The sequence below is a fragment of the Varroa destructor genome, unplaced genomic scaffold (genome assembly GCF_002443255.2).
Source record: "Varroa destructor unplaced genomic scaffold, Vdes_3.0 BEIS01000002.1, whole genome shotgun sequence".
NCBI lineage: Eukaryota > Metazoa > Arthropoda > Arachnida > Mesostigmata > Varroidae > Varroa > Varroa destructor.
In genome coordinates this window covers 18,463,040-18,523,987 of record NW_019211455.1, presented here as the reverse complement: position 1 = coordinate 18,523,987, position 60,948 = coordinate 18,463,040, and the positions used below count along the sequence as shown (strand labels likewise).

Below are 60,948 nucleotides of genomic sequence, written 5' to 3'. Positions count from 1 at the left end.
CTGAAATTCCCCCCCCCCCCCCCAGCCCACATTGACAAGACTTAATTACATTACCACCTTCAGCGATTTTTTGTGGACGGAGGCTCGAGCTGCCGGACTCGAAGACAACGATTCTGTCGTCTCTTTTTTTAGATGTTTTTTTTTTTACTGTTCCATCACCTCAAGGACACCTCATAGCAAGACACAACTTGCCGTGGTGAGGTACATCAGCTCATGCATCCAACCTATTGAGATAATATCATTTTGAAGGTACCCATTGTGAAGCTGTACGTCATAGGAATAGCGCTAGACAAGACAGAGGCATTAGCTGCATCGAGTTCGTGTGTTTTGGCATGCAGTTTACTGGCACCAGCTAGAACATTACTGTAGAGTATGAAGTGAGCGGATGCTGACAAATTGTGGCCTATTGCGGGTAAGGTATACGGCGAAATGAGGTCGATTTGAATTTTTGACATTTTCTACGTTTGAGGTAATTTTGGCGGATTGTTTGAGCTTGAAACTATCGCACATCGTAGAAAAAGTAGACTCTCCATCTTGAAACACTACAGTTCTTCTTTAGTGTTCAACTGTTTGTATTCAGTTTCACCACGCTAAACGAGCTGTTTCGTTGGACATTAGTCGGCTCTATTAATATGACTTTTTTTTTTCTTTCATCCTAGCTTTTTACAATGTCCTCTACGAATAGTTTAACACCGTCGAGCTTTGTTGGCCGAGGTACGTCATATTTTTCTTTACAACATATTAAAAAAGCATGTTTTCTATCCAATACGACGCGGATACATTGTCTTGTTCATTGTATTTTTTAATTGGATACGCAAACGTATAAATCGACTGTTATCAAGGATGTCGAAAGACTACCAAACGCTCCAGATATTATATTACTCTGACGAACGGTCACCTATTGAGCTTCGTCAAGCATTTACATGATTAAGAACTCAAATAAGATTATGGCAGCTTTTTGTTTGCTTTTGTAAGAATGACCAGTAAAACTGTCCTGTAGAAACTTGTCGCCTTCGATCAAATTTGGCGGTCAACCATGTACATATTTTTGAAATAAATACCAAGACTAATCACATCTTAACATATATATACAGCAGTGGAGCAAGGAATAATTTAGAAAGAAAGCTAGCAGGTCGAAAATCATAAAATGTCACGTCGATGTTCGGCCTATTAGGCAAATCGTCTTCGAATCAACTTCGCAGACAATGTGTCTCAATCAGTTAACTGATCGCGACTTCAGCCCTCAGTTTGAACGGGACTTTTTTAAGTGCTTGTGCTAAACCAGTAGAACAGAGCGCAAAAACCGGCAAATTATTCGGGCCTCATCAGTGCTAAGATAGTTTACCTATAGTTATAAAACAAGGTCATAGCTACTTTGGCCTTATTTATTTGTCTAGTTCTCAGTGAAATTTTATGTGCAAAAGCATATTTTTTAATTAATTTTTCACGGGGTATCACGACAGGGAAAGCCTAGCCGGGATATGCTTGACCTCTGTAGTTTTGGGATCGAATGGAAATTGATTTGACGATACAAAGGTTCGTGATAATAACATTATTTTGTCTGGTTATTTAGTATGCAGTGAGGTATCAGACTTTTACGAAATATTATTGAGTCTTGAACTTTTCCACACCGAGTTGGACCTTTTCTATGACTAGAAAATCCAGAACTTAGCCTAAAGGTCTCGTAACTATATTTATATAGCTTATATTCGGATATTGTAGTGTTCCGAGTGATAACTAACCTCTATTATTTCGAAGCAGGACTGCGTTCAGTATCCTTTTCCTGTCGTCTCTAAAAAGCCTTATAGTGCTGCGTATTTAGGTGCAGGTGAGATAATCCCTCTATCATCGCATTATTTGGCTATAGTAATTACTGATCTTTTCGACTATATATCATTTACTTATTTTGGCTATTCTTTGCATCGCAGACGATTACGGCAAAATAAGAAAAACATCTAGGTATCTCTCACGTAGAAGTGTGATAGCTACTTGAGAGTTATTCCACTCTCTCTTATAATAGGTATAACCAGTTGGGATACGATGCAGATATCTGGGGCTCGTTGCAGCAACGAAAAACATTGTTTACGTTTAAAACGCAACGATGTTTGTTAGAATGAAGAATTGAGAAAAAGCGTCTTAGCGTACCGCATCAGACACAGTTGTCTAACTGAATCAAAAAAACAAAGCCCAGAAACTCGACTAGATTATAGTATGAAGATAGACGCATCGAATATATTGGCAACCATCGGTTTAGTTCGTCGTGAAGAATAAAGGGGTCAGATGTGACTATCTTCTTTTGTTACTATTAGGCAACATCGGGTTCGCTGTATATGCCTGTTGATGCATCAAGCTCTCCAACAAGAGGTGCTGTGTTCAAGAGGCGTCATTTTATTACGGCTTGCACCTAATTAATAAATAAATACATACGGGCCCAACATAGACGTACTTTGCATGTAATTCATGCCGGACTCGTTGAAATGTTCAGTAACTGACGCTGTCACCGTAGCTGCTTTGAGCTAACCTCCCTCAAAAACCGTACCTCATCTCAGCAAGACGTTGTCCAGGAGGTACGAATGTCGTGGGCATCGATTTGTCGAAGCGGACTTTGCCAGATGAAAAACTCGCGTCTAGAGACTTTGGCTTTTTTTCTTGTTTTTGTCAATTGTTGGGTGTTTTTCGTGTGCATAAGTGTTTAGCCTACCAACACGAGAGCCAGTTGGTCTACCTTTTTTGTTTATAAGAAAGTGAATCGCGAAGTATATGTCGTTGGCGAATATAAACATACTCTAAGAAAAGGCGCTAACAAGGCACAATCTATCATCGTAGACTGATCCAGTGTATGCGGTGTAATCAAAGATTGTTTCTAGGCGAGGCACCTTTAGAACGATGAAACCGCCAGGAAAGGAAGGTTGCCTCCAGCCTGCGGTATGTTGCTAAGTTGAACTAGTCTGCAAAACAAGTACTTCGAAGACGGTTCGAGTGCTTGTTTCCAGTTCCAAGGCGGACTGTACGCGGATCATTGCTGACTTTGGTCAAAACCATATCTACTCAACTATACATCAGCGGTCCTGTATAGCTTCTTTTTTTCCGTGAACTTTGCGGCGGTAGTTACAGCGATTTGAACAGCCGGCCGTTAGTCGGTAATGCTGACCGTTCTGGGACCTTGAAAAAAAAACGTCCTGTTAGTAAAAAGAGCTAAGGGTGGGTTTGCTTAAAGATGCAAATGCGCGTGCAAATGTGACTAAACGCCTGTAAGCAAGACGCCGACACAAAATAAACAATGCGTTCGATCTTTTTGTTAAGTTTGCTTCTTGAAGAAGACGTTCTGGGATGATAAACCGAGAGCCTTGAAAGCACTGTATTTACGTTTCGGTACATACTAAGTGTAGGAGTTATACATTTACAGAGCCATCAACGGACGCGGCAAGGAAGAACGGGACTTCAACCTATACTACTATGCGCTAAGCTAACAACCAGTATACTATTAACGGCTGTCCTGGTGTACGGAATTTATTACTCGCCCCAAAGTTGGACAACGACTAGATCTTGCGTCGTTGTGGAAACTTTTCAAGCACCTAAGTACTCGATAACATGGATCATCTTCGTGGTCGAGCGCCATAGAGGTATAACCAACTCTATAGTTCTGTCAATATTTTGGCTAGTCATGCTTATGCTGGGGACGTCAACATCAATTCTAATGACTCGTATACTAACTAAAAGATCCGCGGTACCCTTGAACCAGGTCACGCCCAAACCCATTCTGCCAGCGCAGGCCTCGATGCGAAGATTACTGAAGACGTCAGCAAACCTTCGGTGGGTCAACGGCAGTTGCTGTGTATGGCCTGAAATGTTCTCCAGAAGAAGGATACTCTTTACGGACTAGACAACGGCCGCCGTTGACATCGATATAGACGCTCTAATTCAGGCTATGAGTCAAACATATTTTGCCGATTGCTCCAGAATCATGACGATTACGAATCCGGACCGCTTCGTGGTCATGGACTGAGGTGAGGCAGTTGAGTGAGGGTCAGCTCGCTTCTTTAGGACACCGAATCGCAATTCGTTGACATGTCCACTGAGTCAGCCTGAATTTAAGCCTTGCGTATACGACCAACATCTACGGGTTCAGACCTGTTAATGAAGATAAGAAAAGGCGGGAAAGAAAAAAAGCTACTAATAAATAAAAAAAAAAAAAAAAAAGGTGGTGTGTACATCAAGGAGTGCCTGGTTTAGTAACAAGCACAAGGACCTCTAAGGAGACTATAAGATTTTCAGTGTGATCTTCGCATAAACAGTACCGAGTAACAAGTTCGTATGATCTACTAGAATGAGCATACTTTACGCACCTCAGAAAGTACTAGGCATATGATAAAATTTGGTACTACCTGTCTAGAGCTTATTATTATTTATACTAACGAGCGTCCTTCATTCAGTTCCAAGTTCAGGCTGATTATACGCTAAACTACGTAGTAATAAGCTGGGCAGCACGATGCGTACAGCTGCAGGAAGTAACAGTGATGGAAACGAATTCAAAGTGAATCCTTATGCAGTGTCATATTTTAAAAAAATCAGAATATCCCGGCATTATTACTTTATTATGAATATCGTCACAAAACAAATAATCAGTGATAATTAACGTTGCGTTGAAAAAGCTATCTTGTGTTCATTTTTTTTCGTGTACGGAGCAGACGCACGAGACGGGGAGGTGAGGTACCAATGTGAACTTTAAAATACAATGCCAAGTATTTTTCCATAGAGAATTGTAACATTCTATAACTATTTTTATAAAAAATTAATTTGTGTTACTCTTCTTGGTGGTAGTCGTTATTAAATATATCCTAAATAGTAGCTCACTGAAATCAACACACAAGGTGACCATAAAATTTATCTCAGAAAAAAAGAAAATTCAAAAGCAAGGTAAGCAATGACCCAATTTTGCTGCTTATCAGCTAACGACGTTCGTTCGTCCTTTGGAGATTTTGATACTACTAACTTCGATTTTCATGGTAAGAAATTGCTCACAAAAAAGACTTTCTCATATGATTTTAATTTAAAAGTATTCCATACGTTTTCTAGACCACTTGTCGTAGTATCTGGACAAAAAGGGCCTTCCGATCAGAGCATCGACGGACACGCGTCTGTCCAACAGACAACATACTCCCCCTGTTTAGTTACCTACCAAATGCTAGCCAAGACTGAATTCAAAATTGTTACTCTGGTGAATCCAGTCCACCTGAATTTATCCATCCATTGTAGCTTTGTGTTAGCAAACCACTCTGCGATGTTATCTTATTATAGCGATTTGATCATCTTCCTCCTCCCGAACTTCGTTACTTAAGTTCGATTGTTTAGTTACCTTGATAATATCACTATATCCTAATCATTCTGAAACAATGTGTATCGATTATCCGTGCTCTCAATATCCCAAAATAAGCCTTCACTGGGTTACGCTTGACTTGATGCCCCATTAAGATTATTACGCTTTCCAAAGGTAAATCAGAGCTTTTACGTTCAAACGTCCATGTAAGCATTAGGGAACTTGGGAAACCAGATGAGTAAGCATTTGAAAATGTCCGTATGCTGTTCCATGAAAAGTCTCAGTTGAACCACGTTTGAAGGCGATTTGAAATTCTGACACGTTATTGTTTGGGGCGCAAAAAATTACCTCAGAGGAAAATAATCACTGATAATACAGCTATGAATGAATAAAATGTCAGCACATATTGATATAAAGTTACTAAAGCATCTATTGAACTTCACGGGTTAAAATCACTTTAATATATTTCACGACCCCAATTTTTCTAGCTAGGAATCGTACTGCACTGTAGCAGTCTTCTTTGTCTACAAGTACGTTGCTATTATCATTACGACGATAACTAATACGTTTTATTTCACTGAGCTTGAACCAGCAATCACTCGTTCTTTTACTGCCGGAAACTTTATAAATGGCACACTGCATCATGGACGCACTTGGTAGAAGAATAAGCGTACGCTTATCTATGGATGCCAAAATTGACACCCCGCGGCCCGAGTAACTTATATTGCTCGCTGTGGTTCGTGCGAGGAGGGTCGTAGGAGCTAGTGATTGTTGCTATCGTCTTGTCCGTCTGCCATTGCCCATGCGTCCTCCGATATACTTGCCGCCATAGAGAACTATTTCAAACGAGTTCAGACAAAGGCGGGCCAATCGATCCGAAATAGCTTCATTGATTCAGTGTCTCTGCACAAAGAAACCCTACGATAGAGATACTAGGCAAATTAGAATATGCTTACGCCGCTGCAGCATAAGTGTTATCGGAGGCAGTTCCCTTTTTTCGTTGTGGTTAGATTTCGATGCATGGATGTGATACAGAGTTGCGACAAAAACGTCAGATTGGCTGTCTACAGATGCTAGGGAGTAACTGCCATTACACTGTGTTATATAGCAGTGTCCTTCGGTTACTGACCCTGTTATGAAATGAACAAAGTTTATTAGATGAGTCCGTGGAGCTGGCTGACCCAATCTAGCGTAACTGTGATACCGGCAATGTGACCAGGAACTTGTTCTGAGTGACAAGACGACGCTTCACTGCAACGAAGTACGCTTTTACGGATACATTTCTAAATGTCCATTTTTACGTCTATTTATATTTAGTTTAATGAAATGAAACTTAGAATTTGGCACAATGCATTTGGTATTCGGTAGAAATAGTTTTTGGGAAGGGGCGTTTTGGGGCGATCAACTGCCTGTTTTCACCGACCGTTTTGAAAATACAGCGCTTACATATGTGCCTGCTCTGTTTGTACTGTTTGGGGGCATAATACATTTATATAGCTACCGATTCTGCCTAGAGCATGAACTTCCGAAAACAATACTACACTACGCCAAGCCTACTGGCACCGCGATTCTTCACGCGTATAGAATTTATTACACGTTTATAAACCACAAAACAACTAGATCTGACCTCGGCGCTGGACTGCTTCGCGTCCTCAGTTACGTGACGACGTGCGTCATGCCAGTGGGCGATCGTAGTCGAGGCACTGCCAACTACGTATTTCTATCTCTGTTTTGGCTTGTCACGCTTATTTTTGAGATGCCAGTTTACTACCGACAAATGCTCACTGCTTTTGGCCCTGTCAGACCACACTTGGATCCGCAAGAATACTTCGTATCGTTTCCCCTGGTATTTGCTCAGTTCATACTTAAAGCGTTTTCTGAGGAACTCAAGGGTAACGGAGAAAAACACGTGACTCAAAATCCCATCTACACAGCCTCACCTTTCTCGGTAACTATGTGTAGCTTTTTCACACGTCTGATTACCGATGGATACCGCAAGCCGTTAGCAATTAAGGATCTGCCCCAAACTCTCTATGATATACAGTCTGAATACTGCTATCGAAAGTATGCAGCCGGTACGAAAATTGGCATCGTGAGGTCAGTTCTCAAGACTCACTGGACCACAATCGGAGCTGGCTGTATCATTAAAATTTTTTTTCATAGCAACAATGTTTCTGGTACCCAATGAATAGCCCAAATGAACTAGCGTTCTTTGAAAGGTTGCTTTTATTGCATTTTAATTTGCGTCGCATAGATCGTCTCATCGACGTTTGTGCGCTGGGCAGATTATCTTTTTGTTAATTTAGGCCTTAAAGCCATTCTGATAGCCGCAATCACACGCAAGTCTGTAAAAGTCAACGGAGCTCAGCTGAGCAAGTATACAATGGGAGAACTGGTCAATATGCTGTCGGTGGATGTGGACAAAATCAATGCGTTCTCAATCTACATAGGTACCATGATCGGCTGTCCATTCTCCATAATTTTACCCGCAGCTATGCTTTGTAGCACTCTTGGCTCATCGTGCGTTGCCGGTATCTCCGCGGTCATTATTATGATGTCTCTAAGCGGAGCAATAGCGTCATTTTGACGAAACATTCAGGTCAAACAAATGAGCCTTAAAGATACCCGGCTGAAATACATCTGCGAAATCCTATCGAGTATAAAGATCATAAAACCGTACGGCTGGGAGACCTCCTTCACTGACCTCGTGCAAAAACGAGCTTCTTAAACGCTTTGCCTATCTAACAGCCAGTTTGAGATTTTTCTAGTTGGTGACGCCGTTCCTCGTGTCGTTATTCGCCTTTATTGCTTATCTCTACGTGAATGATCTGACGATAATCGAAGCCAACGTTGCCTTCGTGTCACTATCACTGCTCGATAGTATGCGGTTCCCTTTTGCCCTAGTTCCAGATATAGTATTAAATGCCGTACAAGTTCTTGTGTTCGTGAAGAGAATCGAGGTGCCTTAAAGCGGATGAAGTCGTTAAGGGTCTCGTCGGCCATAAGCCCGTGCCGAAAACTCCCTCAACTGGCAAGCTACCACGTTGACTTGGAACGATATAGCAAAAAATGCTACACTAAAAAAGATCGATCTGGGCGTTAAAACCGGCGAGCTAGTGGCTATTGTGGGAAGGGTGGACTCTGGCGAGTCGTCCCTATTGCAGTCCATGCTCCGTAAACTCAAGCTGCTCGAAGGCCCTGTTGACCTACTGGGGTTTGTGGCATACGTACCTCAGCAGGCGTGGATTCAAAATGCAACCATCAAACAGAACATACTCATCATGAAGCAATACAATAAGGCTGCACATAGGAACATCGTTAACAAGTGCTGTTTATCAACTGATCTCAGCATCTTACCTAATGGCGAACAGACCCAAATCGGAGAGAAAGGTGTTAACCTTAGCGGTGGGCAAAAACAACGTATTTCATTGGCTCGAGCCGTTTACCAAAATTGTGATATTTATCTACTTGATGATCCTTTCAGCGCTATGGATGCACATGTCGATTCAGAAACGTTATCGGTAATACTGGAATGCTAAAGAACAAAACGTTTGTGTTGGCCACCAACACACGCTTTCAATTCTTCCAAACGTCGATCACATCATTGTATTGAATGAAAATAGCGAGATCGTAGAATAGGGAACCTACCAGGAGGATGTCAAGAATTCCGCGGGGAAATTTAGCGAATTCTTCAATAAGCTCCGAGCACGAATTTCCGGACAATACCACAACATTTCAGCGTTCGATGACTCTTACGTCCGACAATAACGTTCAGTTTTTTGATAATTATGATACGCAGAAATTGATGAAGGGGAAAAGTATGCAATCAGGCTCTATCAGTTATTCCGTCTATGGACGATACCTTTCTAAGGTTGGACTTACAATTTCAATTATAACCATTATTGGCTTCGTTGGTTCTCGAACCTTGGACATTTTATCTGGCGTTTGGCTGACTGAGTGGTCAGAAGATGAAGCTGATGACACACCGGAACACTATACGAATCGTATGAATAGGCTTCTTATTTATGCTGCGTCAGGGTTGTTTCGTGGAGTATTCTCATTCATTGGCATAGCAGCACTCGCAAATAGAACCATTACGGCCGCGCGGAAGCTCCATAACGTCATGCTGCAAGCCGTGATTAAGGCTCCCATGAGTTTCTTCGATGCGACTCCTTAGTGCAGACTTCTCAGTTGCTTCGGGAAGGAGATAGACCAGTTGGACATTCAGCTGCCGGTGGTAGCTAATTTATTCTTAGAGGTTCTCGTACTTATCTCTATAAATGTTCCTAATTTTCTCATTATGTCTCTTCCCTAGCTGGCATTGTATTTCATATTTCAAAGAATCTACATGCGAAGCATTCGACAGATAAAACGTATCGAATCAGTAACGCGGCCGCCAGTACGTAATCATTTTTCAGAAATGAGCAGTGCCCGAGCTTATGGAGCTGAGCTGTTATTTGTCGGGCTGTCCGATGCTAAAGTGGATACGACACAAAACTGCAGCTATCTTCTTTCCCTTGGAAAAATGTGGCTTGGAACACGTTTGGACATAATTTCTACTATAATTTGTCTAATTGGAAACCTTTCAGTTGTCAATCGAAAAGGCAGTATCGATTCTGGAGTAGCGGGCTTCATCGTACCGTACTCAATGGGCGAGTCGTTTGCATTCAACCTTATCGTTCACAACGCGTCCGGAGTAGAGGCCACTACTATAGCCTCAGAACGAATAGAGGAATATTCTGACATAAAGCCGGTGGCCGAATGGATTATGGAGCCTAGACAAGACCCGGATTGGCCTAAAAACGACTCTGTGAAGTTCAACGAGTACTCGACGCGGTACCGTAAGGGCTTCGAGTTCGTACTTCAGGGGATTAATCTTGAGATCAACAGCGGCGAAAAAATAGATGTGATAGGTCGAATCGGTGCAGCGCAGACGTCCCTGACACTTTCACTATTCAGGTTTATTGAGGCGGTTGCTGGCCGCATTTTGGTCGATGACATGGACGTCTCTAGAATAGGACTTCATGATCTGCGACGGCGACTAACCGTTATACATCAAGACCCCGTCACATTCTCTGGCAGTCTCCGGGTCAACATCGACCCTAATGAGTTGTATACTGACGAACAAATTTGGCGTGCCTTTGAACGGGCTCACGTTAAATCTCAGTTTAACGATATAAGACTCGATGTAGAAATTGCCAAAGGTGGCAGTAATCGTTCAGTAGGTCAACGGCAGTTGCTGTGTCTGGTCCGAGCTATCCTCCGAAAGGACAAAGATTCTGGTTATGGACGAGGCAACAGACGTCGAAACAGGCGCGCTAATTCAAGCCATAATTCGAAAAGATTTTGTCGATTGTACTATGATCACAATTGCACCCCGTGATCGTCATGACACTAGGCTCGAATCGTTGAGAAAGGACCACCGTTTTCGCTTCTTGAAAACACTAAATCGCTATTCCATGACATGGCTAAAATGCAGGACTTGTAGGCAATGACTAATAATCATATAGGATCTTTTGAGGATAGCTTCTGATAGAGTAGCATATGTGTAACTAACGCGTTGAACCAGTCGATTAGCTCAGCTCGAGAATTTTAACCCTTTTAACAGCTTCAACGGAGCAGGCCAGCTCCGTCTGTGAGCGCGGTCCTGATTTTAGTTGCTTATAATCATTATAAATATATAATTCGGCTATAGCTTATGCGTGGCTATTCGTCGACCTAAATACTGACATAATTTTCAACGTACGGCTACAAATGGCAACCATCATAACAACAGAAAATAATCTTCTCTAGATATAATAACTGCTATAAAATACAGGACGTATTGCTAATCTTTATTACTTTAAGTAGCGCGCTGGAATAATAACATGCACAACTACAATAAAAAAATGTCACTCATTCCCTCTGGTCAGATTTATTCAACGAATTTCAGTCACTTAATGAAAGAACAAGGAAACGTTTCATTCTGCGGGTGTAAGCCAGGCAACATTTACTAACAAAGAAAGCGTTCGCTCATGTACTATGCAGGTTAAAAAAAATTATGTAAAAAAAAAGGTATATATAGTATAGAATTTGGAAAGCCATACATTCTTATGCAATATCTACGGTATGCGTTTAAAAATTTACCTTCGCAATATTGTTAAGGTTTCCTTAGTAAGTGGCAAGACTGCACAAATATTTTTATGAACATTTCCTTTAATAGCTGATATTCTAATGTAGTTATGGTTATGATAAGAGTGCTTCGATCATTTCAGAAATGGTCTGTTTTGACAGAAATATAGAAACTATGTGGCGAAACAATCCTCGAGCTACTTAAATGGTAAAACTAGATTTAGCATAGGGCCTATGTTGCAGAGTTCTCGGCACTAACATTGACTCCCTCTATCCAAAGTGGTCGAATTATACAAATACACTGATTTGTAACAAAAAATAAAAGGATCCTCATTTTTTTTTTCGTATGTCTTTTATAGTACCGTTTTTGAGCGACAAATTACTTACCATTAAACATATATATCTTCAAGTGTATTCGTTTTAGCGTTCACCGTTATGTTATTTTTGTGAGTTTTCCTCATTTTTAATAGAGAGAAACTACTAATGTATACAAAAATGTCTTACGTAATATAATTTTTAAATATTATTCAGAGTCTTATCTATTATTCTTTATAGAAAATATATGATATGGTTGAATACTTTTCAAGTAATCGATATGCCTAAAACTGGTAAGTCGTTGGAATTTTTTTTAATTTTTCAAATTTAGTAGAAATCTCTCCGCAGTTATGTTAGCTTTGAATAATTGCCAATAAAATAAAAACTGGTCAACAGCCCATTGGACGCGCAAAAATTTATCGTAAACAGTGACAACTTCAACCTATATGAAAGCACATCAGGAACATTTCATTATTTGAAAATCCTAAAAATATATATGGGAACATTTTTTTTTAAAAATTAGATTTTGGCCCAAAAAGGTGATTCGTTTTTCTCTAAAGACAGGAAGATTTTGGAAGACATAGACGGGCCTTCGGCATTTTGCCGAGTAAGCATACCTTAAAAATTTTTTCTTCAGGCCTCACTGTCGTCAGGATAGGTTTAACGGTTAAATATGCAATCATTCTGTATTTTGCGATCTCTCTACGAAACTATAATCATTGTACTATATATAATATTTTATAAGAAAATTATGGCTCTAATCTTAGGTATATTAGGGAATGACTACTATATTTTAAAGGTTTACGACTAACCACCTCTGAAAAACAGTTTTTACTTCAACTTCATTTATTCTATGTCATGTAGGACGATGACCACAAGCACTTGAACCTTATACTCTAATGCAATATTTGTTAGGGGGTTTTTACTTCTTGTTTTTTGTGATCCTATGGCGGTGGCCTTCAATAGATCATCCGTTTATGCTTCAGGCTCACTTCCTATTTTAAGCCCTGCCCCTGATATGTAACACACGAAAGGTACGATTAAATAAAGAAACATATTTTTTAACCACACAAAATGTTATGTCGGATTGATTCCGTTTCGAGAACGATCCCAACATCCTTCTAATAACGAAGGAGCGCAACGAATCAATATTTATGTCTCAAGAAGAACTTGGAGGCTTGTAAAAGTCAACTAGAAGCAAACGCCTCGACATTTCTTCGCAACAATATTTTTGTTCTAAGTAATTGGATTCAATGTATTTTTTCCTTAGTAAATTGATATTTACGCTATCATAGTGATCTGGGCTAATATCCAATAGCCTGCAAGCGGTAATAAGAACTAAATAACTAATGGATCCCGCAGAATAGCATTCCTGTTCTAACCCCTAAACCAGATAAGGTACCTTCGAATTTAACTGATTGACATTTAGAATATCCAGGGATCTAGCTATTCAGTAGCTTTTACGAATAATCTGATCGAAGCCCTTCTTAAATAAGCTGATCTATTCAGTTTCAGATATACATAGAACCACAGCGATGTAAATGTATCTACAATCCAGAACTACTGTCTGGCATCATAACAAATGTTTTGGCTCACCTCTCTCACTTTTTTCTCCGGTTAAAGCTATCGGCTTATGGATCCCTTACTGAAAAATACAATTATACCGTGTGTACTGAGCTGCGGCTGTCAGTAATTACCATTATCTGAATCAACTCTCAAGAATTTTTACACGGCTTCACACTCCAATCCTCGATGTGCCCCAACGATAAACCACCCCACGTGAGTCGAACGACGAAAAGATCCAAAGCCCTATAATTAATTTAACGTAACCGACACGAGCTACAAGTATCAGCTATTTCTGATGCCGATCGTATTGTGTTAACGCTGAGTCTGAGTACCAACGAACGGCTTAGAACAATGCGGTTGTAGCATTTTGAATTTCACTTCTACACAGGTGAAAGGTGTCTGCTAGCGACGGGAACTTAACATAACAGACATGGGAGTCAATGTGCGCAATTCTTAAGGAACAGTCGTTGAATATTTATGTGCAAAGGGGTGTTCAAAATGCTCCCTCGGTGGCAAATTTACCTTGAATATAACCCCGGTGTGGTCGAGATTACCCATATGACGACTGGCGTTGCTATATTGTCATGTTGAGTGTACGGCCACATGCATACGGTTATTGCGGTGCTTCGTTCACTGATCGTAGCATGCTTTGATCGCTGGCCATTCGCTGTTTACCTTTGTAAACCACATGAGACCCAAAGGCGCCATTCGTAGACCGGCTAACGCAACGTAACAACGACCACAACTGAACTAGCTGGTATAACGGTCACTACCTCAAAAAAACGCATTTGTCTGTATAACCGGTCAGGTGTTTGTGTATGCGTCGGTAAAAGTCTGCTTTATGCTATAGTTCTTCGAGTAGAAATCATCATTCGGAGAAATGCCTCCGATCTCCTGTGATTACCCTTTTTTGAAGGAGCCTTTCTGGAGCAGCAAGTCGCTAGTATGCAAAAAATGCTTCGAGAATGCCGTGCTCACAAATTTTTCAATTCTATTTATGCTGTTTAGAAGAAACACATATTCTTACTTTTGTAACACATGTCCGGGAAATGGGCTCTCAACCAAGCTACTCCACTGTGCCAAGTTTATCTGATGTGATGGTTGGATGCACGAGTTGGGTCACGAACCAGTCTAAGCTCGTTGCTAATGTGCTTCGCAACCCAGACGCTGCCAGCTCCATGTCTTCATGTGCACTTCCACTATTCTCGAGATGCCAATCTATGTTCTTACTGTATTCAAGACCATAGAGACCAATCTTCAAAGATCTTAACCGTTAGAATACATCATTTGATCTATCAATCACCCGCTTACATTTGTCACTTACTGCGTCCTGCGAGAATATTCTTGAAACTCAAAATGATCCAGTTAGTCGACATCCTTTCTGTACGGCTCCATGACCTTTATAAGTTTTTTATAGTTTCTTTACAGACATGATCGTCATGGGATTCCGGTAAATGTTAATCCTTATATATCTGCGTCAGCCTTTGGATGACATGGTATTGAAAGCGGACGGCCACCACAATAATGCACCAGGCGACAGGTAAAAAAAACTAGTATGATGCGACCATTTCTCAGGACGTATTTGGTCTTAATGATCATCGGCTGAATCTTGCAGATCTTCTTTTCTGTGTTGAAGACAAGAACGTTTCTTGTTCTCAACGCGCTGATTCTTACATGAATGGACATGACGAGCTGGCACGGAAAGTATACATCTACTTGGCTCGAACGTTCCTAGTGTCCATCTTATTTGCGATGATGCTTCACTGGTTTTACTAAATACTCGTTTATTTGAGCGTCGAAATTAAAGCAATCATTGAGGTGACAGAAAATCAACGGAAGTCGTCAAATACAGAGTACGCAGACCGGCTAATATGCTGTCGGTAGATGCGGACAGAATTAAAGCATTGCCTGTCTTCATCGGTATCATGGTCGGTTGGCTATTCTATACTGTTGTATGTACAGCCATGCTCTGGAGGTTCTTCAGTCCATTGTGTCTTGTCGGTATTTCCACAACCGCTGATACGATTCCTTTAGGCGAAACCGTGGCATCGAGGTATCGCAGTATTTAAGTTGGGCAAGTGGATTCTGAAAAGTACTGGACTGAAATATGGACGTGAGATTCTCTCGAATATAACGGTTAGTAGACCCCCTTCACTAATATCTTCGTTACAAGGAGAACGAACCTCTTAAACGTTTCGCCCAACTGACAGCTGCTTTGAGGTTCTTTTGGCCGGTGACGCCATTCCTGGTGTCGTTGTTCGCCCTTATCGCTTATCTCTGATATATATATTATCTTATATTATGATTAGCGACGGTCGAGGCTATCATAGTTTTCATGTCATCATCACTGCTCAACACCATGTGGCGCTCGTTTTACGCCATTCCTTATATTTGTGGATGCCGTGCAGACTTAACGTAGAAGAATTCACCGCGAATTTCGACGGCCATAAATCCGGCGCCACATTGTTTCGGAACGAGCTATAGAAAAGTCTTGCACGGAAAAAGGTCGATCTGTTTGCCGAAACCGGTGAGCTAGTAACTATCGTGGAAAGGACGCGCCTCGGTAAGTCGTTTCTTTTATAATCCGTGCTTGACCTCGAGCTAATGGAAGGCTGTGTCGACTTGCTGGGGCCTACGGTATACGTACCCCAGCAAGCTTAGATTCGAAGTGCAACTATCACGGAAAACATCCTCTTTACGAAGCAATACAACAAGGTTACATATAGAAAGGTCGTCGACATTTTACCTGGTGTCCGGCTGAGCGACTCGTGAGAGGAAGAAGCGGCAGTACACCGGAATACTACGCGTACCCTTCCCTATGCACACTGTGCTAGGTTCGACCAACTCACTTGTTCGTTGTGGCTAATATACTTTTAAAAATGTCCTTCCAACTTATTGGAGTCACACTGCTTATCTAATTTTTCTAGCAGCTTTGTTGCCCGCCTGGATGTTGTGCTTCATTTCTCGGAGAAATACTAGACCATTAAAATGTATTAAATCTCTGACACGGTGATGGTCAAGGGTCTTCGCAGTGTCCGAACGGAGCCAAAAAATAGTTCACTGAATTGGAGAAGGATGCTTGTCATAGACGAAGTGACAGAGACAGAAGTTCCAATTTAGGCGACAATCTGGAAAAAAATTTACTTGATAGTATCATAATCAAAATTGCACAGCACCTTAATAAGATCCTGGATTTGGACAGTGTGATTGACACGGGCCAGGATCAAATAGTTGAGCAAAGCTTATTTTCTTTGTGTCTTGAAAACGCTAAGTCAATATTCTACGACACGGTCAGGGAAGCAGGACTGGTGCAGGGTGACTAATTGAGCCATACTTCATAATTAGCTTATAAAGCGGGCTTCTATATATGGGATCTCTGTTCAGGCACAAATGTCTATGCGTACATCCCCTAAGCGGAAAAAATCGATGCGAAAAAATTATTTATTTACTTTAACTAGTTAGCATCTACGAGCATCAAATGTCTGCTTTTTATACTGTACCACTGCTATTGAATAGTTATGCTAAACACAATTAACTTTTTACGTCACAACTGTGATGATGGGATTTCGTGATATTATTTTACACTAAGACTTTTCCTTAGTAGATAAACAAAAACTTTGTTTCCACAGGATAGGTACTATCTATTTAAAATATCCATATCTTTTTTTAATTTTGAAACGCAACATTGTTTTTCAACAATCAATGAGTAATTAGAGTAAATCTAATTTGCGGTGTGATTAAGTTGCACCTCTAAATCAATTTCAATTAATGTCCTAAAGATATAGTGCAGATTTGTATCGTAAAGTTAAATAAGAAATAAACAACAAATTTAGAAATCGATACAAATAATTTTGTGTTGTATGCATGATGGCAGAGTTTGCCCCCCCCACGAATATTTTTCAAACTGTTCGCAATAGATGGGAAGGCTTTTTGTTGGCAAACGCAAACTTGCGTAATTTTCTTTATAAAGTTGCGTCTCCTGAGATACCTTGCCTAAATTTATAAAAATAGCTATAGGATCTCTGTAGCTCAACAATACGCTGAGTAATAAGACAACCTCTTCCGACGATTCATACGCCATAGAGTATCACCTAGGACTGCTCGAATGTGACTGTTAAATGTGCTAATGGGCGTCATCCGCCAAAGAGGAGGCGCTTCCTTGCTGTCGTCAACGTGACCCCATTGATGACCGGCCGTGTTCAGCGCGGAGAAGTACTCTATACTTACTTATCCTATACAAACTGCGCTTAAATCTCTAATCTCTAGCGAAAAGCGCACATGACATAGTGCGATTGCTTAAAATAAAAGTACAGGTAACGAAGTAAGGATGATTATACAATGTTGTAACGCTCAGTGGGATTGGTATGTAATTGCCAGGGAGCTGATCTACCGCATTGCGTAACTGTAGCAGTGACTGTGCCATCGAGCGCTCTCAGCTAAGACTAGCCTTCTCTGCGGTAGAAAGACCATTCCGATTAGATAAAAGTTCGTAACTTGAGCTCAATGCAAAAAGAGGAATGAAACGAGTAACTTTAGCATGCAATAATTAGTGGCATTGCGTTTCCCGGTATTGCCTTGACGCACGCTGCCTACCGAGCACCTAAGTTGCCTCATATTTGTCACACGATACTACTATTCAGCCTAGGTAGAACCTTTGGTCAACTTGCGAATGTTGCGGAAGGTTGTTGCGGTCTTAATGCAATGTCAAAAGGGCCAAATTCACGCCGTTTAGCGCTAATATTTTATTCAGCTCACTGCGAACAAAGCGTATCATTCAGCTGTGCCGGGGCATCCGTGACGGGCTGTAGCAGAATTTAGACTGCAAGCTAAATGTGCTTGTTAGTGGTGGAAAGTGTATACTTTGACAGAGGGAAAGTACCACCAATGACTCACTACCGATCATTGCGATTATGAATGTGCTGCCCGTAAGCGGACAGTGACTGGGTATGCGTCGTTGTATGCTGGCTAGTGCCAGAAACAAACGTGAGTTTAACAAAACGAGGCTAAACAAAAAATTCGCCAGCAGCTGCGATGTTCGTGCGCCCAAACATAACCCACGCTCCCATTTCGTCCTCGTGAATGGTCGGGTCGGGGCGCTTAGGTGATCATAGCTTTGCTGCTCTGTCATATGAGAGACGCTACAACCGTGCGTATGAAGTAAGAGCTAGTTTCGACCTTTCGCTCACGGCGTGTCGTCGGCTATTCACTACCCTCCACTGCTATACGGTAGTGTAATGAGCCACCGTGTAAGGCTACCTTTTAAAATGCTACCGTTGATCTTACAAGACTTACGTTCGATCGTTTCTGTTTCCTTTGCATCGATACAGCAACGTGTTCAGTGCACTATGGCAGCTAACTGTTGCCCAGTTTTAGCTGTGGGTTATATGGTTTTTGGGTTTTGTTAGGTCAATAGTGGGCCTATACACCGTAGCTCTAAAAGTAGCTCGGCTGCTTCTTACGTAACAGTGGTGACAGTCTGTTATCTACTTTTAGGTAAAGGAAACAGACAAAGAGTTACCACGTAGAACTAAGCTTACTATTACTAATAAGAGCAATTGCCGCTGCGTGGATATGTGCATGTGTTCCTTTGTGTACAGTTCATCGAGTTGAAATCAGTGACTGCCAAAATGCGCCAGATCTTCTGTACAGGTCCCTTTTGGGAAAAGAAGTTTTGGGGAGACGAACCGCCAGTGTTGACCGAGTGCTTCGAGAATACCGTACTCGCGTTTCTGCCCGCCCTGTTCATTCTGCTCGGAGGCATTATTTACCTCTACTGCAAAAAAACACGGCCAAGAAAAAGACTTCCAGTTACTATACTACACTGTGCAAAGCTTATTGCCAGTGTATTGCTCGCTATCGTGCATGTGTACGGAATTTATTATACGTTCACGAGTCGGACAACCAGCCAGTCTGACCTAATCGCCGAATTTCTCCGGGTCCTAAACTATGTGATGGCCTGTATCATTTTAGTAACCGATCGCAACCAAGGCATAGCCAGCTCAGTATTCCTATCAGTATTTTGGCTAGTCACCCTTATCTTGGAGATGCCAATTTATTATCGACATCTACTTAACGCATTTGGGCCTTCGGGGATCAATTTACGAAGATTTGACTCACAGGAATACATCATTTGGTGCACCTCTTACCCCCTTGTATTTGTAGAGTTCACACTTACAGCATTCACCGAAGAGACCCTGCAAGTCCCCAAGAAACACCCTAATCGTAATTCAATTTACACAGCCTCACCACTCTCAAAGGTTCTGTTTGGCTTTTTCACAAATTTCATTATCACCGGCTACCGCAGAGAGTTAGCCATTAAGGATCTGCCGCAGCCTTTGGACACCATGCAGTCTGACTACTGTTACCGAAAGTGGGTAAACGTTGTTGACACGTATCAGGCAGCGGGGAAGAAAATCTCTATAGTACGATCAGTTCTCAAGACCTATTGGATTGTAATTGTAGCTGGCTGGATCCTCGAACTCATTTTCGTGGTGACCAGAGCGACCACGTTTATCGCTCTTAACGAGCTGATTCTCTATATGAATGAATCAAACGAACCAGTATGGAAGGGATACGTCTATTCGGTTTTAATTTTTATCGTGTATGTCATCTCATCAATGATGATTCGCTGGGGAGACTATATCTTTGTCAATCTGGGTCTAAAGATTAAAGCGCTACTAATTGCCGCAATCATACGAAAATCTCTCAGAATCAACGGAACTCAGCTTGGAAAATATACTGTTGGCGAGCTGGTCAATATGTTATCAGTGGACGCGGACAAAATCAACGCATTTTCATTCTATGTAGGCATCATGGTTGGTTGTCCGGTTTATATAGTTATATGCACAGCTATGCTATGGAGCTTCCTTGGTCCATCGTGTCTCGCCGGGATTTCCGTAATCATCATTATGATGCCTCTAAGCGGAGCCGTAGCGTCATGGTGCCGCAATGTTCAAGTTAAACAAATGAACCTCAAAGACTCCCGGCTAAAATATATCAGCGAGATTCTATCGAATATAAAGATTATCAAATTTTACGGCTGGGAACCGCCATTCATTGACCGCGTACAGGATGTGCGCTATAGAGAAAATGGTCTCCTCAAACGCTTTGCCTATCTAACAGCCACTTTAAGATTCTTCTGGTCGGTGACGCCGTTCCTGGTGTCGCTGTTCGCCTTTATCGCTTACCTCTACGTAAATGATTTAACTATGATCGAAGCTAACGTAGCCTTCGTGTCATTATCACTATTCAACAGCATGCGCTTTTCGCTTGCTGTCATTCCGGATGTAATATCAAATGCAGTGCAAACCCTCGTGTCCGTGAGGCGAATCGAAGAATTTTTGAGCGCTGAAGAATTCGTTGAAGATCTCGTTGGTTGTAAACCCGGTGCAGGAAATTCGATCAATTGGCAAAACGCTACGTTAGCTTGGGCTGAAGACGATAGACCTCCTACTCTTAGGAAGATCGATTTGGCTGTCAAAACCGGCGAGCTAGTAGCTATCGTAGGAAGGGTGGGCTCTGGCAAGTCCTCCCTATTACAGTCCATGGTCGGTGACCTCAAGCTGCTTCAAGGTCGAGTTGACCTACTGGGGTCCGTGGCATACGTACCACAGCAGGCGTGGATTCAAAATGCAACTATTAAGCAAAACATCCTCTTTACGAAGCAATACAATAAGCTTACATATAGAAAGGTCATTGATAAGTGCTGCTTATCGACTGACCTCAAGATTCTCCCTGGTGGCGAGCACACCGAAATCGGAGAGAAGGGCGTTAACCTCAGCGGGGGGCAAAAACAACGCATTTCATTGGCTCGAGCTGTCTATCAGGATCGTGATATCTACCTCCTTGATGATCCTCTCAGCGCGGTGGATGCACATGTCGGTTCAGCAATCTTTAAGAACGTTATCGGTAACACTGGTTTGTTAAAGAACAAGACACGTGTATTGGTTACCAACACGCTTTCAATCCTTCCAAACGTCGATCGCATCATTGTGCTAAAGGATGGCGAAATTACAGAACAGGGAACCTATCAGGATCTCAAGAATTCCGTGGGGGAATTTAGTGAATTTTTCAATGAACATACCAAGGAGATGAGAACAGATTCCGAACCTGAACCTTCGAACGTTTCCATTTCCTTTAACCGATCGATGAGCGGTTTACCCGACGACAGTATTCAGCCTTGCATTGATCAGAGTGTGCAAAAATTGGTTGCCGAGGAAGCCATGCAATCCGGCTCGGTTAGTTGGGCAGTTTATGGGCAATACCTGTCTAAAGTTGGGGTTACACTCTGCGTCATAATTGCTATTGGCTTCGCAGGAGCACGGACCTTCGACATTTTATCTGGTATTTGGCTAAGCGACTGGTCAGAAGAAAAAGCCGGCGAAACAACGGAACACTATGCTAGTCGCAAGAAACGAATCCTCGTCTATGCTGTACTAGGGTTACTTTATGGGACGTTCTCTTACATCGGCACAGCAGCTCTGGCAAACGGAACTATCACAGCCGCTCGGAAGCTTCATAACATCATGCTGCAAGCTGTAATTAAGGCTCCCATGAGCTTCTTTGATACAACTCCTCTGGGAAGATTGCTGAATCGCTTTGGAAAGGACATTGACCAGTTAGACATCCAATTACCGGTTGTGGCCAATCTATTTCTAGAAATGTTCTTTCAACTGATCGGCGTCATGGTGCTCATCTCGCTGAATGTCCCCCTTGTTCTAGCTTTCTGGTTTCCCCTCTTGGTGTTGTACTTCATCTTTCAGAGGATCTACATGAGGAGTATTCGTCAATTGAAACGCATTGAGTCTGTGACACGGTCTCCAGTGTACAATCACTTCTCGGAAATGATCAGTGGTCTTAGCAGTGTCCGGGCATATGGAGCTGAACAGTCTTTTATCGGGTTGTCAGACAGTAAGGTTGATACGACGCTAAACTGCAGCTATCTGCTTTTTCTAGGTAAAATGTGGCTTGGTACACGTTTAGATATAATTTCAAATTTTATTGTCCTGGCTGGAAATCTGCTTCTTGTCAGTAAAAAAGGCTCTATCGTTCCTGGAGTGGCCTGCTACATTGTGTCATATTCAATGGGTACTTCGTTCGCCTTCAACTTCATCGTTCATTACGCATCAGAAGTCGAGGCTTCCATTGTAGCTTCGGAAAGAATCGAGGAATACGCTGATGTCAACCCCGAAGCTGAGTGGACTGTGGAGTCTAGGCCAGACTCGGATTGGCCTAAAGACGGTTGCGTAAAGTTCGACGAATACTCAACTCGGTACCGCGAAGGTCTTGACCTCGTACTTCGGGATGTTAACCTTGAGATCAACAGAGGTGAAAAGATAGGTGTCGTAGGTCGAACCGGAGCAGGAAAATCGTCTCTGACGCTCTCACTATTCAGACTTATTGAGGCGGCTCACGGTCGCATTCTAATTGATGATGTAGACATATCTAAAATTGGACTTCATGATCTCCGACGACGACTCACCATCATACCACAAGATCCGGTCATCTTTTCAGGCACCCTTCGCGTCAACATCGACCCCAACGGCTCATATACTGATGAAGACATCTGGAGTGCCCTTGAAAGGGCTCACGTCAAATCTCAGTTTGTCGGTACAGGTCTCGAAACCGAAATTGCTGAAGGTGGCAGCAATCTTTCAGTGGGCCAGCGGCAGTTACTGTGCCTAGCCCGAGCGATTCTCCAGAAAAAGAAGATTCTCATTATGGACGAAGCGACGGCCGCAGTCGACGTGGAAACAGATGCGCTAATTCAAACTACAATCCGGAGGGATTTCGCTGATTGCACCATAATCACGATCGCGCACCGTCTAAACACGATCATGGACTCCGACCGTGTAATCATTATGGACCAGGGCCAGATAGTTGAACAAGGTTCACCTGCCGTTCTTCTTCAGAACAGCCAGTCACATTTCTACAATATGGCCCGTGAGGCGGGGCTTGTGGCTAATGACTAAATCTTCCTAGAAATCAGCGTAGGTTGGCTTGTGAAATGGACGGCTGTGTGTTGAGCGTAGATTTTTTTGCTACTCACCGAACAAATGTATCTTCCGCGCACACGAATTCACAAAAATATCATAGATACAATGATGAGCATGTCAACATGACCTTGTTGTTGCACTTCCATAGTTGCAACGTAACTTCTTCAACAACGAAGAAATTAGCTGCACATTGTACACAGTTGACGTAACTGAAAACAACATATTTTCTACCGTGTCGCAATAACAAACAGATATGATAACAGAACGTAATAGTGTAAGCGCTCTATTTTCGTGATGATAATACTAATTGCCTACACTAAGGACTGCTATTTACGGATCAAGATTAAGCACTAGCTAATGTTATTAATGGATAAAACAAAAAAAAAATATTTTCCCAAGCCAGGTGCTACCTTGAGTAACGTGATATGTTTAACTATACAGAGAAGCTTCCAGACTTCTAAGCAGTACAAAAAAATACGGCCAATAGCCCAAAACAAATGGCAAGCACTATAAGTTAGGCGCGGTCTATTTCAAACGATGGTAAAGTAACGATGATCCGTAACGCTTGTAAATGTCACTATACATAGTGTACGCTATATCAGGGAGGTTTCTTTGTACCAGCTCTCATTCATATATTAGAGTGATGGTACCTTACTGTATAGTAGATAATGAACGTTATACCTATAGACGTCATGAAAATGTAAGATTTTCTATTAAGAAGAATCTAGCAAGTAATAAACGGATAGAGTTGTATATATGGTGTCTGTTAAACACAGCCTTATGAATGCAACCTCAATAAATCTTAAAGTAATTTATGTACAACGTTCTTGGGGCGTGTTGTCCTTCTACTCACAATAGTTCCTCATTACGAACTAACATAAACTAAAAAATTTAATGAATTTTTTTCCAGCCACGGGGTGAGCCACAATGATGAAGGGTCACACTGTGTTAATACTGGTCAAACGTTCCATTATCTATTTGGTCCGAAAATGGAATCGAGGTGAGAGTTTTTTTTGGAAGCAAATACCGAATTTCGTAATTAATTGAAAAATTCCAAATTTACTACTGAGGAGGTCTATTGTTTACATTGAGCTTACATTTCAAGCAACTAATAGATCTCTGTACTTAGAATTCTCAGAAGCTCTCAACGGCTGTAGAGATAGCGTGGGGAAAGCCTGGCTGATTAAACAGAAAAGTCAAAGTGAGATCAATATCTTAGTTAGGACACTAGCTGATATGTTACCGCGGCCATGTTTACGACACTGTGCCTTAAATCTGTCCTCACTAAAGGCTGAACAGCTAGATAGCAAAGTGAACAACACAGCGTAAGTTTCCTTGTGTTTTCCATGCAATGCAAACGTCTCTATTCCTCTTCTATTTATCGTATAATATCTTATGTTCTAAAATTATGGCCGGAAACAAATGTCTAAACAGATTGAACCACCTATGCATCTCCTTATGTACTAGTTCCAGTGCACCATCATCCACTGGGTCTTATCAAACACACTGGGCGTGAATTTTAGATGCTTTTTTGTATTTTAGATAGAAGATGTCAGCATAAAAATGGAAATTCGTATCTTTTCGAAATAAGTCGAATATATACTTTTTCCAACACGTACTCGAGTATGGGTGTTCTTGCCTAGATAAAGGGCCTACACGAGGGCCTATTTGAGAGGATGAAATTTTGAGCGCTTCACTATCAAACACGAGAGTAGCATTGCACCTATAAAAACAGAGAATTGGACCCGACAAGGATGCCGATGCCCAGAACTAAAGATTACACTCCTGATAGTTGGAAGCGATCAATACTAATAACTCGTTGAGTTTGTTTCAATTGTTTAAAAACGAAAAAAAAAATCGTGTAGCAGTCGCCGATCTTTTTTCTTGTCGCCGCTCTCTAATCCCCATAGACGACTATAGAGACGAAACGCTGCGTAACCTTTATCGCTGTTTGAATGAAAAGTTAAAGTTTCTTCTTTTCTACTTCAAGGTTCGACGCGCTGTAGAAACTAATAAATAACGTAGCTTTCTTCTTTGTCAGAGAAACCATTTTTTTGGTACATCGATATTTTTTAAATACCGATAGATCCTTTTTAGCAAAGAATTTTTGATCTATGCAGTGCCACTCAGATTACAAACCGCTGTCTGTCTCGTAACGCTTTTGGATCAACTTACCTGTATGGTTCTATTTTAAAGTTGCGCTGCGTTTTAACTTTCCAAGATACTATCAGGATACATCGAGTGGCTGGAGATATTTTGGCTTTGTTATTGTTGGTTGTTCAGACCATACGGGTCAGAATGAACGGAAAGCGAGCGAGCCTAATTGACTTCCGCTGAAATTCGAAGCTGCTTGATTCAGATAAAGATAGGGAACATACGAAATAGCTCCTTTTCCAACAAAAAATTTAATGCACTCAAGTCAACCACAGAAATGGTGGCTCTCCGCACACTATACTGGAACAAAGTTCATCTGGAACTTGAACAGAGTGACGAATTAATTGAATGAATGTGGCAACAAATGCGCTAAAATGATTCGACCCCTCTGATTTTATAACTTACCTTTGTCGATGTTGACAACGAATCTATAAAGATTATATAATAGAATGTTCGACTACAAGCCAGAACGAATTCAGGATATGACGATTCTACGAAAAAAAGCTCACTTAATCCTTCACTGGGAAAGGCCTCGTTTTTGGGTTACTAAATAAATAGACTAGCTATTGGAAAGCATTTTTCAAGCGACTGAAAACGTTGAGATCTATTTACGAGGTCAAGATTGTACTAAGTTCATTGTCGGCGCCATCTTTTCCGTCAAGCAATTTCAAGTACCAATACGGCGAAAGTACGCAGCTGTGGATCGCACGTTCCTGCCCCTGAAGAGTGAGAGTAACAGTCATAATCGTCATTATGCAAATGAAGTGTAATTTCAACTACATATATTCATAAAATACATGTGCTTGGCGGTGTGTTACGTATAGGTCCTTAACAAAATACAGGTCATTGACACCGGCTCGGTTATAAGTAAAACCTATTTCCAATCTACCCTCCAACGGAGCACTGGCGGAATCATAGTAAATAAGCAAGCTGAAACTTCTGCGTCGTAGGTGCCTACCAGTCTTCATGTTTTCTGATTAATGAACTGTCTAACTGGGATCCGGTGTTGACAAGGTAACAATACAAGTTTCACTTCATTCAATGATGTTTTAGCAATTCAATTCCGACAAGCTCTGCCGGATACCGCTGCACGACAACGACTAAGGCTACAGGCATGTCTTCTCTTAAAAACACTTTTTACTATACTGTTTCTATACACCGCAGTATCTCTCTATCAATAGTTCATTTTCATCGTCTCGTATTTTCGCGTTCGACAAAGCACCTAGTTCATCCAATCCATCCAGCAAAATCTTTTCATTCATAAGCGGTCGCTAACACTACCCTCTTAATCCCCTACCAGGGTACGCTTCGTTATAGCCCCTGATGCTCGGATCCTTCGTTGCTTTGACATTCGGTCGTATTTGCATAAACACAACGCACTCGCATGAGTTAGCTACCTAGCTATAGCAACTGCAGGGACCGAAGAACTTGCAACGCTTACTTACCACAACATCGCGATCGACTGTTACAGTTTTCTCACCAGAGTCGAATTTCTCGCCCCTTCTGTTCGTTGCCCCCTTTATCCTTCACCACAATCCCGTCCAAGTTTTCTCTGCCGGGGGGTGGAGGACAAGTCGCATGTTCCAAGGACTCGGCCCGAAAGTCGTCGCACGTCTCCTTTATCCAGGTATTGTCGTGGCGTCTTGTCGCTGCAGGACTGTGAGAACTGCCGCTGTTACGGCTGTCAATGCCGCTCCCGGCGCCGACAGAAGACAAGTCTCTTTTGACAGAGCTCCTGTAGGCAACAGCTAACAGCTTGCTGGTAGATTCGCTTCGTAGACGGATAGCGGGCGGGTGTAGCCAGTTGATCCGGGAGGATTACCCAAGACCTCTTTGTCTGTTCCGCCACCGGAAAAAGAGAAAGTTTAGAAAATGAAATGATTTTGAGTGAACGAACAGACAACAGGCAACTAACCCATCAACCAGCGAAGCAGGCGCCGAGCAAGCAAGAAACTGGGCGACCAAGCCTGCCATCCACCAGCCTGTACGTAAAACGAGCAATTGCTTCAGCAGCGGGGAGTCTTGCGACGAGCAAACGGTATCGGCGACAGCGTCAACAAAATCTGAATACTAAATATATATATATACGGTGTAAGTATAAGCAAACGAGTGATATCGGTGGGGCAAACACGACGAATGCCTCTCTGCCTCCGTGAAAGAGACCACCGCGGATCGCAGCACGACGACCACGAAAGCACCCGCGGCCATAACTGTGCTGTGTATTGGATCTGATTAAAATGAAAAGGACAAAAAAGACAGAGTAAAAATGCTGCAATGGAGCCAGATGGAAAGACGATTAGGGCGCCACCTGCTACATTTACGCTTACCAGGGTACACGTTAGGAAACAACTACGCATACGGAGAAATTAGTGGCAATAGAAAAACAAGCAATAAACAAGTTCACTTTACGCGCCGAGTTTTAGTTGTGCAAAAGAAATCAAAGACAGGAAGCGCAGCTGCAGTTAAATGCGCAGAGTCTCGAGGTGAAATATAATAATAATATAATAAGGTTGAGCTTTAAAGAAGATCAAAGGCTAGATGTTGAATCAAGCGAGACGAAAATGCAGTGGTATATTTACGAAAAGAGCTAAAAGTCTTTTTAACTGGTCATACATTTCCTTCCGGTGACGAAAAACCGGGTGACTCATGGCAGGCATTTCAGGTCAGGACCCAAATAGCCATCACCTTAGAAATACCTTTAGATTAATTTTGTCAGAAGGAAACAGGGCGAAATGATGCCCGATCCTATTTATATATTATAAGGTATAGTTGTATACGCTAATGATTTGCCCGAGTCTACTACGGTGATTGCATCAACCGAAGGGGTGAACTGTTGCTTCTACTATGACCATGCGGGTTTAATGGTGCCCATTTATAGAAAGGATCAGAAAAACGCTGGGAAACTTGCCAGAGAAGCGTCTTCCTGCACAATACTGAATTTTTGCTGCCTACCAATGTCGTGAAGATTGTCGTTATACAACAATGTCCTGATAGGACGCTTGGGAAAATTATAGAAGAGCAATTCCGAAAAATTGCCGATATAGAGAGTGTAACAATTTTACCGATGCTAACAAAAAGCAAGTATTTTCAATAGGAAGCTACGCAAACGTACGGTTAGAGGTGAGGCGTAAAATACCTATTACGATTTAGAAAATGCGACGGGTGCTTAGCGCTGTTTCATCGAGTAGGTCCCCCTCGCAAATTACAAGGAAAATCTAACTGAATTTTCGATACGAAATAGTATAGGTCATCTTATAGCTAGGGTGTACCGATCGGTCTCGAAGGTTCAGGCTTAAGGACATTCACTCTCCAATTAAATTAGCTAGTTCCAAAAATATATGGAGTCGATTGAAATTGATAAAGACTTGGAAAATGTTTCTAAAATACACAGTGCCTTTTAGTTTCTATTTTAATTAACATTTCCGACAAAAGCCGATACTAATTTAATTTACGGATCAGGCTAATTAACATTTATTACTAGATAGGTCTCGTTATAGGGCTGGTAAGGCTTAATTGTACAGTTTTTTTCAAAGAACAAACTTACCGCTAAAATTATTGTTCACTATGGCTCAGTAGCTTGAAGACCCAAAGAACGTGCGTAACTTATTTGCATCTTTACATTTTGATAGGATTGTGAGGCGAGTTGACCTTTGATGATTAGCACCGATAATTGGTAGAGGTCCAGATAATTGAAACTTATCTTAATTGTTATCACACTGCTTTGATAACTTCATCGATCTTTTTTTTTGAAAACTCACTAAAAAGGTGTTCGATAAGGTTGTTTTAATGGTTAGCGATTGCAATTCGTTTGGGGAATACAAGCCTATTTCAATATCTTCAAAAGAACTAATGTAGTACAGCTGTTCTAACCGCAACGGTAGTTTTAATAGGACATGGTTCAAGGATCATCTTAGCCTGAACTTTTTGAGGACAAGAGGAAATTCGTTAAAGAATTACTTGAAATATACGTAGCATAATTATTCTGTTGAATTTATTTTCATATTATTTCAATCTAAAAGGTAATAGGACATTTATATACTTAATATAGTAGTCTCTATCGCATTTATATAGGCTAAAGGTACACGACTTCAATGATGGCCTGACACATTTGTAGAGAGTTTACATAGTATGATGATTTTGCAACATGGGCTTGTGCAAAACCTTCGTACACTGCGGTACCTTTATTCAGCCAGAATAAATCAGGGCAGGGCAGATCTTTCCTATTTTCTAGGTGAATGTTATCGTAATGCCAGGCTTGAATGTGTAAATGCGTCCACCTTCAAGCATTCTGAGCTTGTCGCATTCAGTTGAATATCATTGTTCTACGATTAGATTTTAACCAAAGTTTTTCACCCTCCTTCATCCTTTTCGTTATATGCCCATCATAACCCCTTCTTTTCTAAAAATTCTTTTGCTAAAAAATCGAACGACATACATCCATATACGCTGTCGGAAGAAATATATACAGGGAAGCAAAGCTATAATGAAGCAATTTGTCCAATTTTGCCATTATTGCCGTTGGATCGCGACGCTGTTGCTCGTGGGTTTACTGTTCCTGATCAGGCAATAGTGTCCGTCGGTTGGAAGTAGATCAGGGGGGAAAGGAGAGCAGGCTTACAGAGTATTTTCCCTTGTACGCTAGTAGATTCATGGCGCTGGAAAAATCGGTATTTAGTGGATCCAATCGTCTTTGTCACTATCATTCATCGACTGTCATTAACATTGATCTGGCGTCGCGCCAAAGTACCACGTCTCATCCGCTCCAATTTTTCAATCAAAGACGTTCTATCATAAGTTCATCTCGGGCCTTATTTCTCTATGTAATTGGGGTACAAAGTACAGAGATTCGCTGCTTTCATTGAAGGAACACGACCGAAGAGTAGTAACTTGGTCTGTATTACTACAGAAATTATTCGTTTGTGAACAGATAATACAAGGGGCAACGAAGACTAAGTACTTGTGTGTGTATACAGCCTTCAGCAAATAGATAATGTTGTTGTGATGTTATTATGATGACTACGCTGCGGGTTCAACGAAGCTACGCATGGATTTCGTAACTAAACGGTACGCATGTCTGGAACATATAAAAGGGTAAGATTTCTGTCCTATGACATTTGGTTGGATCCGATGGCAGAAACCATCAACACGCAGCAAAAATGTCGATTAGACTATGTTAGTAGGCCATTTTCAATGACATTGTTTATCCACGCTGATATGTACGCATAAAAATGATAATATAACATTAACGTAGATTGTAGTTAAATTGTCAGCTTCAACTTACGTTGATGTTTCGACTTTTCACAGATAGCTCACAGATCCGACTTTTGGCATCGATTTCAATCATTTTCATAATCTGCGGCGGATCCTTTAGTATCCTGGCAGTTTTCTTGTCCCATATCATCCAACTAGTGGGTCAGCTTTTTCCTGTCTTTATCAATTTTTCGACTTTTCTGAGCCACTCAGCCTCACTCTGAGAACATGAACGGCTTCATCTTCGCCTGAAATCACGCCACTAATGTGGCTGCCGTTCCTCGTCTTTCCTGCAGCGCAGACATCATCCCTACGGCATTACTGCGATTCAGCAAAATCGATAAACATAATGGTGCCCTCTAGTCGACGCTCATTGTTGGCTAACAACTCTCTTTCTCTAATGACGGCTAGAGGCAACAGGAGCAAGCAACAGATGGGGTCTTCACTGGGCTTCGCATTGCGCTCGATGAGATCAAGACAACGGCCAGGAAAGCCGGCATACGAAATGACTCAGAGAGCTCATGAAGATTTCTGTCTGCTATTGCTGATCGTGTTTCGAAAAGCATTAGTGCTTTTGCTGCCTGGTTGTTGCTTGGCGAGGAATAATGGTTTTCGTCGGTGACAGCGGCAAGGATGATGATGGCTGGCTGATTTTGCTAACAATGGCGTCGGCAAAGACCTCAGAAGCTGAACAAGCAACCGGAGTGCCCACAGCTATTTCTAATGGGTTGCGTTTCACGTTTTTGGTGCTTTAATGGTAGGCAAAGCTTTTTGCCATCATTTTGAGCGCGTGCCGGTCGACCTGCAACCGTGTCACCTGGGCAGCTTAGCGCGTCAGATAGTGCGCTGTCAATAGGGTAAGTTGGAAATGTATATATAGTACGTACATCTTGCTGAATGGCGGGCGGGATCAGAAATATGCGAAGGCCAGCGATTGTAGTGATTTCGACATGAAAAATAGTTTCTGAAGACTACTAATTTGTGTGTGAATTAAATATATACCAGCTTCAAACAAAGATTGTATGTTTGCAATTTCCGTATTTGTTATTAGTGTTATCAGATTGTGTTCCTGTTGTGCCAGATATTGCTATAGTAGGTGCTATAATTTGTAACTTAGCTGTCAACTATAGTAAATATAACGGAAGACCACTCAATACATGGATTTGACCTCTGGGTGGATATAACGTTTGGAAACAACCAAAATAATTTAGCCCCAAACGGCAAAGTAGCAATGTTTTAGAGACTGGACTTGTTTTTCTACATCCTTTAATGTAGTAGATTTTTCAAGGCTATTGATTAAATGAATAATACCAATAAATTTCAAAAATAATAAAAAGTAATAATTCTAAAATAACAATAAAAAAACAATGGAAAATATTCAGAACGGTGACCAACGAGGCTGCTCTTAGGTCAGCAGTCGAAATGTGCATTGATTAAACGGCCGATCGACTTTGTTTGCACGATTTCGTCTGGCACAAACAGGTCATCTCATTTTCAATGTAGCAGATTTTATGAAGCGAACAATTACTCAATCTAATGGCCTTCTCATTGTTTATTTCTCCCACGATCAGATAAGGACGTTATCCAATAAAGCGTGTTTGGCCAGCTCGAAACGGAGCTGTATTTAATACAACAACATGGTCAATAACGTGAAGCACCTAGAGGTCCGTAGCGTCGCTCATGATTGACTGAAGGCGTACAATTTGCATTATGGTCACAGACGGAAAGATTGAGGAACACGGATTAGGTTATCAGAGATATCGCTCCGATTGTATGCATTTAATTGAAGTCATTTAGCAATTAGGATAAATCTTGCTTAGCTACCGTATAGAGTACCGCTGGTGATGTCTGTCTACTCAATGGAAAAGTTCTTCTTTGGACAGTGACGAACGTTGCTGACACGGAGGTCAAACACTAAGTCAAGGTCGGGGATCGATCTAGTCTCATGAATACGAGCTTAAATAAACGTAATTTGTCAGTAATAATAATGTTTATTACCTTCGTGATGGCATGACGTATGGGTCAAGCATTAGCTCTTTTATGCCTGTCATACGTATTGTTTGTCAGAAAACTTCAAATTGGTCTCAGTTAACGTAAACATATAGAATAGGCAGCGTAAAAACCGTGTCTTATTTTGGTTCATTAGTTAGACTTACAGGATGGCAGAAAGTAGGAAGAACAGATAGAACATAGAACGAACTTGCATAATTTATCGCTTATGAAAATGCTGGCCCCCATTGAAACCGAAAACAAAGCGTATAATCTGCGATCTATCGCAAGCGGTATTGAATCTAGACAATTGAATATTTCATAAAATGGGGCTTAAATCCCCACGGTCGGATAGTGTTAACGCAGTTTGACGGCATAGCAGTGAGTATTATGAAAAGCTCATCATATCATAGCCATGGCTAGGGACATGGCTAAGCGTCGGTCGTGCGCGAATATTTTAAGAACCTTATGTAAGGAATCATTTATTTAGGTAGGATTCCATCATATAGTCGAGAATGGTTTGTTTATTATGCGAAGGAGTTCCCTCATTGGTTTTTTTTTATTGCTCATTGCTCTTTCGATTTGATCTGTTTATCCGAGTAGATGTCGCCAGAAGGCAGATAATGGGCAAATATCTTATTTTAAAAGCAAATTATTTCTTCCAGCTGTGAAATTACGTATTGCTGATGAAGTTAGCGTAAGCAAAACTGTCAGCGGTCCTCTCCAGATATAATTTTCCGTGTAATTTTCTTTGTGAAAAGTTAATATTTAACTATATATCGTCAAGCACATCAAAGACATACGAGCAAATGGCAATTCTTCAATGAAATCATCGCAGTCACGTTTTAAGCTTAGGACGGCCGAGATGCGAATGCCGATACAGAGCTACTGGAAGTTAGTTGTCCTGCGTAGTGCCTAACAAGTCAAGTACCATATGTAGAACCTGAAACTTGAAAAGTGAGAGTTACAAAAGAGCAACTATTCCACAAGGTGTATAGCCCTAAGACTTTTATGACTCTTCTGGAATCGATCTCGTGGTAAGCTAGTGCTAAAATCGGTTCCAATTCTATAGAAACGTTAACTAAAAAACAACGAATTCTCCTCGAAGTCTGTTAAAGTTGTTCTTTCCTTTTATTATCTTTTTACTAGTATTCTTTTTACTAGTATTGAGCACTATCTTAATCGGAGCATTTTCGCTCCCTGCAATTTTAGTAGTTTGTTTTTTTCTTTTTTTTTTTTTTTGTATTATCTGTCGTTACGACACAGGTCGTAGCAATAGATAATGCCAATGGTAGTGTCATTCAGCTTTATTCCATTACCTGCCTGTGCGGAATCACGACGTTTCCACACAAAGCTATTATACGAAACACTGAATTGTACCCAACAGCATCGATGAGCATGTGACCTTTTATCGTTATATTATAGCTTTTTTCGTGCATAGAAAAACATGGGTTTACCTCATACGAATATCTAGAGCACACCCATATAAACTAAGGTAAATGGGCTAATTTTGTCCTAACGATTACATAATGCGTACGAAATCTGCTTAAACAATATAGATTATATTGTATATATATAATATATAATAACTAGAATGATAGTAATAAAATGTCACAGGGTTCCTTTAAAGCGTTTCATTTGCCATTGCCGTACATTTGGTCAGTATATTTCACTTAGTTCTGTCATATGTATAATACTGCCGAAGAAGCGAGCGGTCTTCACGCTACTTCTTACACAATAGGATGTTATACTATCCGCTTGATCATGATTGCGGACTCAACTATTCTTAGTTTAAATGCTAAAGACCTGGCGTGAAGCATTCGTCTCGAGTTGTAGTAAACGCGGCTGCCATCTCTGCCAAAGTCGAACGAAGCTCAGTGAAATAAAAGAAGTGTAGATTCCCCAAAACGATTACCCACTGCAGCCTTGCGGACATAAAATTTAAACGAAGTATCATCGATGCTGCCTTGAAGGTTGGCGATCCCTTCGCTGCGATATTATGAAGATGGATAATTAGCTTAGTAAACGTTTTTACCTTTTCCTTCGTGAGGTCAAGACCAATGAGCAAGGTTCGTAGTCACAGTGCGGTGATGCTAACTAATATGGAGCGTTCTCGTGAGCAAATATTCGAAGCAAAATATCCCAGGTAAAAAAAGGTGGGTATTTAGATTGATCGGCTCGTTTAAGTGTGCGTTAGATTCTGGATCATTCTAAAATTGTTGCATAAAGTCGGCAAGGTTACCGTAGGTTTTTCTCCAAAGCTGCAACGAGGCATCCACATGCTCCCTAAAAGGCTTTCTCAGGCCAGAAATTCACATATATAATAGTTTTTTTTTTAATTATTGACGTGACGCCACCCTCTTTACAGTTTTAGCCCGCAAAACTTGGCGCAATGCGAGTTTCAGCCTTCAGGCCCAAACTAACATTAATTTTTACGGAATCCGCTTATTATTTTGGTACTTTAATCAAGGAGAAATATTAAAGGTTAAATAGATCATGCAATGGTCATCACCGTGTAGTATAGATGAATTATAATATTTCATTATGATTTTAAATAATCAACCTTCCACAGCCAGTGCTCTCAGACACTGCATACCCATACGTTGCTAATCGGTGACATTACGGTGGTTCCTGAAATAGCCTATCGCTCTCCTAGAACCTATCACATCACCGGCAGCAAAACAAATAATCCATGCGAAAAAACTTATAATCACAATAAGATTTCAATAGAGGTCGCTGAAGGGAAGGGGTAAAGATAGGGTTACAGTGTTCGAAAAAAAATAACTTAAAACCTGAGTCCAGAAAAGCGGGCAAAAGTAGGCTTACGATTGAAGAAGAGCTGGATGATCAGCAATGCGCCTTAATAATTCATTAAATCATATCTATGATAATAGGCGCAGGAAGAATTATTGATTTTCAGCAGGCCTTCCTTAATCAAGCTGATTGAATTGTGCAGATTTGTTGTACCAGTTGCATCCGCAGAAAGTTTTGGCTCTCTAATATGACGCGCTTCATTACGAGAGGAAATCACAACTGCGTTGATCTTGTCGATAATTTCTTTCGAACAATGGTTGATACTTTCGCCATTAAGTAATTTCAACTAACTAACTAACTTAAAGTAGAATTTAACCTAAAAACGCACAGGACTTTCAGGGATCACGTGGCAATATGTAGATATTCTTGTGGAGTTATTCGCACTTAATTTCGGCATGTGGAACGTTAGCTTTTGTTTGTTCAGCGTACGAAGTAGCTCGGAAGTTGCTTTACGCAGAACAGGCCATCATAAGACGTGGGAACTTGTAGTTGGCCTCGCTATTACCTAAATAAACCATGACTGAATTGCGAATAGAACGCTCAACGTCATTATATTATGTTGAGTGGGAAAAAGAAGACTAATTATCCTATTTAGTTTTTCTTTCGTGCTAAGTTACGCCACTGTGCTCGTTTTTATAATGTATCCTATAATAATTATCGAATGTATTTTGCCCCTTTTTGTAGCCGAGCATATCTTATGCTATTCAAGTTAATCATGGCGATGCTCCACGAAGCTCGATCGAAAAAGTCTAGCAATACTTTTTCGCACATATGTCTACTTAGCTACGAACAAAAAAACAAATGCTATTCTACTTCTTTGGCTGTAACTTTGTAACTTTGGCTTTGTTGCCAACCCTATGACACCTATAATGATCGCTATTTCTTCTCGAACGCTTAGAAATTATTGTGCCGAGTTCGTTGTAACACAGTTATTCTATTGACATCGTACTGATAATATACTATGTAATTAATTTTCCTTAATACGAATAAAACATATTTTCAATTACCTATTACTCTAAAAGATACATTAAAGATGAATTGATCGTTTCGTTGGTTATAAAGCCATTGCATTACCAGATACTGTTCTGTCAGTTTACGTTGGCGCAATACGCCCCATAGATTTTCAGCGGTTCGTGCTAGAGTTCCAAAGGTTCGGACGCAGCAATGGACCAACTGAAGTTGCTGATCTTCATCACAAAACGCCAGTCTCATGATTCATTAGACGTTAAAAAGGAATCATTGAGGTATGTAGTGCTCCTTCAGTGTGGGGGGGAATATGGCGATACACGAGTTCTCACAAACTCCGGCCGGGTAATTCAAATGGTGAAGGGCCGCCATCAGGAGCAATGGCAGCAGCAGCAGCGGTACAGTTGAACGAAAAAGAACACACAGGATGATTTTCTTTAGAAGAGCAAAATCTTTTGCTCCAACGACTATAGCAGGTTCTATTTTCTTTAAGGTCACGGCCTAACTAGATCTACTTGTGCATACAGAATACGGCTAGTAGAATCAAAAGGGCATCTTGTTATGGTACGTAGGCGGGGACAAGTAAGTTTTGGCCAATCCAAAGCGATTTCTTTTTCTGGTTATTTATGATCCGCATGTCAGACGTGTATATACAGGATACTCACGAAGAGTTCGTTGTATGTACTAGTTGTAGATGTCTTAGGTTATGGCGAACAACCAGATGTCCACGTCTTTACGTGAGCTTGAAAGCAATCTACGTTTGTTTTCATTTAGTTGAAAAACGGTCGTTAGATATTCAGGCCGGGGTGGCAAGCCGTACTTCTATATGTGTGTAAACTACTTGCTCGAAGACATTCACAAGTAACCTGGTGGTAACGTGGTGGCCAGCAACTCTGGCGGACAGCGTCAAATAGCGCAAATAGCCAAGCGCAAAGCTGTCTTGAGAATGAATTTCTTACTCTTAAAAATTCATTTTTCTGATATAAGCACTATGGCGGTCGAACGACCCTTTATTTGCACGAAGACTAAATTTCAATGTCGAAAGCTTGCTTCATTTATCTAAATTTATCGTTTCCTTCGTCGCAGAAACTTTCCTTTGATAGCTTTAGAAGTAAGAACTGAAAATTCTGTTCGGTAGATTAACGAGAAAGCAAGCTTCAGCCTAACGTACGTGGATACCTATTCAATACAACCACGCCTACGGCTGCCCGGGTTAGTTTATCCGAATGTCAACCAAAGTATCCGCTACGGATCGTGTCATGTCGCTTTGGCGATGACGAATGTTCCCGCAAAATCATTTCAATACAGGCCAAGCCTAGGCTCTGCAATTTTTGACACATGCAGGTTATCAAAATGCAGGTTGTCAAAATTGAGTGCTTTTACGCCAAATCATTTATTTGGCGCATTTTCATATAGGATTAAACGAACCCAGCTTTTTAGCCCTGAAATGCAATAAATAAAACGCCTGTATTCATAGTATGAAATAAATAGAAGATAAATTTCATCAAATTAGGAAAATCTAGGGTACGCTTACGAAGCTTTACGCATAGCACATAACTCGTCATTAACGCTAGAATTCAGCGCAGATCGGCCTGAAATCTAGGAACGTTTCGCCGAAACGTTGGTCAGACTGTACATTTCACAGACGCGGATAATTTTTTTTAATATACAGCAAAATATTTAACATTATAAAAATTATTTATACATTAGTTTTATAGAAGTTGTACGTACGTTGTGAGGCGTTCTTTGAACTGTTTCGTTTCTGATATATAGTATGTTCTGGTGTTCAAAAAAAAAAGCCTAAGCAGAAGTGTGATTTCTCTACTATGAGATCCTATCGCTAGAAGAGAGAAAACGATATAATCTTCAATTTAAGCTGATACCTTCTAGGCAATACGTAAGATACAATATTAGGTCTTGTATATGATGTGCCGGTTGGCGTTTTCCTATTCGACATCAGCGTGCCAAAATACCCGTTCGCGTTTCGGACAATTCGTCTGTGGCTATATAAGATATGGCCAACACATTCATTAGGAGGCCAATAAAAAACGGCCAAAAGAAATCGATATGTTTCTTAAACTTTACATGCCCGGTGATCACCGCTTACCATATTCAGTCCGCTCCAAACTTCAATCCTCCTCCATCGCGCTCTATCTACATGAACTTACCGCATCTTCTATGCACATCAGATAGGGACTCAGACATACCTCACGATACACCCTGCCGTCTCCACGCTGTTCGTATTCTAAAATGTTGTTACACCTATCAGATCGTCCACATTGCATTGACATTAGTTCTAGAACGGTACCAGCCTTCAACTGATTGTAACAAACAAAAAAATACTCATGAATAACATAGTAGTTATGTTAGAGCTCCAGCGTGTTCAGGTCTACGTTTATTGCTATCTATTAGATTTATTCTATTTGACACTAAAACGTTGTTTCTCTGCTTCCCTTCAAAGCCCATAGTCAATATCGAACAACAGTAAAAAATAGCTTTGCGGTAAGATTAGATGACAAACGCACAGGCGTAACCCACTTCGGATGCGTTAAATCCTGCTATATGACGCGGGCGAATGTACGAACGCACACGTAGCCACCGACTATTTGAAATATTACGTTTTTTTTTTTTTTTTTCTTCTTTTTTTTTATGTTTTTTTTTCTTCTATTTGGAGTAGCCACTTGTTATAGAGAATACGGTGCAAAATGCAACTATGTGCGCGAATCGACATCTTATGAAGCGATATCAGGGCGGTCTAACAAGGCAAAGATAAACAGCTGTACCATATGCGATCAGCCAATGTCAGCAGTGGACAATGAACGCCGACGCCGCCACTGGATTACTGAACTGCAGAGTATTACAGCCAGTGATACCATAGAATAATAGATTACTTGTTCATTTTTCGTCGACCGATTCGATTTGTAGCGTCCTAATATCGACCGCTTAACGCGTTTGTTTAATTGTGTAGGCCAATGTGATCTACCTGGGATTTACGTTTCTCTCAAGCGTTCACGCTCCATCCGTTGCTGGAAACAGCTGGGAACGTGACGATCTTCGAAATGTGTAACAAGTCACAATTGTGCCGCAGAGACTGATTTGGCCTAGACAAATCACATCTAATATTAATTTAAACTTGGTTTAACTCATTCACTAATATATAAAAAGTAAGTCAGTTGCATATGCCTATCGTTGCTGATGCTTGTAACTCGATATTCTCAAGGGGTCGAGCTTCCGAACCCTTAAGGAACTTTTTTTACGTAATTTGTAAAATGTATTGTTATTATTACTTGGCAAACAAACATACGAATGATCGATGATGGACAAGCGGAATAGTTCTCGGAACGGTTGTACGAATTTATACGAATACTGATTAACCAGCCGCATCAGAAATCAAACGGACCGTTCTCCCCCAACGAAAAGTTATATAATATGGTATAGTTATTCGTTGTATGAACTTATCTACGTTATCTATATTGGTAGCATAATAATTAAACCTGCTTTTAAAAAAAAATGTAATCGAAATCAATTGAACTTGAGCCGATTATAAGAATTACTCGATAAATATTATCAGCTAGTGTTTGTCGCGTTCTTCATAAGATCCACATAGAAATAACACCGCCATGTTAGTTCTTTAATAATCGTGATGGAATTAACTACTTTTGGTAAGTTATATTGATATTAAAGGCACGTATATGAATGGGTAAGTGCTGTTTGTCATAGTGAATTAACAAGTTGGGAATATAGAGTTTGTAAGTTAACCATAGGCCCTTGAGCGTGTTACATTGTTTGACAAGAGGAAACTAGTCCTTATGGAAGTTTATAAATTCGACGGCTTCAATTTTGAATAGTTATTATGATTAATATTATTAAACGAGATTCTGGTGCGGGTGAATGTCTAACGCGCTTTCAGGGTTTCGCTCAGGAGCCGTTTTATGATATCGTTATCGCAATGGCGGTACCTATTCATAAAATAGAACTTGCATGACTAGTGGTACACTATATCCTCTAAGCGAAAACAGTAATAAAAGGAAGAAATAAAAATATCGTTTATATTCTTGTGAAGGCTTTTTGTCGAAATACTCTGATAATAGGATCAGTATTGTACGAAACACAAATCGGCCCGAAACAATAATTAGTACCTATTATAATTAGTAAGAAGACGCACGTTTCGAATTATGTTATAAGGCCGAAATATTCTACACCTCCGACAACGAAACACCGCAATGACCCTGTCAAGTAATGAGAAAAATAGACTTTTAAGTGTAATTCTTTCCATCGACTACGTCTGGCAATCTGGCCAGCTAACGCTAATGTCCGTACCGCAGCCAGCTATAGCTCAGAACATTAAACTGTACCTGAATCATTCATTCCTGTGCTCGAATCTCCAGCGCGTATGTTCTAATAAGGCCATTCAATAACAGTATGAGTAGATTAATTTAGCAGCGTGAATATGCAAAAATGTCCGAAAGCGAAAGCTCTAGTCTTCTTAAAGGTTGTTAAAGGCGACCGACTGACAGGACCTTTTCTTGGATTGCAGGGTGATCTTGCAAGTCACACACTTACAATGTCCTTCAATAGTGCGATCGGTTGGCATTTACAAGGAACCCTCTTGTTTTGGCAACTTTTAAAATTCTATCTTAATCTGTCTTTTACTAACTAGCGCGTACTCGGGAGACGCACACGGCCGTTTATAGCAGGATTTAAATTGGCGAATAGGTCAAGAACAGATTAGCCCAATGTACCTGAGGAGGCAAAAATTGCCATTCGGTGCCGTTGTTTTGCTTTGACATTAACAGAACGATGCTTTACTCTATTTTTCCAGGTCGATGCTGATGACGCGAAAGCCGGCGGTGCAGTAATAATAAGAACGCTTCTAGACGCTACATCCTTGTCCTGATTAGGTCATTCGCCTGTAATCTTGCAGAATACCAAAAAGAAGTTCTTTACGCTAGTTTTGCCTACAGTGTAACAAAAATCGTACGAGATGGTAGACAGCGATGAAAACTTCTGCGGCGGCGACGAGCTGTGGGATGCCAGCCTCACATGGTGGACTCATTATCCACGTTTCACAAGATGCTTTGAATGGACGGTTCTGACGTACGTTCCGTCGGCGTTTCTATGGCTCGTTGCGTCTCTGACCACTGCTCGGACGAATCGACATAAGTCAATCCCGGCACCACTGACATTGTTCAATGTAACCAAAACCCTGGTCGTGTTAGTGATGGCATTGTGCTATTTATGGTCAGCAGCCTGGAACGGACTTCAGGGCCCAGAGAGTGTTCCGTTAGCAGCCATTTTATCGGACCTGATCAACTGCGGATCGTGTGTACTTATTATGTTCATTCAGTATTTGAATAGAAAAGCCGCTATAGCTTCATCGCCGTTGGTCTTCAGTTACTGGTTTTTACTCACGTTTGTTTATCTACCGCGCTATTATCGGGTGCTTGTGGAAACCTTTAATGTATCCGTTACCGGTCAAGTGTCGACGGTCAACTTTGTTGTGACAACAATTACGTACCCTCTTATCGTGACCTCGTTCCTGCTCAACTGCTTCTCGGATTCGAAGTCGCCTGTAAGAGAAAAGCGTAACGTGCGCCCATCACCTGTCTTGACTGCACCTCCATTCTCTCTCCTCGTGTTCGAATGGATCTCGCCATTTATCATTAAGGGATATAAGAACTACATAAGAACTGGTGACCTTTACGACCTGCTGCCGCATCTGAGGTCAGGTCTTAGCTACAAGAAGTGGATCAATCGCTGGGACAGCGAGCTAAAACGAGCCAATTACAGTCCTGAGGATGGTTCGTATGACAAGACCCGGTCACCTCGCCTTTTTGCAACCTTGATTATGAGCTTTTGGCCAACGATCTCGATGGCTTTCCTGACTGTATTTTTGCGTTCACTTATCCGAAGCACACCCGCATTGGTGCTTCACCTAATCACCGCTTACATGACGGATCCGTCACAACCACTCTGGAAAGGAGTGCTTTACGCGTTCGCGATCTTCGCCACCAACACAGCCGGATCGTTCTGCTTCAGACACGCTGATTATGCGTTGGCCACAATGGGTATCAAAATTAAAGGAATTCTCATGGCCGCCATCTATAGCAAAGCTCTCCGTATTTCATCAGGGTCTCAAAACAGGTACACAGTAGGCGAATTAGTAAATTTAGTGTCAGTTGATGTTGATAAAGTGCTCAAGCTATGCACTAGCTCCACGTCAATAATATCATGCCCCGTTACCATTGCGATCAACATATACTTTCTTTGGCAGTACCTTGGTCTTTGGCCTTGCATGGCGGGTGTCGCTGTCATTATTGTGATGATGCCGATATCAGGATTATTGGCTTCGAAGAATAGGGCGCTCCAAGAGCGGCAAATGAAGCTAAAGGATCAACGTCTGAAGGGCATAAACGAGATTTTAAATAGTATCAAAATCCTGAAGTTGTTTGCATGGGAACCACGGTTTACAAGTCGTGTTGCAGACATTCGAAAAAAAGAGATGTCTCTTTTAAGGTTATACGCATATTCTACTGCTGGCACCGCTTTTTTCTGGACATGCACGCCTTTCTTTGTAGGTCTCGTAGCGTTTATGACCTTCGTTTTAATCTCAAGAGATAACATCCTCACGCCAACCGTTGCGTTCGTTTCATTAACCCTTTTTAATCAGATGCGTTTCTCAATGGTAATTATTCCCGACTTTGTCTCAAATGCCATACAGACATCAGTATCCTTCGAACGAATCTGGAATTTCCTTCTTTGTGAAGAAATTAAGCCACATATCATCGGTTCTAATCCAACAAATGGTTACGCTATCACGATGCGAAATGTAACCGCTTCCTGGGGTGCCGATAAGGACAAGCCAGTCATCACAGATATAAACCTCCATGTGCCCAAAGGCAAGTTAGTTGCGATTGTCGGCTCAGTAGGATCGGGAAAGTCTTCTATGCTTTCAGCCATGCTGGGTGATCTTACTATTCAAAATGGCAAGATTGACGTTCTTGGGTCTATTGCCTACCTTCCCCAACAAGCTTGGATTCAAAACTTGACAATCCGTCGGAATATTGTCTTCACCAGCGAGTTCGATAGACGGAGGTACGACAAGGTGCTGGACGCTTGCAGCCTGCGTACTGACCTTGACATACTTTTGAAAGGCGATCGAACTGAAATTGGAGAAAGGGGAATCAATATTAGCGGTGGCCAGAAGCAACGGGTCGCTCTGGCGCGTGCCGCTTACCAGAATAAGGAAGTCTACCTTTTGGATGATCCGCTTAGCGCTGTTGATGTCCACGTAGGCAAAGCCATCTTCACAAATCTCATTGGACCAAAAGGAATGCTTCGTAAAAAGACGCGCGTTCTTGTAACGAACAACCTGTCCGTTTTGCCAGACGTCGACTACATCATCATTTTGAAAGATGGCGAAATCAAAGAAGAAGGCTCATATTCCGAGCTTATTAGCGCTAAAGGGGTACTTGCCGATCTAATGAAGAATTTTAAGCAAAATAGGGACGAACCTTGTGAACACGTGAAGTATGAAGCTTCTGAGAAAAAAATGCTCAAATATGGTGATTCAGGCTGCTCGCGCTTATCTTCCGAATTATTAATCGACGACAAGGAACAGCGACTAGAGAGATTTCAATTCGACACAAAGGAAACGGTCAAAGAGGGCTCAATTAAACTTCAGGTTTACGTCAACTTCATCAAGCAAATTGGATTCTTCTTAACTTCTCTAACCCTGTTCTTTTTTATAAGCTTCCGAAGCCTTGATATCGTTAACGGTATTTGGCTGTCCTCATGGTCAGAGAACAATAACACTAGCCCAGAGAATCGTGACTACAGATTAGGCGTCTATGCTGGTATTGGTTTATTGCAAGGTCTATGCAACTTCTTTGGAGCGGCTTTCCTAGCCAAGGCAGCTATCACAGCATCAACAAATCTTCACAGATTGATGCTGAATGCCATAATGAGGGCGCCACTGTCCTTTTTTGACACGACGCCAGCGGGAAGACTGTTGAACCGTTTCGGCAGAGACCTCGACCAGCTCGATGTACAGCTGCCAGTGATGGCCAACTTCACATTGGAGATGCTCTTCCAAATCATCGGAATGATCGTTCTAATTTCGATAAATCTGCCTATTTTTCTTGTGGTTGCCATACCCGTTCTAATATTATTCGGCGTCCTCAGGCAGATCTTCGTAAAAACTCTTCGCCAAGTTAAGCGGCTTGAAGCTGTAACTCGCTCCCCGGTGTACAGCCACTTTTCAGAAACTATCGACGGCCTATCGAGTATTCGAGGTTTCGGCGTCAGAGAGATCTTCCGAAAGAATTACAACGAAAAGGTTGATATATCACAGAACTGTAGTTTCCACGTGACAATATGTAACTACTGGATGTCGCTTCGACTCGAATTTCTTGGCAATATTATGATATTTGCTATGGTCTTGCTGTTGGTTACAAATCGCGACTCCATTGACTCGGGAACTGCTGGTCTTCTTATCTCCTATTCGTTAGGAGCTGTAGTGGCTTTCAATTTTTTCGTCTACTTCTCGACTGATGTAGAGGCACACCTTATTGCAGTCGAACGATTAGATGAATACATCAACATTGAACCCGAGGCCCCGTGGGCATCGGGCAATCCAGTCTTCGATGGCTGGCCTCCGCATGGGAGAATCGAATTCAAAAACTATTGCACGAGGTATTGTGCCGGTCATGATTTGATTTTGCGTGATATAAACCTCACCGTTGAGCCTAGACAAAAAATCGGCGTGGTAGGCAGAACAGGGGCTGGAAAATCAGCCCTGATCCTCACCATATTCCGAATCATCGAAGCTGTTGAAGGCAAGATCGTTATCGATGGAACTGATATCAGCAAGATCGGACTGCACGAGCTGCGGTCCCGTCTCACGATTATCCCACAGGAATCGATTTTATTCAATTCAAATCTTCGCTTTAATTTGGACCCGAACGATGAGTACACTACTGAACAACTATGGACCGCCCTTGAACGGGTGTATCTGAAACAGTACTTTGAAGGACAGAGTGGACTGGAAAGTCCCATATCGGAAAGTGGTGGAAATTTGTCCGTGGGACAGAGACAACTTGTATGCCTTGCTCGAGCTATTTTGCGTAAGCCGCGTATCCTAGTTCTGGACGAGGCTACTGCCGCCGTCGATCTCGAAACAGATGCACTAATTCAGCATGTCATACGAAAAGTGTTTCACGACTCAACCATCCTGACAGTCGCTCATCGACTAAATACAATTCTTGACTCGAATATTGTTGTGGTAATAGCAGCAGGACAGATTGTTGAAATGGGGCCACCGCAAACTCTTCTCGCGAACCCACAGTCGAAATTCTACTCAATGGCTTGCGAAGCTGGCTTGGGTCTAACATCGGTAGCGCCGCTACGTAACGACCCGTTCGACGAATCGACTATAGTTACAAGCGCAATGGATGGTGGGGAGTGCCCCAAAATCTAGTGAACGAAATGTATTAAGCGATAGAGTCAAAGAAGCCTGCCACAAAGAATCGACCTAGCACAAAGAAAAACTAGTTGGTAATGGGGCTTCTCCGCAGTATACAGGACGTTTCATTATTTTGACGACGGGAACCATTCAGAATAGGACAGATGATTTTACGAAGTTGCTATTTCTGTTTACACAAATGAGACTTCTATTTTATGGGCCAATATACACGAATTGCCACAGCTGTTTGTTATAAGGTATGCATAACTTTCAATAAAGTGATTTACAACTGTTTATATAATTGTTTTCGCATAAATATTGGTCAAGTCCTGCCACATTAATAAAAGCAATATGTAAATATAGATAAAGGTATGATGTACAAAAATAACAACTATAGACAAATGGTATGCATAAGTAAAAAAAGATTGCCCGATATTTAGAAAGTATTAAGCAATCATAACATTGGGGTCGATTTAAGAAGATTGTTAAGTAAATTGGGTCAGTTTCAGTTTAGCTGGGCATCTAATTATCCATTTTGAGCAGCCACGTAATTATGTTCCTTCTGTAGCTTTCCTGATCCACTTCTGTTAGCCGATGCTTACGTCCGAGCCGGAACTATCGAGTACGATGAGCGGACAGAATTAAAAATATCTTTCTTATAATGGTCAACTAATACATCAGAGCAAGTAGATCACTTTCTTTCTCTCTTTCTATATATATTTTTTGAAGCAGACGCTCTCCCGCTGTTTATTCGTATTTATGAAAGGCTATTTCGAGCTTAGGTGTCATTACGTGCCAATAATCATACTTGAGCTGATTCTGGTGATAGATATCGGTGAAAGTCTGAAACATTGAAATGTAGGTAGTTGCTTTACGACAATTTGTTTGATATTCAATAGCTGGCGAGGGCAGATGCCTCAGCACTTAATGTTTTTCAAGTTTAGTCTTATCTGATAAGTGTATCGAATAAGTTATCTTAGGACAGTACCACTTATTATCTTTCATATCCTAATCATACCCGGTCGGCTCCCTAATAATATTATTTCTACGTTATATTCGATAAATCGAATCATTACATTGCATAATTACCTTTATTTTCAAACCTCTATCTGGGTACAGGCCATTTGGAAAACTTATCTTCGTTTTGATGAGAGAAAAAAGTTAACTTTGCGCCAGGGATTAGGGTAGCACCATTTTCTGCCTTCATCTTGGATTGGGTTACTCCCATTATCATGTGAAGACAGAAAAAAGGCCTTCGATATAAACGATATGGATAACCCACTACGGTAAACCAAGGCCGGCCAGAGTTACAGATGATGGCGTATCCGTTCGAAGACAGAATTGAATCGGCCCAACTACAATCCAGAAAATCGTATCTTCATTAATAGTCGACCATCCTCGCTATTCAAGATTTTCCTTACGACATTCTGGCTGATCATGTTTATCGGATATTCGGTCAGGTTCTTGTGGTCATTCATTAGGGCGGCGCCAGCCCTTTCAGTAGATTTGGTAAGAAACTACATGATGCAAGACTCCGAATCCCTCTGGAAGGGCAAACTGTACATTTTTTTTTGGATAATGTTTGCAAGTACCATTCATTCGTTGTGTTTTCGCCACGTCGATTATACATTTTCAAAACGCGCTCTAGGACAGAATCAGTCCTTATGCCGGCGATTACGGCTAAGTTCTTCGCATATCGTCGAAATCGCAAGGATAAAACATAGTCGACGGGTCAGTCAATGCGGTGTCGGGAGACGCGGACAAGGCCCTTAGGATTTGGGCCCGTTCTGCAAACATGGTGGCGGCATTCACAATCATGGTTTTTTCAGTCTTCCTCCTCTCGCATTATCTTGATCCTGCGTGCTTTGAATCTGTGAAGACTCTGCTTTTTGTGATATTGATACAATTGTTTACCAAATTGGAAACCATTCTTCACGAGTCGAGTAAATGTCATTAGAGTTTCTTTCTTATATACACCTTTTCTTGTACGTCCGTTGCTGTTTCTCACTTTTGTATTAATTAACTTAATTAATTAAAACTTGTATTAATTGAGTAAATAAACGCTTGTCTCATTGATTCTTTTCAGCCTAGTGCGGACTGCAGCAATAGCTATATCCCTGACTTTAATTCGAGCGGCATACAGACGGTGGGCTTGTTCAATCGAACTTGAACGTTTCTTTGTGTAAAGAAATCAATTCAGTCGTAATTCAATGCCCTTGGCAGGAAATACAATTTCAGTAATCAAAATAACCGCTTTTTGGAGCGCTGTTGATGGCGAGCCTGTTTACTATGATGTCAACTTTTTAGCAGCTAGAGAAATACTGATTACGATGGTTGGTCCATTAGGATCAGGAAAGATCAGGATCATTTTTTTCAGAGGTTCTGGGCGACCTCGTAATCAGTTAGCATCACGATCTGTAGCTCACACGCCATGACAATCGTGGATTCAAAACTAAACAGTGCACAAAACGATAATATCCATTAGCGACGGAAAGTTATTAGTGCTTGTCAGAAAATGAGATTGGGGCGAAAAGAATCCATCTGAGCCCCGATCAAAGGTAACGAATTGGTCGGAAACAAACCGGCTTCTAAGGCGTAGGCATATATTTGTTGGATGATTGAACTGAACGGCTATGCAGGATGACTCGCGTTTTAGTAATGGACAATTTGTTTGTGTTACCTTAGGCAAGAAAAAAAACAAGTCAAGGATGGCACATACAAACACTTCATGCTAGTAAGGAATAAGTTGATATCCTTGAAGTTCTTACATAGGAAAAGGGCGGGACTGCGCCTGGCAGTCTAAGGAAAGCAGGAGGAGTTGTAACGAATCTAATGAAAAAGACGAACGCGTTTACAGGAGGCGGAGCTGCCGCAACCACTAAAAAAGTTATGCGGAAATTCAACGTTATCACCAAGGAAGTCATCAAACAAAGTTCAATGAAATCAACGTTATATCTAAGCCACCTGAAGCTGGTGGTTATACCTTACGGTGTTTGCGTCGGCTTTGTACGTTGCCAATAGAGCACTTAGTATAAGATATGGGATATGGTTGTCTTCGTGGGTCGCGTACAATAATCATACAAATATTTAATCGCAGATTGGGCGTCTACACAGCGATCGGAATAATCCGTATTGTATATAACTTTAGCGGAGTCTCGTTACTCACGACGTCGACTTACGCTGCCCTTTGCTATGGGAACGCCTTTGTTCTTCTTTGACACGACGTGAGTTACCATTCTTCTAAACTATTTTGGTAAGGATCTAGATCAGCCGGACATGCAGCTCTCAATAATCTCAAACCTGACGTTCGAGATGTTCTTACAAATTGTCGGTCCCTCTGTGCCGATTTTGATCGACATGCCTGTATTCTTGCGGCTACCATGCCTATTCCTTTTATATTCATATACATTAGATAGTTTTGTGTAAAAGTATTCGGGCAAGTACAGCATCTTGAGAGCGTTCCCCTTTGTTTAGCTATCCTTTTGAAATGTTGGTTGTTTGAACAGTATTCGTGCTTGCGGTGTGTCACGCATCATCCATAAGGGAAGCAACACAGACCTGCGGCTTTTACATCACCGTATTAAACTGTTGGTTGCCTGTGCGACTTGGAATTCTAAATTATCTCATGACTCTAGTCATGATCCTGTGACTGGTTATAAATCGTTACAACTTTTAATCTAGGAACTATTAATCACTACGGAAAAGGGGTACAGCAAGGTTGTCTCTGGGGCTTCATGGACGTCTAAAATGTGCCTAGCCGATAACTGATTGACGCAAGGAACGATCGAGTCTAAAAGCTACTCAGCGAAGCATAGCCTCGACTTAGACTCTATAGTACACCAGCTTGATCTAAGCATTAAACTATTACAAAAGGTCAAGGTTGTAGGACCGAAGCCGCCAAATCCTCTCTGGTGCTTACAATATTTCGTAGCACTGAGGCGACGCCAAATCACTATGAATAATGTTGACTTATGCCACCATTAACTTTCAGGACCACGATCGCGTCTTACGATCACGCCACAAGAATCAATGTTGTCTAACCCGAAAATCCGCTTCAACTTGGATCCTACTACCGGGAACTTAAATGCGTAACTACGGATGAAACTGGAGCATGCCCATCCTAAGAAATATTTCATTCGAAAGGATGGCTTAGACGCGTTGACGGCGGAAGGAAATCTGTCTGCGGGTCAAGGCCAGCTTGTCTGTTTCGTTCAAGCGGTTCTGCGTAAAACACATATTTTAATGACCACGGCGATAGATAAGGAAACCGATGTTTTCATTCAAAAAACGTTAAAGGATTCAATTGTAATTACACCTGTTCATCGATTTTGTACAATTCTTGACTCGGATGTAATTGTTGTTATCGATGCAGACAAACTTGTCAAGATAAATCACTGAGATACGCTTCCTGGTGATCCTAGTTTCAATACTCATCGCGTCAGCAAAAGGCTCGAATCGCTCGTGCCCGCTAAGCAGCATAGACTGAAATATTTTACCTACTGGAAACAAACTCCAACGAACAACAGCCGCCACTACGATCATCCAAGCTTTTCTGGAGTTTAGCATTTACTATACCAAAGTCATATAGTACCCCTTATTCTATAAAATAGCTATTATAAAAAATCATGTTATGTACCTTACATAGGATGAACAGTTTAAAGAAAGAAGATGACATAGGCGAACACTACATATAAATCGATCAAGATATTGAAACCACCAAGGAAAAGGTTTGTCAGCTTCAGGAAAGAAATGCTAATTCATTCTCCTTCCTTCTAGAATTTTATTGCCGAAAACGGGACGTTTTTGTAACTTGAGACTAAATGGTAGTATTAAAGTTTTAGGTTTGCGACAACGCACAAGCTGAAAAAACACAGCGCGTTCAATGTTACTTACGCCGGCTAGAGTTTCCATATACATAAACATATAAAGTGCTGAAAAAAACTTCAATCTAGCGAATAATAAAAGGAGAGGACCAATGTTATTTTACAATCAACCGATAAAAATTTAAGCGCGAATGGTCCTATTGAGTTGACTATCCACTCTGAAATAGACTAAGCAATAGGTACTTATTTTACGCTCCCCCAACCAGATTTGAGTAGAGATTTCGCCTTGGTAACCTTCCAATGGCTGGGTTATAATTTGGGCCAAAATGTCCATAGTTATTTACACATCACTCAAGTAGATCAATTCGGGTAAAGTGAAAACTTTTAAGGTTTCCTGAATTAAACGAAATCTTTTTAAAGTGCACGTGAAAATACCCGTAACAACAAATATATATACAGTTAGCAGTGATACTATTATTACTTATAGTTATTACAATAAGGTAACGTTCTAGGACAGATATTCTCCACTTAATATATGGGTTTTGACCTTCAAATAGCCTTGCGTTTGGCAACTTTGATTCTGCTGGAGACAATAGAGCTCTGCGTTCTAGAGTCATTTACATGTTGTCATCAAAAAATAACAACATTTTCATCTAACGCCCATATATTTAATATCGTAATGTTGTTTTCACTATTTTTCAAGCGATCACGTTCTTTTCATACCAAGCCGGATGCTGCACACGTTAAAAATTATATCAATCACCAGCAAAGATTTGCAGACGAAAAACGTCGTTTTGGAAGAACAATCAAGACGGATCGTAAAAGTTGTCAAAGTTCTAATTGACATGGTCATCGATTTATAATGAAAGTTCTGTTTTCCTCTGTTCACATACACTCTAGTTAGTTATGGGTCGTCATAGTAGGGTAACTATTTTTATTATCGAACTTTAAATGCGATTCTCAGGATATTCGGAATATCTAATATTATTTGTTTTAAAGGAGTGTACATCCGTTACAATCAGCAAGCCAATATCTCCTGCTCGTATTATAAAAAAAAATGAATACAAATTTGCTCGTAACCAACTTTTTTGAGCTATAGGGACTGACCTTTTAATAATTCAAACATTTAGATTACCGTACCTTATTTCTATAATTCTATATAAATACTCTACCCTAGGTAAAAGGTAATGTTAATAATGCATTCTCGTTCAAGTTATAGCGTCCGTAAAAAATAACTAAGAAAAAAGCTGTCAAATCAATCATCTGCATTTATGGACGCTCGCGATTTACTTAATTACAATCACATTACTTCTACCAGCCGAAATTAATAAGTACTCTTGTAAATTGAAAAATATCTGCCTAATTTAGAATTAATTAATGTAAGCGAAGTCACGGGTTAACTTGTTGGGGTTAGTGACACTGGTAGGTTTATTTTGACCGTAGCTATTATAGTGGAACAGCAAAACACAATGCTACATCCTGTATAGTAAAGCTGGTTAAAGTAAAGAGTAATAGTGTCATAAAAACCCTAAATCGTTCTTAAAATATATAGCGATATCTTGTACGTAGAAAGGAAAATGCCGAAGATCAGTATGAATGAATCCGTCACATGTTATCAGATAAGTATCAGGGTACCTCAAGGATCTACGATTGGATTTGACTAGTTGACCGCAGATATGAATACTGTTTTTCTTTGTTGATTGTTCGGTAGTATTGCAGTTTTTTTCTCATAATGTTCAGTGATATATTTCAATTAGATAACGCGCTGTTATCTATTCGAAGGGGTTCATTTCGGGCGGTATCTGCGTAATGAAGAATATTATATAGTAAATAAATATGTAAAAAAGGGCTAATAGTGTCTATCACTATTATAGGTAAGATCCGAGCTCCATATCATATTATTATTGTATGCAGCTTTCAAGATAACTAACAACACGGATTTGTCGCTTGCCTATTAAACATGTATTTAAGTTGATTTCATAGACGAGTGTCAAATAGGGTTAATCGTTCTGTCCTGTCTAAAAAGGGTGCCACTAGAGGTCGTTAGCTCAACAACTGTTGTCTCCTCCACGAAATAGAAGGTCGGCACCAGCTTGTTGGGTAATAATCAACGCGTTTGTAGAGAATACCATCATATCCTATACTGTCAATAGCTTGCACGTCCATAACCTTTCTAAAGTTCCCCTTCAAATTTCCCAATACATAACGTGTCCGTCGGTGAGGCTCCGATCTGCATCATTGGTCATTAGTTAGATGCGGTACAAGGATCGCATACGCATTGATCCGCGAAACCACACACAGCAAATAAGTATAGTATTTAAAATTTGTCAATGTGTCAAAAGCCATGTAATAGAAGCCGCAGACACTTGTCTCCCGCTGTGCTAGAATGCACGTACATGTGCTAGAAAAGTACGTTTCTGAAAGCCCAGAACAGCCAATTAATGTATTCCTTATTCTCAAAATATTACCGGTTTTTAGTACAAGAAGTTGTACACCTAACATTAGGTTATGATATTTGAGGTAGTCAGATGAATTTGTTCTATTCTCTAGAAGCATGCTGAGATAATTCATACAACTGAGTAAGACTACGGTTATGAGGGGAATGCTGGGAGGTGAAATCTTACAGTAATCAAGCAAGATTACACCTTGCAGTAATATCAAAACGAGTTTTATCGAACGTATCACATGGAATGAGCAAGCCGAATGGATTTTACCACCACAATTAGCATTGCGTCTCAGGCAGTACACCGAAATAGCGCAGGTGGCGCCCTTCTTAGCCTAGCTAGCCTTTGCAAGTACTTTGGTAGTTGGCATTAATAGATGAATAGCAAGCCTGAATAGAATCTTTTTATTTTATACGAATCGCCAGGTTGCTATCTAAACATTGAAAGCCGCTTCTGTTCTATTAGAATCGCCTTGGCTGTTGATACTGGGATAGCAGCGACATGTTAGCTTGACGTTCCACTGACGATATCGAGATAATAATTTTTAGCTGTTGTTTCAACCAGCGGCGTATCGTCGTAATTCCGAAATGTGTTTTCGAACACCGGGTCTATTGGCATAGAATTTAGTCGCAATTGGGTGCCGTTCAGTTGATTACCGGCTTTAGTAATGGACCAGTCTAATCCACACGTAAAATTCATGCTGATATTACTCAGTCATTTTAATAATCGACTCTTTCGATAATCAGAGGAACATCATGGATATTCAACAATAAGAGCAACGATGGGCGAAAAAATTAGGTGCAAGTATAAGAGCCGCAGGAGATTTGCGAAATAATATATATATATATATATATATATATATAGGTATATTTGTCCGTAAGAATTACTTACTAAGGACACGACGAAAATTAAGGCTAAAGCTACACTTTGTGTCTGTAGTCGAATTGTTCCACGTTAGCATCTGCAATTTATATTGTATCTGCAAGGATCCACTTGAATCGGTAGCCCATTTGCGATGCCAGTTCGTTGAAACGCACGTTTCTTTCTCTTAGTATTCTGACACAGTCGCATGCTACTGCAAACTGAAGCTCACGAGTCTCTAGGATTTGAAGCCAACTTTGACGGTTTACATCCGAAGACACAGAATATGCTCACGTGTCCTATACGACGGTGCATCTGTGGTACCCAATATGATAACTGTTTGATCATTTCGTATTCCGTTTTAGTTTCATATACTGAAAAATACCTTAAAGTGTATATCTAAGAGGGAATTATAAGGTTTTGTATATATTCTAAAGATTCTTACTTTCGAGCAAGTTTTTGCGGCACAGGAAAGATAATCTACTTGCTTACATTTCTGTCCGCGAGCGGCAGAAATGTATACACACGAAAAGTACCCTTACGTTTTTAACGTCATCTTTGTTAATACTCGTGACTAGGAATATGTGAAGAGATCTACGAAGGTCTTTCTACCATGAGAAAAACGTAGTAATAATTAAAAAGAAAAAAAGAATTGCTACCAACTAAAAAAGAGCAACTAACGTTAAAAATACGCTTGATATCTCACCTATCCATAAAGTACATATCTTTTAAACTAATTTTTTAGGACAAACTTCTAAAGAGCCATTTTTGTTAATCCTTTAACTCATTAAGCATGTTCCCTCTCTTCCACCCCTGGGCTTCCAAAAGAGGGTTTTTTTTCCAAGTATGCATTTTTATGAAGAAAAAAAACATTTCTCGCTAACTCGATAGGTTTCTTAAAACTAAAACACTTTGCACAATAAAATGTTTTCAAAAGGCAATGATATTCTAAATAGGTGTACAATAGATAATAAAAAGTTAAAATTGGCCTATGCAAAATAGGAATACTTACTCTATAAGTTAAAAAAGAATGAAAGGTGAATTTTACTAACGTAAAATCAATTGTTAATAAAGATTAGAGGACAAGCGTTCACATTTTATATCGTTTATATATAGGTCATATCAATTATAGGATAGTGTTATAGTTTAGAGTTATGAGATTCCACTTGTTATTGCTCTAACCGCTTTGGGGGATCAATTTGTACATCATATAAAGATAACTAAATCGCTTAGTCTATGAGCGGCCCTAAAAAACAGCTGGGTACCCGCAGACGTGAACATAAGCTGTGGCACCGAAAATTTGTTTCAGGTTGACTTTTAGCTTGATGAAGATGCACTTGACCCAACCTTTAAGCAGTACCGTCTATAGACACCTGAACGACAACAAAGAATATTAGTTGTAAAGGTAATAATTGTTAGTTCATTTATAATTAACAAGACTTAGAAATCAAAAACATGTCTTATGTGTATGTGCTTTGCAAAAACTGATAAAGGGTCAGCAAGTTTTTCTTAGGTCCGAAGGAAGAATATGATGTGCATCATTTGTCTGTGAGTGGCTCAGCGATAATCATCAGCTCGCCAAGCACGTATAGTGATTCTTTATTTACTCGAAACGCTGTTAGTGCATACATCATCCACTACATCGCTTGGCCCTTGTAGTGCATAACTCAACCAAACAAAGGAGTTGGCCAGGATCCTTTTTAGAGGAGAGAGGATCTGAAAGAAAGCAGTGACCGTTGACCGAAGAGTACAGTTTACCCCATCTACGACTTTCACGCCGCTCATCAAACAACTACCAGTAACGATTTCCACTACATAAACTATGTACTGACTGCAGTTTGCTAATTCTATATCCTAGTTCTGTCGATGAACGATCTTAAAAGTTCATGCATCTTGTACGTATAACTTTTCTATAAATCTTTATGACAGTAAATTACAAGCGAGGTCTCTGTGGCGGAGAAGAACTAAGGCCTCCAATCCTATAGGGTGGACGTTTCACGAAATGCTTGGAATAGACGGTATTCATGTACGTCCCTGCTGCAGTACTATAGCGTGGTGCATGTGTGATGTCACCTCGGAAAAATAACGTTGGCCTTCCTCAATATCAGCAAAGTGGCCGTTGTACTTGGCATTACGCTTGTTATGCATCATGCTACTTATACTTTAGACCTTATTCAAGGCCTTCAAGTCATTACCTTGCCAGCGGTCATTTCCGGCTCAATCCAATTATCTTCGGTGCCTGCTAATATTGTTTATTTATTGTAAAATTTGATCGGAGGTTGAATGGACTTACTTCCCCATACTGACATTCGGTTATCGGCTTTATTATAAAGTTATACGGGGTATTTTCTGGATCGAACCCATCGACGTTACATCAGTTGAGAACTTCGTCATATCAGTAATTACCTACCCTTTTATAGGCATAGCATTTAGGCTCAATTGCTTCGTGGACGCACAGCCGATCTCGGCAGAGGGCAGACTAATTGCTAATATATCGCCCGCCCTACAACTACAACTTTTCTTTCATCATTTTTATCAACTTTATTCATTCAAGAAGATTGCGGAAGCCCAATCGCTATTGACGATGTCCACGATTCGTTGGCCTCGCTCAAGTTATCTGGCAATTCTAAAATGGGACTGTGTATTAGAGAAAGGGTTTAAACAAGATGAACTTCAAACCGGAAGTCGGTATCTACGGCCGCAGCCCACGTCTATTCACCCACGTTGATTCTGGCTAACTGTTGCTATGGTTTAGTTTATTGTCTTTCTGCGATGCTTCATTCAGACAGGTCCTGCTTTATTCCTTGACTTGGTTACTGCTTAGGCGACTTATAAGACGAAGCCGCTGGAAAGGCATAGCATCCGTATAGGTCTGGGCAGGTATGGGCAGGGATCTTGACTGACCAACCAACAATGCAATTTCGAATGATGATTTCTAGGTCATCAAAATCATTGTACTGATATCGATGGAGACATTAGTATTCGTTGCATTCCCTATACCGGTACTATTTGTCTTCATCCTAGACAGATTTCCATTAGCATTTTTGGGCAGATCAAATGTCTTACTTAAATAGTTACCCGGTCAACTTTTTATCGTATGTTTTCTGAAGCCATTAATTGATTGAATCGTATTCGACGTTTCGGGTAAGGTTAGGTTTTCCACAAGGACAACAATTATGGGGTCGGTATGTCCCGGAAGTGCAGTTTCCAGGCGATTTTCAACCTCTAGGTTCAACTCCTGGATGCTTCCTGGCTTGAATTTTTAGGAAAGCTCATAATTTTTGTTAAAGTCCTCCGGGTGGTTGACAGTCAGTAACACAACAGACAATCAACTGGATCTAGATCCTGATCTCCTGCTCACTTAATGCTCTAAGCGCGCTTAACTTTTCATTACTAACCCTGCCGAAGTAGAAACTATCATCATTGCTTCAAATCAGTTGAATGAATATTCGAATGTCAAGCCAGAGGTACCATGGACATTTAAGAACAAGCTAGCACGTGGCTGGCCACGAACTCCTACGACTGAATTTATTGATTACCCGGCGAAGTATTGAGCGGAAGTTTCGCTTTTTGAAGTTTTACTTTGCGGAAGGTGAGCTTCGATACTAAGTCTCTCCAGAAAGCTGAAGTTATGAAGCGGTCGAGCGCTGGTAAATTTTTTTAGATTTGGTCTATTCGATATTTGGTAAGCAGACTCTTTATCGGTAAGGCTGATGTTGCTAAAATAAAAGTTAATAGATTGCCATCACGCCTTACCATCGTGGTACTTTTCAATTCGATTGAATCCCAATAGTATGTACTTGGACGGGCAAATCTGTACTGCTCTAGAACGAGTTCGCCTTAGGCGATATTTCAAAAGCCAAACTATTCTAGAGACCGCAGTATCCGAAAGAGGTAACGCTCTGTCTAGTGATAGACGCGTATCCTATTCTTGGATGAATAAATGGCTGATGTCGACATCGAAGAAACGCTTCTATTCAAGAAACCATCACAGAGGCGTTCCACGATTTCATAATTACTTATATTATTATCCTTATAATTACCATCATCAGAATCAACGGGACTTCGATGGAATCTAGGGATTCTTTTAAGATTCTTGACACTATTGTTTCTCTATGGTATCAATGACTGATGACGTGATATCACAAGCGAAGGGTGAGTAGGTCAGCGATTTCCACTTTTTCCTTGGCATCTTTTTTTAGCGTTAAGCATATTGTATTGTCGCTTTTAAGGCCATGTCCTTATGGTTTGTAGTGTCCGCTTTGCTATAAATTCTATACGAGGCTGTCTTTTAAGTAGCAAATAATCGGTACAGTGGGCTTTTAGGAAAGTTTCGTAAATCTTCTTCTACGTTGTGAATGCTTAACCCAATAACTGTCTCCGTAGTAAGAGTCAGTCCCACGTCTGAGTGTCATTACACATATGCAGATGTGACTGCAAGATTAATTATATGACTATGGACTTTAGAAGGGGTGGCACGAAGTAAGTTTAGCATGTTTGGACAGTAAAGGCTCTAGAGGAACAAATGTCCTAGTACGCAGATGAACGGAAGGTTTCTTAGTTTTTTGAAGGATCGCTCCGCGAAAATGGAATCCTGTTGATTGCTAGGTAGACAGCTCTGCTTGGCCAGACTTGAAACTGCTGATTGACACGAGCTGGGTTATATCCTTTTATACATGTATATATACATATTATAGACAGCCCGCCCAAAGTGGTTGTAGTTTTCTTTCGAGGTCACCTTTTAGTGCGGGGCTTATTATATTTAAATCTTCATTTCAGAGATAAAATCGAATTCAACTGAGCGTTATATGATTTTCAGGCTCTTTTCAGATTTAGAGAAAGGCTGTCCAATGCTTGTCGAAGGCCAACTACTCATATTAATCAAAACTTAAATTTTTTCTATTGGAGGTGATAAACGCTACCTTCGATAAACAGCAGAAACTATTTTTAAAATATTTTTGGTTCAAATACATGTATGTACACATATTACTTCTTCTACAGTAGTTTTCCTAATATATGACACAACGTTAGCAAGATAGTCTAAGTTAAATATTCAACTAGCGAAAGAAGAGATGCTATCAACTTAAAAAAATAGAAGGCAGATGTAGTCAAATATGGGCGTAACGGGTCGGTCTGCAGCTAACGCACCCATGACACAAGCCGTATGCAGTATTCGTTTACGTAAACTGTCCTCTCCTATATTCTTTCCCTTTACGATAGCTTTTCCTCAATAGTACACAATGAATACTCTTGGCTGCAAATACAGATGTCGTCTGACACTTACGATTGTAGCGCCGACAACGCAACATCACTGAGATCATAACGGTGATTTCTTAAAAACGGGTTTTACATTTCCCTATAAAGATTGTCCCATTTCCCAATGCAGATGTCTCTGATCGCGTTCTAAGAGTGTAAATCATTAAGCAGTAATGAGAGTAATCGACTAATGATCGGACAACGATTGGTTTTTTTTCAATGTTTTTAATTTGTACTTGTTTATACTATTATATTAAATATACACAGAACTTTCAGAGCATAGTTACGGCAGTCTCGGTGCAACCATTTACCGCTTACATTTGATCTATATCTATATATATAAAGTTTAAAGTCATATGTATATGACTTTGAACTCAGGTTTAGGAAAAAATAGATACATTTCTATTGGATGGGAATTTAATTAAAATCAAATTTGCCAAGTCGATTATAAGATTAGGTGAATTATGATTACATTTGGCCTTCTTGTTCCATTAATTTCATTAGAAACCTTGGTAATCTTTTGAGCAGGCCCAGGATGCGCACTATATGGGGCTATTATGAGTCAATGACATCGATGTAACTTCTTTTGGAAAATTATCGTCTAGCTCAATAGGTTAAAATATCGTTTGACTATTTGCTGAAGTTCCCTATTCACTTGAAATACCTGACAATGATCATAGTAATTAGTTTGAGTGAGAAATAGCCGTTAACTCTTCGATACGAATTATCATTAGATTCTTCAGGGTTTCTTCTCGTTTTTTTTTGTCTTTTTAAGCGTTTTTCATTAGTACTCCAGCCTATTTTGAAATATGTCTGTATGTTTATGAACGTTTTCGTATGTGAACGTGATGAATGTGCTAATAAAGTTAATTGGTCGTACAATGTTTCTAAATCAGTGAAGCCGACCGATTTTTTCTTGCTGTTAGCTACGGCATCAATAGAACACGATCACCAGAGGTCAATTAGTTAACTGTTTCGCAATTTATCATAGATATTGTTTTGGGCATGATACTTTTCTATCGTCACTAGTAGGAACGTACATGTGTCTCTCGAGTCCTTACGGCGTTTTGCATAACCGTAGGACCTGCGACACCTGTGGAAATAGGCTCGTATAATCAAAATATCAGCATTTGTAAAGCGAACATATTGAGATTTCAAATTTAGAAACTCTTTTGTCCTTGGTATAGAAAAGCGAAGTCCTGAGACATAATTGCGTAAAATATGTCCGAAAGAAAGCTACGTTCGAATGCGTTGAAAAAGCCCTATAGAGTGCAGTATCCCAAAAATACAGTTATGATCCTAATATGCTGGATGCTTTCAGCCTTTTCTATATCTGTATGTACGGGCGGAATCAATTTACACTGAAATGTATGTGCTGTCCATATGCTCAACAAAGATAACTGACACAGTGCCTCAAAAATCACATGTCGTTCAACCACCAAAGGTCTTTTTAAGGTCCCTTTGTTGACTATATGTGAACGCGACCAACTCCGTTCGTTGTAAATCTATTTTATACGCTGTTTTACGCTGATACGAAGAGGCGAAGTTCGGGCACTCCGCAACCTGTTTGTTCGCAACTTCGAGGTTTCAGGTCTCCTCATCAACCTGAAGGCTTGGAAGTAAG

General features: G+C 40.7%; 2 protein-coding genes across 2 annotated transcripts; both read left to right on the top strand.

The window, feature by feature from the left end:
• Window positions 1-7,925: 7,925 nt before the first annotated feature.
• LOC111245993 (multidrug resistance-associated protein 1-like) lies at window positions 7,926-10,812 on the top strand. The gene is given in 8 exon segments (XM_086981874.1): window positions 7,926-8,024; window positions 8,086-8,197; window positions 8,324-8,818; window positions 8,821-8,866; window positions 9,332-9,554; window positions 9,659-9,716; window positions 9,907-10,583; window positions 10,585-10,812. Coding segments are annotated over 8 exon segments (1,938 nt in total).
• Window positions 10,813-18,246: 7,434 nt separating this feature from the next.
• LOC111245992 (uncharacterized) lies at window positions 18,247-46,241 on the top strand. Its single transcript, XM_086982039.1, has 2 exons — window positions 18,247-23,277; window positions 41,447-46,241. The coding sequence occupies exons 1-2, from the start codon at window positions 18,937-18,939 to the stop codon at window positions 45,953-45,955; spliced, it is 8,850 nt and encodes a 2,949-aa protein (XP_086838165.1). The 5' UTR covers window positions 18,247-18,936; the 3' UTR covers window positions 45,956-46,241.
• The last annotated feature ends 14,707 nt before the right edge of the window (window positions 46,242-60,948 follow it).

Bases quoted from the DNA above. Each gene is read 5' to 3' on its own strand.
- LOC111245992 (XM_086982039.1), top strand. From the start codon at position 18,937: ATGCGCCAGATCTTCTGTACAGGTCCCTTTTGGGAAAAGAAGTTTTGG. The intron at 23,278-41,446 runs TAAATCTTCCTA...CCTACAGTGTAA, and splicing joins CGGGGCTTGTGGCTAATGAC to CAAAAATCGTACGAGATGGT.